Source organism: Arachis hypogaea, chromosome 15, assembly GCF_003086295.3.
Source record: "Arachis hypogaea cultivar Tifrunner chromosome 15, arahy.Tifrunner.gnm2.J5K5, whole genome shotgun sequence".
NCBI classification, from domain to species: domain Eukaryota; kingdom Viridiplantae; phylum Streptophyta; class Magnoliopsida; order Fabales; family Fabaceae; genus Arachis; species Arachis hypogaea.
Genome location: NC_092050.1, coordinates 17,815,894 through 17,887,982, shown reverse-complemented (window position 1 = coordinate 17,887,982; position 72,089 = coordinate 17,815,894). Strand labels below are relative to the sequence as shown.

The 72,089-nt window shown below is 36.4% G+C and overlaps 4 protein-coding genes across 4 annotated transcripts; 3 read left to right on the top strand and 1 right to left on the bottom strand.

The window, feature by feature from the left end:
* The first annotated feature begins 3,417 nt into the window (after positions 1-3,417).
* Positions 3,418-7,184, top strand: LOC112748019 (zinc finger BED domain-containing protein RICESLEEPER 2-like). The gene is made up of 7 exons (XM_025796224.1): positions 3,418-3,474; positions 3,865-3,957; positions 4,217-4,329; positions 4,802-5,421; positions 5,464-5,545; positions 5,682-7,035; positions 7,140-7,184. Exons 1-7 carry the CDS (start codon positions 3,418-3,420, stop codon positions 7,182-7,184), a joined length of 2,364 nt encoding a protein of 787 aa, XP_025652009.1.
* A 19,086-nt stretch (positions 7,185-26,270) lies between these two features.
* On the top strand, positions 26,271-31,738 carry LOC112749765 (uncharacterized). The gene is made up of 13 exons (XM_025798136.3): positions 26,271-26,565; positions 26,712-26,796; positions 26,902-26,972; positions 27,371-27,485; positions 27,594-27,673; positions 28,128-28,212; positions 28,295-28,375; positions 29,130-29,224; positions 29,378-29,428; positions 29,927-30,007; positions 30,451-30,523; positions 30,631-30,708; positions 31,192-31,738. Exons 1-13 carry the CDS (start codon positions 26,447-26,449, stop codon positions 31,228-31,230), a joined length of 1,053 nt encoding a protein of 350 aa, XP_025653921.1. The 5' UTR covers positions 26,271-26,446; the 3' UTR covers positions 31,231-31,738.
* A 70-nt stretch (positions 31,739-31,808) lies between these two features.
* LOC112749766 (cytochrome c) lies at positions 31,809-34,119 on the top strand. Its single transcript, XM_025798137.2, has 3 exons — positions 31,809-32,957; positions 33,534-33,667; positions 33,787-34,119. Exons 1-3 carry the CDS (start codon positions 32,846-32,848, stop codon positions 33,880-33,882), a joined length of 342 nt encoding a protein of 113 aa, XP_025653922.1. The 5' UTR covers positions 31,809-32,845; the 3' UTR covers positions 33,883-34,119.
* Positions 34,120-45,685: 11,566 nt separating this feature from the next.
* LOC112749764 (ethylene-responsive transcription factor ERF022) lies at positions 45,686-46,613 on the bottom strand. The gene has a single exon (XM_025798135.3). It carries the CDS (start codon positions 46,487-46,489, stop codon positions 45,902-45,904), a length of 588 nt encoding a protein of 195 aa, XP_025653920.1. The 5' UTR covers positions 46,490-46,613; the 3' UTR covers positions 45,686-45,901.
* Positions 46,614-72,089: the final 25,476 nt, after the last annotated feature.

Sequence of the window (72,089 nt, the reverse complement as noted above, 5' to 3'; positions counted from 1 at the left end):
ATATGTTTTGTTGTATGGTCCAACAATGAGCCAATTGTTCGCATATTCCTCGGGTCTTCTATTCTGATATGCTAGAGCAGCACAAGCATGTCGACAGGAGAGACCATTTAATTATCAAAATCTGCAGCTACAAGTTTTCTTGCCCAACTCTACGCTGACCTTAATCGGCAAGCATTGAACCTTAAATATGTTACCAGCTAAATCACCTGTTGGAAAAGGCCTCCAACGATTGCTATACCTCTTCTTGACTTACAATCTACTCTGCTGAACCAGAGTAATCCTGCCCATATACCCTACCAGTGCCTTCTTGTTCCTAGCCAAAATGCACATAATGTAACATCTATCTCTTCTAGCATGGTGATGATTGGCTTTTCCTTCATCTTTTTTATGCAACCGTTGAACACCTCGGCATTGTTGTTTGTGATGTTATCACTCTTCGGCCACTCGCTAAAATGTAATCGACTCCATTGAGAAAGTTTAATTCACTTAAGATATTCACATGCGTAAGGGTTCATCCTCTTAACTCTATCCATGGCAGCATCGAATACCTCGGGAGTCATGGCTTTTGCATAGCTGAACAATGCTCCTTTGAAGTCAAGACCATTCCATTTCTTAGCAAAATTCTGCCATATATGCCTAGAACAAAATCTATGATGTGATCCTTGCATAACTTCCTATAGAGCAGGAATAAGACCCTACAATACCCAACACAACTCAAATATGTTACAACTATACATTATAATACCAACATACAATACAATCATATAAATATGTTACAGCTACACAACACCAAAAAACCATACAATCTTATAAAGCATATAAATATCTTATTACTATTCATCATCAAATTTCAGATCAAGCATATAACGCATATAAATATGTTACAGTTTATCAAGTCTTGTACCATTTTAATAAGCTTACTTATTTACACTTTTCTTGAGATTATCAAATTTCAGTTCTGTTTTTCTTTTTGTATTTTTCAAGTTACGAAATTATCAATTCTGCCATCAGTGCACTCTCAATTGAATGGTGATTGATGGCATATCCACATTGGATTAAATGTTGTCCCGGGAAATTATGTGCAAATATTAAAAGAAATCTTTTATTTTCAATTAATCATGTTAATGGGAAAATGATGGCATAAGAGTCAATTATAAACTTAGATAATTACACCGTGCATGCATACATGATTATCAGAGAATGTCTGATGCTAAATAGGTAATAAGGTTTATAATTATGTGTAGTTTTCTAACAAATAAAAAGCACTTCATGATAATCATGTTAATGCCAAAGAGGCTAATCACATTTATAAAACGCAACGCCTTTAGGAGCTAGAAAATCATTAATTCATTCTAAATTTATTGAAATGAGATAATCACTCTCAACAGCTAATAAATGCACATGTTACTTTTTGTTGATCACTCATGAAACTAAATCCATGTGACATACCATCACCAAGATCCTCTCGTAACAGTTGAAGAAACCATTTCTAGCTGTCTTTTGTTTCTATAGTAACAATTGCATACGCTATCGGGTAGACGTGGTTATTAGCATCTTGCCCGATTGCCGTCAACAGCTCCCCCCCGGTAATACCCTTTAAGAAACGTCCCATCCAAGCAGATAAACGGTCAACATCCACCCAAGAAATTAAGGGTGTTCATGGATCGGATCCGATCCGCATATCCGCGATATTTATCCAAATCCGATCCGAAAATCGCAGATATAGATCCGATCCGCAAGACTTTCGGATCGGATCGGATCAGATCCACACACTAATCGGATCGGATTGCGGATTTTGTGTTGGTATCCGCATATTCGATCTGCATATCTGCGTATCTACAAAAATAAAGAAATAAATAAATAAATATTCTTTTTATGTTTTATTTCAACTAATAAGTATCATATATGTTGTATTATTTTAATTTATTATTTAAGAAAAGTATGTTTAATATTTTTTTAAGAGTAAATATATTTAAAAGAATATAAAAAATGAATTTTATTGATATGTTTTTAATAAAAATAAGTTTTTAAAAATATTTTTATGTTTTGCGGATAAATTCGATATCCGATCCGATCCGATGGTTTTAGTGCAGATCGGATCGAAATTTTGGCCATATCTGATCCGATCCGATCCGTGTTCACCCCTACAAGAAATCCTTCTTGCAAGCATGAAGACAACTATATATTCTCTTAAAAAGGTTGTCTGAATCAGGCATCGGCATTGTCCCAATAATGATAGTTGAATAAGGATTACACCTTAAAATCTCATTTCCGTAGTCTCGAAGCAATGAATATTGTGCCTTCTCTGAACCCTCAATTCTCTCCCTAGCTTTGACTATACACCGGTAGATCTTTCTCTCATTTACATTTACATCATACTCTTCTCTGAAGAATTGCTCAGCCTTTTTCACCGTCAATGCTGGATGAGTTCTCATCTTCTCCTCTAATTCATCCATTACCCACTTTTCATCAGCTGATTTGCACTTGTTGTCTCTTGCCCAAGTGTGTTGATCAACAAAGGTCTTCACTTGATAGCTTAGGAGATGAGTTCTTCGTGCACAATAAATTTGCCATGGGTAATTCTCGTCGTAACATATGGCTTTTGATCACTTCGGATCAACTCTGGGGAAGAAAATGCTCCGACCAACAGCAATGTTGTACTTTCTTATTGCTTTCTTGAACAATGCAATGCTTTCAAACTCCATTTCGACATCCAAACGCACTTGTTGAATTGGAGCATCTGCATTTCCTTGTGGCTATGCTGCTGGCTATGCATCTTCTTCATCACTGCATATGCTGTCGCAACATTCAGATTCATAGTATTGATATCCAGGATCATCTGATGAATATTCTTCTTCATCAACAGGCAAGAAAATGCATGGAGATTTTGTTGGATTTGGATTTTGAATGAATGTTTGACCTGTAAGAGCAGGCATTCTAACATTTTTTTACTTTTCTCTTGCTCTTACCCACTTCTTTAGTTAGAGTATTCTCTGTTTCAGGCTAGGATTGGGGTTGAGGAATTGAGGCTGAACCTGATGTGGATGCAGCTTGGTGTTGCTGTTCAACTATTGGTTCAGGCACATATTGTGTGAGTAGCTCATTCGTCCCACTAGATGTATTTGTTTCTTGATGATTTTTTGGTTCAGGAGTTTTGCTTGATCACTGTTGGGAGGTATATGGAGTGAGGGAGTTTTGCCTTCTAGTGGGAATGATACTTGGGTGTGTGTTGCAGTGGCTTCTTTAGAGTTTGGGTTAGGGTGAGAGAAGGATCTAATGGGCTGGGAGTGATTTTCAGTGGGCTAAGGGTGAGGTTATAGGGTGGGATTGAAGTTTAATGGGCTGGGAGTGAGATTTAGTGGGCTGGGATTGAGATTTAATGGCCTAGGAGTGAGATTCAGTGGGATGGGATTAGGCATGGCAAAAATCCCCGGCGAGGTGGGTACCTGCGGGGATTTACCCGTCGGGGAGCAGGTATGGGGGGTTTTTCTACCTGTGGGGACGGGGGACAGGGACCCGTATAATAAACGGGGTGGGGGCGAGGGTAGAGGTCCCTGCCCCATAGGGACCCGTTAAATCCCCGTTTGTGTAAAAAGACAAAAATACCCTGATATATATATATATATAATATGTAAACCATTAGCCTTTGAACATAACCTAATCTAGCCGTCACATTCCTTGCTTTAGAAAGACAGAGAACTAAACTGAGACTCACTCTCCACTCCTCCTCAAACCCTCATCCCCTCTTGGCTCCTTCTCGCTGACCGCCGACCGCCGAACGTCGCTCGCCGCCTTTCAACCTCTGGTCCCTCAGCGCCGCCTCTCACTCCAGACCCCTTGAGTGGCTCGGTTCGCTCATTGAAGGTGTCGAGGCAGTCGAGCTCACCACCGCAGGTCTTCCTCTTTGCATCGCCGGTCTTCGCTGGTCTTCCTTCCCCTTTTTTCTGCCAGGTTCAGGTATGTTAGCCCTGGTCTTCGCTGGTCTTCCATCCTCTTTTTTGAAATTAGATTTCTGAATTAGGGTAAGGAATTTCTGTGTTCTGAATTAATGAGATTCCAATTAATCTGAATTTCTGTGTTTTGAATTTCTGGATTTCTGAGTTTTGAATTTGTGAATTTCTGATTAGATTAACTAATTTGTGAATTTCTGATTAGGTTAATGAATTTTTGACTATGAATTTCTGGTTGTGTAATTTATATTTCAAGATCTGAGCAGATTAAACCCAACAGTGTTTATAAAACAAATTTTCCAATTCCCATATTATACTCTTCAATTCATTTCTATGCTTCTCTGCTTATACACTCTCGGTCACATTCTATCAATGGCGAGTAATTATTTGGATTTTTTTTATAAATTCCACTAAAAATAATTGTTTGCGAATGAAAAAGTTAAGGAAATAATATACTTTATTATATGATCATTGAAATAATGCACTTTATTATATTGTGACTATATGTGAATCCACACAGCAGCAATATAAAGTTCACCTGTTCACGCTACATATTGTATCTATCAACTATAGCTATTATTTCAACATTTTATAGTGTGTTGTTCAATTTTATTGTCTTCCTCTATTTTCAGTGGTTTTTTCTCTATCTCCATGCACATTGTATATATATGTATCTGAGTTTTTTTTAAGTTAGTGAGTAATTGAGTCAAACAATTCTACTGATATATATGAGTTTTTTTTTATATCCTAATATTGTATTCAAAAGAAATTCTTATCATAAACTTTAGCTGCAAATATCTGAGTTGGATTTATATGATTTTAATTCATGATTTATATTTCATGATTTATAGAATGTCTTCTTCGGATGCATTGAGTAATACTCTTGAGAAGAGTACTCCATCGGAGGAACCTATAGGCACTAATACTCAAACTACACAAGAGGATCCTCAATCTCAACCTCAAGAACCCCCAACGGATACCGCAACTACTAATAAAGGAACGACAAACTCTACAAGTGGTGTTCGAAAGAGGAAGTTGACCTCCGAAGTGTGGAATCATTTCAAGATTGTGGAAATCAAGGAAAAATTAAAGGCTGAATGCAATTATTGCAAATCGAAACTACTTGGTGACCCAAAACAAGGCACTTCACACTTGCGTGATCACTTCAAAAGCTACAAGCTCCGCACCACTAGAGATATAAGACAGTGTATGATGAAGACAACTCCAACAATTAGTGGGGAAACAGTTGTGGTTGGTGCATATACCTTCGACCAAGAAAATGCAAGAAAAGAGTTATCAGTTATGGTTTGTCTTCACGAGTATCCGCTATCTATTATGGACCACATTGGGTTTCGACGATTTTGCAATGCTTTGCAACCTCTCTTCAAGGTGATTACTCACAACACTTTAAAGAGTGACATCTTGAAGCTCTACAATGATGAGAGATCGAAGACAATGAATGTCCTTGGGCGTAATAAAAGTTGAATTGCAATTACGATTGATATGTGGATAGCAAGCAACCAAAACAAAGGTTATATGGCAATCACGACTCATTACATTGATGATTCTTGGAAATTGCAAAGCCGTCTTGTGAGGTAATAATATTATCATTATAGGTACTTCCGAATGTTTATATAATTGCAAAGCTGTCTTGTTTATATAATTGTGATATGTTCTTGTGTACAATTGCAAAGCTAGGTAGTTTATAATTGTACTAAATTATCATTACAGGTTTATATATGTGCCGGCTCCCAACACGGCTGAGGTACTTTCAGAGGTTCTTGTGGATTGTTTGATGGATTGGAATCTTGATAGGAAGGTATCCACTTTGACTGTTGATAATTGTAGTACTAATGACGTTATGATTGAGAATATTTTGACTAAAATGTCACATAGAAACTTCATCTTGGGTGGTAAATTATTTCACATGCAATGTTGTGTGCATATATTAAATTTGATTGTCAAGGATGTGTTACAACTTATTTCACATGCTATTGAAAGGGTGAGGGATAGTGTTCATTATTGGACTGCAACACCTAAAAGAGAAGAAAAATTTAAGGAAACATGTGCACAACTTAAAATACCCTACACAAAAAATCTTTGTCTTGATTGTAAAACTAGGTGGAATTCAACATTTTTGATGCTTGAAGTTGCAATTATGTATAGAGATGTATTTGAAAGATTGTCATTGCGTGAGAGTCAATATAAATCTTTGCCTAGTGAGAAGGATTGGGATATGGCGGATGAGATTTTTCAAAGATTGAGGGTATTTTTTGATGTGACTGAATTATTTTCTGGAATAACTTATCCTACATCAAATCTTTATTTTCCTAAGATTTGTGTGATTAATTTGGCTTTGATGGAGTGGAAAAATTGTGGAAATGAGATAATTGAAATAATAGCTACTAGTATGATAACTAAGTTTGAAAAGTATTGGGGTGTGATTAATACAGTTATGGCTATTGGGACTCTTTTGGATCCTAGGTACAAGATGTATTTATTGAATTTCTTTTTTAGTAAAATATATGGTGAGACGGAGACATGTGTTGTAATTGGTCAAGTGAAAAGGGTAGTGCAAGATTTAGTTTTAGAATATGCAACAAAGGGAAGAGAGAGAGACCAAACTGCTCAATTAGATATGCCGCCGCCACCATCAATTCCTTTAAGTTCAAAGGGGAGGAAGTTCAATCATGAAGATTGGCAAGCTGATTTTGCTGCACATGTAAGTGAGGAATCTGCATTTATTGATACAAAGAATGAGTTGGATTATTATCTTAAAGAGAGACCGGTACCACAAACTGAACATGATTTTGATATCTTAAATTGGTGGAAGTCAAATGGAGCAAAGTTTCCTATTTTGCAAGCTATTGCTAGGGATTTTTTGGCGATTCCTATCTCTACCGTTGCCTCTGAATCTTCATTTAGTACGGGTGGTCGATTTGTTACGCCACATCATAGTAGGTTGCGTCCGGACATATTAGAGGCTCTAATGTGTAATCAAGATTGGTTTTGGAATGAACTTGGCACCACAACAAACATAGAATTTGAGTGCTACACAATTCATAACATTGAAAGAGATGTTGACGTAAGTAAACTATTAAATTACATATAACACACTATATTTTTATATTATTGACTTATTGAGTTATTATATGATTTTAACTTTAAATTGTTTTCTTGTTGTTGTAGGATTCAAGTAAGTCGGATTCTACCATCACTACCATTACGGGATGAAAGGAAGATTGAGATGGTGGAATTATGTTTTTATGATGTCATGAACTTTATTTGGTTGTTTATGAATATGGTTGGTTATTTATGTAATATTTGGTTGTTTATGAATATGTTTGAATTATTATGTTTCTTGTTATTGCTATGTAAGTCTTTAAAGACTATGAATATTGTTTGTAATGACAATTGAGAATTATCTTTGATTTTCTCTAATTTTTTTCATTTTTTTTATTTTTATTAATTTTTACAAAAATCCGTGGATATCCGCGGAGACCCAAGTCCCCGGTGGATACGGGGTCCCCGATACCCGTCATGGGGACGGGGCGGGGGCGGGAGACACGCCCCCGCCCCATGGGGACCTGTTGCCATCCCTAGATGGGATTGAGATTTAATGGGCTAGGAGTGAGATATAGTGGGTTGGAAGTGAGATTTTTTATTCACTGTAACTTGGGCCACATTCTTAACTTGTCCACTCTCCTCAGTTTTCCCTTCCACTTTGCTATTCATCTCCTCTACAATGACATTCCTAACCTCCACAATAACAACATCATCTTCATTTAAATGCTCTTCATCATCTTCGGCTAGCATAGGAAGACCAATTGGATGCTCAGTAAATACATCCATTCGCCTATTATGATTTATGGCAGCCTCATACATCTCAACTATATCAATGTCAGTCCTCAGTAACTTCAACCCATTTTTAAGCTCTTTACTGGGTCTCAGCCAATAGCACTTATTCATAAGAGTATATCCAATATCCCTTAGGATACCTTGATGAAGAAGTTGTTCAATGTGACAACGTTAACCCTTCTAACTTCGTTAACATCATCTCCAACATATTCCACATTTCTATTACTGTGTCTTACAAACCTTCCACTGTGGTGTATGAATAAAGTTATATGAGTTGTTACTACCATCTACCTAAATATACTCATACTATAATTAACATGATTAATTGCTAAAAATCTTAAACCAAATATTCAATTAAAAGAAAATAAAATAAAATAATTAACATGCAAATTTATACCAAGAAAAGAACTTCAACAAACATAATTGCTATCATAATAAAGATCATTAGGAATCACATTTCAAGTTAATACTCCTACAATATGAAAAGCATGTGCATTTAAAATGAACAAAGAGAAAACAAGAAGTTGAAGTAGGACATACTATGTTGCTAAGCATTAGCATTAAAGCCAATGCAATAAGTCATCATGATTTATATCTAGCTGTTAAAATAATTAATCTTATCTCCTAAATGTATATAATATCTAGTAGAATATAAATTTGTTGAAATTTCTTGGGTTACTAATGGAACTGTCTTATATATCTAAGATATTCATAGTCACAAGCATATAAATGAAAAATATGGTTTTAGAAGAAGCTGCAATATTGAGATTAAGATGAGACAACGAGAAGCAAGGATGTCTTAGCTGTATCAGACATTATGGAAAATCGAAATTGAAGAAATTCCTACTCTAAAAATTAAGTTACTACTCTTATAGTATATATAATCGTCACGGACTCATGGTGCATAAATTATAACAGTGCTTGAAAATTATTTCAAGTGAATACAATATAAACTATATATACAAATAATTTAGTTCCATTCAATACTTCAATTATATTCGTGGCTATGCCAACCCATAAAACTGCCCTACCCTCAGGTTTCACTGGCCACCATTACGTATAGAGAAAAGCAAAGTGCAGTGAGTCTTCTTAAACTAACAGCAATCAATCAAGAACATTCAAGTTAGGAATTAACAATAAACAAAAATTACTAAAGTAATAATGAATAAAGTATTGAAATTAACAACTTAATCAGCAATCACCAACAATCAATAACCTAATTAGTAAAATCTTTATAACATTTTCAAAGGAAATCATTAGTAAATTGGGAATTCTGCAATGGTAGTATTTGCCCTAACTTAAAAAAAGAAAACAACAATGGAAAAAAAGAAAGAGTAGAAGCAGGCACCAACTGGAACACAGGCAGTGAGGGTGATGACAGCAAGGCGACGGCAAGTACTTTGAGGACACGTTAACGAGATAACAACGACTGAGACGGGAACGTACAAGCTCTGAATGCACGACACAAAAGACCTCTGCGACAGCGACTACACCGGCGACACACAAACGATGAACACCGATGAAGAGCGATGACGTCTGTTAGGTTAGAGGAGAATCGACATCACCATTGACGAAGAACCTTTACTCTGCGCGTGAAACCCTTGGTGTTTCAATTTGGTACCAAGAGACTCTGATGAGTGATTAGTTTAGTAAAATAGTATTTTATTATTAAATTAAAATAAAATAATGACATATTGGATAATAAACAGCCACATAGGAAGCCAAACTAACGGCAAATTTAAAAAATTGACGTTTGGTTAGAAATGTCAAACAGGGCAAATCTTTCATGGTTACAAAGTTAATTTAAATTAGTCATGGTCAGTATTATCAGGCCTCAATCTTTCATGGCCAAAAATGGTTAGTTACTCTATATTATATGATGAAGATGGAATATTAAAAAAAATTATTATTATTTGTCCATTAAATTTATTTTATGAAATGGATTATGTAAGGATACATGAAGTCTAAAAAAGTTAGACACCAAACTCTAGTAACTTTATATATTGTTTGATTAAGGAGTACTTTGTTATATGTAATGTTTTTTGAAGTTAAACAATAAGTATCAGATATATATAAATCGTATATATTAATTTAATTAATTTTGTTATAGAATACCAACCAATTATGTTATTATGACGTCTGTTGCTTGGACCAGCTCCATTATCATGCGCTTCCATTCCTAGATTTTTCAAAGAGTAGAATATAGATATTAAACAAAAATTGAATTTATAGCAAAACAAATAAATTATCATTATATATATTAAGTTTTATGTTACCTGAAACAAAATAATGATGATGGATGGCTCTGTCCCTTTGTCTAATTATAGTTAATCGAGCCACTCCTGTGTTTGTATTTAATCAAGTCACTCCACCTGTGCTTGGTAATGGATTTAGCATAGGAATTGTATTAGATGATATGACAACTTTTTTTTCTTGTCGAATCATCTCCCGGTAAGTTATACGTCTTCTAGCTAGGTGTTGTTGCCTTTGTTCTTCGCTCATGTTTTGTCTTCTTCGCCTAGCGTATTTTGTCCAAGTGGGTCGATGTTGATGTGATTGTTGATTCGTTGAATTTTTCATTTATATTTGTTCAGAACATAATGTAGCAAGACGCAAAGAAGAAAAACGATTGCAAGAGCACGATTAAAAGTGAAACAGGTATTTAACTCTCTCGGGGGTTAAGTACAATTGAAGATGGAGCAGTTTTTTATTGAAAGTGAATCCGTTTTTTAAATTTTGTTGTGGGGTAAAGCCATTTTTTAAATAAAAAGAACCAAAAAAAATTGAGGACATAGTAGTAGTTTTTTTTATTGAAAGTAAATCAATTTTTAAACTTTGTCATGGGGTAAAGCTATTTTTTAATAAAAAAAACAAATAGGGATAAAATAGGAAGAAGGAATTGGATACCAAACTTCCGTATCCCTATTATATATTGGTATAGATGGGTCTACCATGATTTCGTTCATCCCACAATGCAAATTGAGAAGTCATTATTCTATAAAAAAAAAATCAGCTATTTCATTTTTTTCTTCAGTCCAAAAGTTCAACTACTACTATTGTTCCCTTTTTCTTAAAATATTTTGGGTTCGGGCGGTTACATTCTACATGTTTTATGGATATCAATTTAATTCGAAGAATAACAAAAGTCCAAAGATCTTATATTTTTTCTTCCAACTATGCATTTCAAAACAATAAATTCCAGGGAGCTCATAAATAAACGGCTCACTTCGCCAACCACCTTAAACACTTAATTACAAAACAAATTAACACAACAATTCTCATATGCGGAAGGGGACACGTTCCTTCCTCTGTTTTACAACCACACTCACCTCATCTGTCGTGCTCTCATGGTAACACGCACAGACAACACAGCATGATATGCTAAAAAATTGCATCAACACAGTAGAATTTCCCTTCATATTATAGGCATATGCTCTTTTATTATTAGAATTGATATATTCTATTAGCCATTGCTTTATTTATTAATGAAATTAAACAAAATAGAATTTTGAAGGCTTGAACTCATGTGTTCGATTCTTGTAGATGAAATGAATGATTGAGCAATAGAAATAAGTATTATTACTTTTAGATAAACTACATTAATGTGAATAGAGAATTAGTAAAATACATAATTTAGTATTATTACTTACTAAATGCACATATTCTAAGTGTCTATTGCAGTAACTTATCACATCATGAAGCAATTCTCATTTCAAAAGTACAGAGAAATTTTGATGTTCATTTGTTGAATGGATTAACTAAAACATGCATAAAACGATCGCAATACAAAAACTTTAACAAAGGACTTATTAGGGGTTTTTACCACATATAAAGTAGCCAACTACACAATAAAGTTCTGAAGTTTTTAAACAACAAAGTATCAAATAATTTTTCAAAAAAATTCTTTGCAATCAACAATTTCAAGCCCACTCCATTGTTGTAAATAAATCTCTAACAAATATTTTATTAAAAATCAAATTTTGAGACATAGATACCTTACTAAAGTTAATTTCCTTAATATTATTATGAAAGCACTGTCTGCAGCACAAAAAAATAGTCTAATTTAAATTTTGGTTGAAAACAAACATTTTCTATTAAATATATAGAACAAAAATTTTAAGCATTACTACGTGTATTCAGAATAAAAAATCCCATAGGAACACTATCTTCACAAATGGTCCTTGGGTTAAAACTATAATTGTGCGAGTATAAAACTGATGAGTAAAGAACACGATCAACTTATAATATTCAACTAATGAGTGATTTGTGCTTCAATACATAAAAAAAATCCTTCGTACAAAACATAGATTATATATTTAACAGAGTGCCAAAATCCTCCCATTTTTCTCCAATTTTAACTTGGTGTTTAACCCCAAAGGAAAAAGAAAGCTCATTGTTTTCCATATGAAAAAAATTATGGTGTAACGCAATGAAATGGACATGTGTTAAAAATTTTCACTGCTATGATATCAGTCCAAATCGAAACTTGCGTTTTACCTTTTCACTTTATTTTTTTATTTTTTTTTTGTTTATGAAAATAATCAAACATAGCTCGCGTTTTAATAATTTTAGATTTTTCAATTTTTTTTTTGCTTTTAGCCCAAACGCAGCCTGCATTTATGAAATGAGCAATATTTAACTTTTTTTTTTAAACTCAAAAATGCAGCTTGCGTTTTAAATTGTTAGAAACTTCTTTTTTCGAAAGCTTCAAAATGCAGGTTGCGTTTTGTATAGAAAATAATATTTTAATTGAAAGCCTAGCTTATAAATACGAAACGCAATTCATCCGAAGTGGAGTGTAATCGGTTCAGTTTGGTTCGGTTTTAGACTAAAAACCAACCGAACCGACCTGATCGGTTCTACAATGATATCAACCATTTGGTTTGCTGCTTTTTGAACAACCGAACCGAACCAACAGCGGTTTGGTTTGGTCAGTTTTTTCGGGTTTTTTACACCTTAATAATCAAAATTTAATTACCATAAAATGATGTTTAAAACTGTCAATAAACTAGAATAACAAGAGTATATCACATCCAAATTCAATACAAATTCAACTTAATTAAACATAAAACAAAGACAATTAAAAATGTCTAGCAAAACAACAAAAATAAACATACTTTAAAACATACTAAAAACCAAAATAGTCACTTTAAACCAAATAAAAACCAAACAGTCACCATGCTTAATCTGAATTCACACCAGACTCATCATCATCTTCCCCGATTGGTGCAATTTCTACAAAAATAAAACAAAAAAAATCAATATAGATTATAAACATAAACATAATATAGATTATAAATTATAAACATAAACCATGAAAGAAACTACAAAAGTATTGTTTTCAGCAACAAAATTAACATTTAAACTTGTGAAAAAATATTGTTTTCAACATTTAAACCACAACAACAAATTGTGAAACATATTAATTATTAAATAACAAATTATAAAACAAGATAACAAATTAAAGGCACACATATATATGCACAAAGAAATACAAAGAAAATGCACACATATATCAGTCACGTGAAAACAAAAAAAAGACAGACATATATATGCAGCCATATAAAATCATATAAAATAAAGGCACACATATAAAATCACATGGTCCATGTGAAAACAAAGAAAAGGCACTCATATTTACTGTATCTTCATAATGGATATTATTTCAAAGAAAAATACAATTACTTCTTGAGTTTGAGTTGGCTTTTATATATATATATATATATATATATATATATATATATATCATAATCTGGGAAAAATCTATTTTTTGTGTTTTACTAGAAGCAAATAGATATTTTCTTTCGATTCAGATTTTACGGTTTGTATTGGATATACCTTTTCTTTTTCTTTTAAAGTTTCAAAAGCTTATCCTAATACTATAAATAAACCAGACACTCCAATCTTGCAACATAAATATAAAGCATGAGGTAAGATCAATTCTAAAACCATGTCTCATAATATAATTTTATATGAAGAATAGTAGCAACAAATATGAACTCCTATAACCACTTAGACACCATGTCAGCAAACAAATTAACCAAATAATTAAATCTGTTTAGTAGAAACTAAGAAAAATTGTTAACTTTTTATTGGATAAAACAGAGACCAAAGTTTGGTAAACAAGATAAACAGAACAGATAGTAACCCACTTTTTATCATCACTCACCGAGTACAGATTTCAGTAAAAGCAACAACAATAAAAATTCTGCAGAAAAATTTCTATCAAACTCATCTTTTTAATTAGGCACAAACTAGCAACAACAATCAGAGACAATAATTTTAATCAAATTTGTCTTCCTAATTAAGCACAAACTAGTAACAACCCTCAGAGACAAATTAGATATCAAACTCATCTTCTTAATTAAGAAGAGACCAGTAACAACAATCAAGACAAATTAAATTTGATATACTATGGCAATATAATGATTTCTGAATTTAACTAATCTAACTAATCAATTAAAAATATTTGAAAATCAAATTCTAACCTCCGAAGAAGACATTGTTCAGGTGCTTTTTGCAGGAGAGGGCTCGGTGACCAGAGTGCTGCTCGACGACTGGAGTGCTGCTCCGCTTAGGGTTTCTTGCCACGACTTAGGGTTTGTTGCGACGGTTTATGACTGGACGACGACGTGGACTCAGGACTACACGAAGACGCGAACTGGACGATGCTGCTGGCTACACGACGGTGCTGCTCTTTGCTACGCCTGCGAGCCTGCAACGGAGATGAATGGATGACTTGCGAGTTGCGATGACTTCGAGCGACGATGGAGGAGTTCCTTGATAGTGGACGATGCTCTCTGGCTCTTTGGCTCTCTCAGGCTCTCATTCTCTCAGGCATGGCCGCATTGAGGAGGAAGAATGATGATGGAAGTGGGCTGTGGCCTGTGGGTGTCTGGGTGAGTGGGTATCTGTGTGAGGAGTGAGGACTGAGGGTGAGTGGGTGACTGCACGAGCGAAAGGAAAAAAGAGTAAGGGTATTCAGATTTAGGGTTTTATACCTAGGTTAAATCAGTAAGGGTAAATCAGTAAAAAGAACTAATATACAGCATCTTTTTCGGTTCGATTCGGTTCGGTTTCTACCAAACCAACCGAAAACCGAACCGAACCGATCAATTTAATTCGAAAAAAACAAAAAAAATGATTTTTTCAGTTTTTCAATCGGTTGTTGTAATTTTCAGTTCGGTTTTGCGGTATTTTTCGGTCCAATTCGGTAACTTATACCCCTAATCCGAAGTTCCTCACTTCTACTCCTATTCCTCTTTCTTGCATATATTTCATAATTGTGAGTTTTTTGGCACTTAGTTGTGGCAAAAAAGTTGGGTTAGGTGAAGTTGAGGTTATGGAAGGTATTACAAATTTGCGAGTATATTATAACGGTGAGATTATACCAAACACACACGAAGGAGTGATTTTTGTTTGTGAATGTATTCCATACACCATACGTTTTGTAGAGTTGCAAAATGGTCTTTGTGATAACATACAAAGTCACATTTCGAAAATAGTGAGCAACATTTTATACAAGAATCATGTACAAGTATTTGGTGGGCTGATACAGTTTCAAATAATGTCCATCACTGATGATGCAAGTATGCAGTAGATGTTCTGTATTTATCAACAAACTCGATTTCACGTGCCGATGATAGAGTTGTACATTGAGTTTGAATAACATATGGGGCTGGACGCGGTTGGCGAGGAAGTCAATGTTGATGAGCTTGGGGATATAGATACGGAAGAAGATAACAACGACGGTGAAGAGGAGTTCGAAGCCAACTATGAAGTCGATGACGAAAACGATGACGAAGACCTAGCAGGCAATCCGGCGTTGCAAAATGAAGCGGATGCGATTGTAAGCCAGCACCCCTTTAGTGTTCCGTCTTTTATGCGGATTCTGGATCTTGAAGCCATGCATGCCTTGGAATTTCCTGAATATGCGAATATGGGTATATTATGGTTTTTAATTAAAGTTACCACTACCATTTATTTTATTTGCCTTGTCCGACTAATGGTGGTTCGCATGTCGTAGGTGAAGGCAATGTTGCGACAGAAGTTGGTGAGTTTAGTGTTGGAATGGAATTTGGTTCTATAGTTGATGATATCTGCAATCAAAAGCTACACTATCTCTAGAGGAGTTGATTACTCTGTGTATGAGTCTGAGCCGCAGGCATTCTATGCAAAATGAAGGGTTATGGTGCAGGGTGCGATTGGCTTATCCGATCTAGCTTGATTCGGAAGAAAGGTTGTCGGGAGATCAGGAGATACAATGGCAAACATATGTGCACCATGGGAACGATTTCACAAGATCATGCCAAGTTGGACTCGGACACAATTGCACATGCTATTAGACCGTTGGTTGAAGCAGACTCATCGATAAAGGTGAAGTCTATTATTGCAAAAGTTCAGTCTAGGTTCAACTACACTGTTAGTTACCACAAAGCTTGGTTGGAAAAGCAGAAATCTGTCGCAAAAATTTTCGGTGATTGGGAAGTTTCTTGACAGACTCTGCCAGTATGGTTGAAAGCAATGACTGCGAAGATGCCAATGTCTCGTGTTCAAATAAAAACGCTCCCCGTTTATCGTGAGAGTGAGGAGGTTCAAGGTGTAAGAGTTCTCCATCATGTTTTTTGGAACTTCTATCTGTGTATTGTAGTATTTAGACACTGTAAGCCATTGGTGCAGGTTGATGGCACACACCTGTACGAAAAATATAAAGGTGCACTTTTAGTTACGGTTGCACAAGATGGGAACCAAAACATTGTGCCTATTGCATTTGCGATAGTCGAGGGTGAGATGGCAAACATGTGGGAGTTTTTCCTAACCAATTTGTGGAGATATGTTGTTACTATTGATGGCGTGGGCATTATTTCTGACCGCCATAACTCCATTGACGCAGTAATAGCTCGCAGTAACGGTGCATGGTCACCACCAAGAGCGTGTCACATGTTCTGCATCAGGCACATCGGGTCCAACTTCTTAAGGAGGTTCAAGGCTCCGTGTTTGCATAAACTCGTGGTTAACACAGGTATTTGAATTCGCTGTTATGGTTCTATTCATAGTAATTTTGTGGCATCTACTTATGATTACATGGTTCGTTCTACAGGCTATTTTAGAATAGAACAGGAGTACAACAAAAACTACCAAAGGCTTAAAGAGCAGGGTGAGGCATATACTCAATGGTGCGATGAGATCGGTGTTTAGAGATGGGTGTTGGCATTCGACGCGGGTCATCGTTGGGGACATATGATGACAAACTTGGTAGATTCTCTCCTGAAGGGTGCACGCAACTTCCTGTGACTTCCATTGTTAGGTCTACTTTCTATCGGCTAAACGAATTGTTTACTCAGAAGAGCGTCGATGCTCATGAGCGTGTCCGCAACGGATTCACATATTCAGAATTTGCCACCAAAAGAGTTGATGAAAGTTTTCGACGTGCAGGAAACATTGTCGTCAATCGGTTCGACATGCGCAATGAGATGTTTGAGGTTCGCAAAATGCAAGATGGTTCCATTTACACTGTTAACCTTGCACAATGACACTGGGATTGTGATCATTTCCAGGTCGAGCGACTCTCATGTCGCCACGTTCTTGCATGTTGCACTAACCAGCATCTTGATTGGCAAGTATATGTGCATGACATGTACAAGATATCTGAAATTTGCAAGATCTACAGAGACGAGTTTGTTCCGATGGGTGACCCATCTATGTGGGCTAGATATGAAGGAGCGAAGATGATCGCAATTGGACATTGAAGCGTGCGACAAAAGGAAGACCGAAGTCAACCCGCTACTTGAATGAGATGGATTCGCGGGATATGCATGGTCCTCAACCGGTGTACTATATGTGGACGGGAGGGACATAGCTGTAGCCGATGTCCTCAGTGCGCAGGTCTAAGCTCTGCCTCAGATCAATAGTGGTTGAGCATTTTACGTGTTTATGCATTTTAAAGTAGTCAGTAACTTTTTATGATCTATTTAACTTTTTATATAACTTTTTGTGTAAATGCATTACCTATTTTAATCTAGTGTAAGCTTGTTATGTACTTGCGCAGTTTATTTATGTATGTGTAAACACTGAATAATAAATACGAATTTAGATAAAAAGTGCAACAGGTTAAACTCAAACAGAAAAATACGAGAACAAAGCTACATATACAACACTGAATACGAGATACAACACCGAATACAAAGCTAAACTCAAATAGTATAAGATAAACTGCAACATGCTACTTCCTCGGCGCCTTCTTCGAATACTGAGATGGGGTGTATTTATCTGGGGGTGCAGTCTGTGTCCATAAATTATATGGATGACCCTAAGACATATCGGCATCCAGACCACTGCCAACGTCAGAAGCATCGACATCTGGCATGTTGGCACCGCCAGGGTCGTACAAATCGGAACCACTCATGTCCGGAGCACTCGCTCCACCATAATCATACTCGTACTGAAGGTCATGTCCCACAAATCCCTCTTCCTGCTGCGGGTATTCATTCAAATCGAACAACTCGCTACGGGATGGTGCGGAAGGACAAGGAGAGTCTACATGACCTGGCGATCAATCCATCGAGAAGTCACTGGCATGACCTGATATGGCGTGATGACCAACAGACTGCTAAGAAGCAGCATGCCTTTTCTGCTCTGGTAACGGAAATAGATAATATGCGTCTCTCAAGACTTGAGACAAACTGATGCCATCAATTCCAGCCAACGGATTGAACTGACCATCAGCTGAAATTACCATCTGTGGTATGTAGGATTCTACTGGCTAATGTGGTTATAGTTCTGGTATGTATGGTTGTTGTTTTTCATATGCCGGCTACTGCTACTGCTTCTTATATATTGGAAATTGTTGCCGTTGGCTGTAAGCCGGTGCCTAAAATTAATGGGCATGTGCCGGCTCTTGAAATTGCTGCTTATATGCCGGCACCTGATACTGATGCTCATATCCTGGCATCTGAAATTGATGCTCATATGCCGAGGCCTAAAAGTGGTGCTTAGAACCTAAATCCTAAACAATAACTATCACGATAATAATAATAATTTCTTAATAATAATCGTTAATAATATATTCAAGAAATAATAATAATAATAATAATAATAATAATAATAATAATGTTCATAGCTCATAACAAACAGTATTATAAAAATTATTATTGTTATCAACTTATCATAAATATTATTATAAAAATTTAATAATATACTAATCATAACATTAACTACTCATATGATGATGATGATGATGATGATGATGATGATGATGATGATGATGATGATGATGATGATGATGATGATGAATAATTAACAATAAAATTATTAGTTAAAACACAAATAAATAAAATATAAATAAATATATTTATTCATCAAAAAAAAAATTTAATCATTAAAGATGATCCAAATATTCAATAATGCGTTCTTGAGATAACGTAAAATTACAAACCATTTTTTTTAAATAATTTTACTACTTACTCACTTAAATTACTCCCTCTTCTTCTTACTATTCTTCTTTCTCCTTTCCTTGCAATCAAAAACCTCAAACCTTCCCTCTCTTACAACACAAATTCTGACTCGCTTAAACTAAATCCTTACAACTAAAATCCTCAAAAAACCACGAACTCTCATGTTATACAAAATCTCACTTGCGTTCTGCTTTTTAAAGACCTTCTTCGGCCATCTCCCCGAATACATGTTGAACATGCAGCGTAACTCCTACTAATCGCAATCTCTGATTTGTTTTTTTTTTTTTTGAAAGCAAATAGCTCAACACAATAGCAGTGGAGCACCAGAAGTTACCCAAGTCTAAAAAAAAAAACAAACCTAAAAAGTAAAAACAATAACCAAACTAAATCCGTTCCCATGTCATCTCCGGCATAGCCATCAACAACTAAAGGGATCACCACCGCTCCACTCGTTAGCACTATTTGAAGACATGTTAATAATTTCTTCAACTCCTTTGCTTTTTTGCTGAAAAATACGTCTATTCCTTTCCAACCATAAGTTCCAGACAATCGCGGAGAAGCACCTCAACCGGTGATTACGCTCTTCCAACCTCCTCGGTTCCTCTGTCCAACTAATAAAGTGTTCTTTCATTGATCCCGGATAAGTCCAACGTCGGCCAAAAGCTAAGATCCAAGCGTTCCACACCTGCCAAGCAAATACACATCCTAGAAACAAGTGATGAATATCTTCCAACTCGTTGTTACAAAGAACACAAGTAACATCGTCCTGACTGATGATTCCAAACCGGCTCAACCTGTCCTTTGTATTCACTCTTCCTATTAGAACAAACCAAACAAACAGCTCCACTCTAGGTGGAACCAACCCCTTCCAAATAGTCCTGGTGAAGCTGTAGCTAGTTATCTCCTCTGGGATCAGTTCCTCCTGCATCACCTGCACAAATGAATTAGTTGTAAAAATGCCTCACCTATCATATTTCCACACCACTCTGTCCTCTCTGTTGTTAAGTAATTTCACAGGTCTCAAAGACTCATGCAAAGCACTCAGAAGTTCCATCTCCCATGGGAAGAGCTCTCTCCTCCATTGGAAATTCCAAATCCACTCAAACCCATCCCAAAAACCACACTCCCCTATAACAGATCCAACTTGGTTTGAAACAGAGAAGAGCCTTGGAAAACGATCCTTTAGAGATCCACCAACCAACCATACATCCTCCCAAAAACGAGTTCGACGTCCGTCACCAACCTCTATAGACATGCCTGCGACCATCTTATCCCTTAAATGTTGGTTCCTAATTTGTAGCTGGCAAATATCCTTCCATGGTCCACCTCTAGCAGGCAGTTCTTGTGTCGATAGTGGCTCATTGGGATTCAGATTATGACAAGAACATACGACCTTTTTCCACAGTGGACACTCTTCCTTTGCAAATCGCCACCACCATTTGAACAACAGCGCTGTGTTCCGAACCATAGCATCCCCAACTCCCAAGCCACCTAATTTCTTCGGCGCCTGTACCACTTCCCACTTTACTAATGCCATACCCGTTCTACCTTCTTCAGAACTCCATAGAAACCTCCTCTGAAGCGAAATCAATTTCTCAGCAACAGCTTTTGGCATCTTGAATAAGCTCAAATAGTATACTGGCAGACTGTTCAACACTGATTTAATAAGCACCAACTTGCCAGCTTTGTTCAGCACCTTAGCTTTCCACAAGCTGAGTTTCTCCTCCACCTTGTCTATTATAGGCCTCCATGTCTTCACCCTCCTTGGATTAGCTCCTAGAGGGATTCCAAGGTATTTCACTGGAAGGGCATCTCCTTTGCAGCCCAGCAAATTGCACATTCGCTCGACCCATTGCTCCTCACAATTAATTAGAATCAGGCTGGATTTATCAAAATTGATACTCAGACCTGACATCAACTCGAAGAATCGCAATAGCCTCTTGTAGTTCTTGATAGTCTCCTCTTCTGGTGGGCAAAAGAGGATAGTGTCATCAGCAAACTGAAGGTGTGATAATGCTACACTATCTCTACCAACTAGCAACGGCGCTATACGACCATTCCTCACTGCCTCTCCAATCATTCTGTGCGGCACATCCACAACCAGTACAAACAAGAATGGAGATAGAGGGTCGCCTTGTCTCAAACCTCTTTCCATGTTGAAAGGCTTAGACGGCGAGCCGTTTATCAACACCGACATAGATGCAGTAGCTACACACTCCATTACCCATGCTCTCCATTTATGCCCAAATCCCATCTTCTGTAGCACAATGTTCACAAAACTCCACTTGACCCTGTCATATGCTTTTTGGAAATCAAGTTTAATTAGGGCAGCCTCTTGTTTCCTCAGTTTCAGCCAGTTAACTGTTTCACACGCAATAAGTGCCCCGTCATGAATTTTCCTTCCCTGTACAAACGCACTCTGGGTCTCTCCTACCAATGCTGGCATCACTGATCTCATCCTCCTAACTAGCACCTTCGAAATAACCTTATACACGCACCCCACCATACTGATTGGTCGCAAGTCTTTGATCTCCTTTGCACCTATGAACTTAGGTGCCAACGCCACCCAAGTGATATTAGCAACCGCCGGTAACCTGGCTGTCTGGAAAAACCCCATCACTGCATCTGTAAATTCAGCACCAATCTCATCCCAGCATCTCTTGATGAAGTTCATGTTGTATCCGTCACACCCTGGCGCCTTGGAGGATTCACAGTCCCACACAGCTTCCCTGATCTCCTCTGCCGATGGCATCACTTCTAAAGCCGATGCATCTTCCTCACCTATTTGAACCACCAATCCATCTCTGAATCCCAGAATATGAGAGTCTTCCTGATAGTACAAATCCTTGTAAAAGTCTCTGATAGCCACCTTAATTCTTGCCTGATTTCGAACCAGCCTGCCATTGATAACCAAAGTATCGATTCTATTGTTCCTTCTTCTTGCTGAAGCTATATTGTGAAAGTACCTTGTATTTCTGTCCATATCCTTCACGTGGCGAGACCGCGACATCTGCTTCCAATGCACTTCTTTCCTCGCATACCATCTCTCACAGCACTTAACCAACGCCTTTCTTCTAGCCTCTAGAGTTCCATCATGAACTCCATTGCTGACCATATCATCAATCTTATTGATCTCCTCCTCAAACTTTGTAATCTTCTTGTCCATCTCACCGAAATTTGCCTTATGCCATCTTCCCAGAGGTTCAGTTAGCGCCTTCAATTTATCTGTGAACTGTAGCTCTCCCAAGCCTCTCCATTCCTCCCTCACCATCCTGAGAAAACCCTCATGTGTAAACCATGAATCAAGGCTTCGAAACGGCCTCGGACCTCCTCCTAGCTTCCTACCCTCCACTATTAACGGGCAGTGATCTGACAAACCCCTTGGTCCACCTCGCAAATGTGCCTCTGGGAACTCTTCCAACCACTCCACACTAACCAGAACTCTATCTATGCGACTGCAGGATTGCCCTCTAAACCATGTAAACTTCCGGTCAGTGAGCGGTAGATCCACTAAGTTCATATCCTGTATCCAAAACTTGAAATCTTCCGCAGACCGTGTCAACCCAGTCCCATCTTTCCGTTCCTCTACATGTACTATTTCATTAAAGTCTCCCATAAAACAGCACGGAACCTGACAAAGCCCCGCTATAAAGCTCAGCTCCTCCCAAACATGAATCTTCTCATCTCTATCATGTGCACCATAAACCAAGACAAACGCACAGTTGAAACTATTTTTTAAAATCACTCCTTCAGCACACAACCACCTCTCTCTCTGGTAGCAGTTATTTACTTTAAACACCTCCTCATCCCACATTAACAAAAGTCCACCAGACGCTCCATCAGAGCCTACATATTCCCAGCCTGGACTACCTTGTCCCCATATACATGTAACATCAAACCTCGTCAAAATCTGCCTTTTAGTTTCAATCAAACCTAACATTTGTATCCTATGTTTATTTCTTAGGTCCTTTACCATTCTCTTCTTCCCATCTCCCCTCAACCCCCTAACATTCCATGAACTGAAAATCATTATAAAGATTTTTTTTACACACCTGTTTTGCATGTTTGGGTCTGCACCGTCTCATTTTCGCTTTCTGCTTTGCTATTTTCCGTTTGCGAGCTATTTCTTCATTCTGTGCTTGTAAGATTTCCATAATGTCATCTTCTTCATTGTATAATATTGCCCCTGATTCGTGTGCCAGCTCCCAAGTCTTTCTATTTTCTGCCAGTTGCTCCTCCACCTCTGTTTGTTGGTTGTCGTTTGCTTCAGCTGCATCCGCATCAATCCCCCTTTCCTCTTGGCCTGGTTCATTCTGTTCTATGCCGTCCTCCGTATGGTTGCATAGCACCCTTCTGGTTTGTACACGACACTGATGTCTTCCTGAGCTTCGTTCACCCCAAGTATCATTTCTTGGTCTGACATTCTGGTTCCCGTGCCTCCCCTTTATACCGCAAGCCAGACTCGCGCCTCCTTCCTTGCAGTTCTCAGGTAGTTTGTGACACGGTTCTCCCCCTGCTTCCTCATGAACCGCGCCACCACACAAGCCACGGTCGATCGCCGCTGAGTGTGTCTCTTCCCTTTCGCCGTCCTCAAACCCCACGTCTTCATCATTACCAGCCCTGACCGCCGCTGAACAGAGCTCTTCCCCGTCGCCAACGTCACTCCCCTCATCTGCAATAGCACCCGCCTCGCTGTTTTGAAACCGGCCATCTCAATCGCACACCCTCCGCCCTCCCAGCCTTGCATCGAGTCCAGCTCCTCCGCCGCCCTCCTCGTCGATCTCTCCCTGCCTTCTAGCGACAAGGAATTTTCCATGGGCGCCGCGGCTTTCTCTCGTGGATTCCAGGGCTTCAGAAACGTGACCCGTTACCCCCACGGATGGCCGACCCGCATGCCCTCCCACTTGCCGCTGACTCGAACCCGTCCACACATGGAGTGATGGGCCCAACCCATCTTGCCTGGCCCCATCCTGTTCTGAATTGTTTAAAGCCCAATTATTTCCTGAACGTGCCTTTATTTGTTTTGCATAGGAATAGTTCTTTCTCAGCCCAATTAGATCACAAGTTACCGTTTTTTCCGAACCTTCCTCATAGAGCAAAACGGCTCTTCCCCCCAAATCAAGCATATCATAATTGTCCTTAGTTAATGCCAGATACGTTCCAATTTCCCTCCGATCACGATACGCCCAGTCATTACTCCATTCATTCAAAATTGTGTCTGTAATTACCTTCCTGCCCTTGTCTTCTTCCTCACTCCGTGAAACCCACAACAATCGCTCTTCATCCTGTAGCCCTACTTGCAATGGCCCTGCTTCAAGGTTCTGCATTAATTCCACACCGACACTGTTACTCTTGCTATCAGAGCTCTTTTGTGCAGTTGTTTTTTCATCCTCTAGTTTTCCGGTGCAAAGCAGATTACATGCCTCATGCCCAACCTCTCTCACCAGAACATTAAAGCCTTCTGTACCAACTGTTACATGAACCCGTTCTTGAATCACATCCATTATGCAAGTGTCAATCTGTACTCGACCTACAGTGAAAGAGCTACATATTTCTGTTTCTCTGGCACATCCAACGACTTCACCCCATTGGCCTCCTATTGTTTTAGAAGTGTTAACTGACCAAGCGTGCAACGGGACCCCAAAGCATTCCAGTCATACCCGTCGAGTTTCACTATGTTCCGACTCCTCCCATCGCCACACTCTATGAAACAACTGTAAGAGGCTATTCATGTTAAAGGTGTAAGCGTCATCGGCATGGCTGACACTGTCAAAAGTCAGCAGTGCTTTGTACGCGCCCATCTCCCGCACCTGAACTACATTAGGCACATTCTTGGCGATCATTTCCTTTAAAGAAGCAAGGTTAATGGCTTTGGTCGTACCCCCGACGAGGCTTCTCTGTAGCCATTCCAGATTCTCTGTTGCCACTGCTACTTTCACTTTTTTTGTACATCCATTTCCATGGGGGTCCTTGTCAATTTCCTGCTGCCGTACCTCGTTCCCAGGAGCCTCAGGGCCATGCTGATCAACTTTCCTACGTGGCTGCCATGTAGCTATTTGTGACTTGTCCCCCTCCGCCCGTCTATTACTTAAAGTTGCTGATCCCGACGTTCTTCTGTATTTAGCTTCTTCCACAAATACTATCTTCCCTCTCAGTCTCTGGTGATTCATTTCTGCTACAGCCTTCAAAGCTCCTCCTCTCGTTGTGTACCGCACGAAAGCAATCATGTATACAATTCCATTTTTTTGTTTCCGTGATAAATATATATCATTGATGCGTCCCGTCCAGTTGAACAAATGGAATAATTCTCTCTTGGATATGTCATTTGGCAGATTACTCACAAAAACAGAGAAAGATTCATTTTTCAGTCGCCGATACTCTTCTCGATTCCAAACCCTTGGATCCTTGTCAAGTTCTCTACGCTTACCCCTCCCTCTGTTTCCCACTCCCACTTTCTCCCTGAGTTTCACTATGTTCCGACTCTCTCTCTCTCTGATTTGTATTTATCACTTGTTAAACACAATCTGTTTTAAGCCGTTTAAAATAGTCAAATAATCAGTTATTGTCTACATGCAAGAGACATATAAGACACCTTTAAGTTGCTACTCTCGTCGTGTCAAACACAGCTTGCGTTTTGTATTACGTTTTGTAATTGCTTTTTTTTTCTTATGCAAAACGTGATCTGCATTTTGCAAGTCTCTACATATTTTGAGTTTACATATATGAATAAGACAGTATGTATTAATATTGTTGAATAACGCTCTCCTTTACTCCGTATCTAAATTAATTTCTGGAAAAAGAAGGGAAGGTTCTCAACTTTGTTTGTTTTCACGCGTCAGACTTAGAGAAAACATGAACATTATATTTTTAGCCAAGTGTCAATGTCCTACAGCATGGGGTTTACTATTTGGTTGCCCATCTTTATAATAATAAAAAAAATCGGTAAAATTTAAAAAAAAAATAAATTAATAATAAAAAATATTAAAAAAAATTCTAGTGCTCTTTTAAATTTTTGTCTAGTAACAAATAGAAGATATGATCGGATTCGTACATGTGTGATGTCAGAAGAGGGAAGACATGGCGAAGTGAAAGCACATTTGATATCAGACTCATACTCTCTGCTAAAAAGAAAAGCTTGCAGATCGACACAACAAAGAGAAAGAGAAAAAGAAAAGAGAGAGAGCGATGGATTCCTCTGAATCTCACATGGCTACCCTCCCTGAAGATGACGCTGACTCCGATCATCCCCAACAAACTTCCCCCTCAGCTTTCGATTCCGTTCCTCAACGCCCTCCCTCAAATAAGTAACCTTCTCTCTCTCTCTCTCTCTCTCTCTCTCTCTCTCTCTGCGATCTTTTCAGCTCCCACCGCCCATTACTCTCTTCTATATGCATGATTGCATTTATGATCGTTTCTTCGGTTCATTTTAGCTGTTAATTTCTTGTTGCAGGAGTTCCTTGGAGAAATATTTACCTGTAGATTGGTCCATCTACTTTGATAAAGAACAAGATGTTGCTATTCCCAATTCCAATGACGTTAGTCCCCTAAACCTAAACCCTTGCCACTGCTTTTTTTTCCACACAATTAAATGATTATTCTTTGTAACAACAATAAAGCATTTCATTTTCCCATCTATTTAGGTATTTCATGTGTACATGGCAGGAACTGAGGGACCCGTTGTGTTTTGTTTACATGGTGGTGGTTATTCTGGGTATGCTTACCTAGTTTCATTGCTAAATCTCTCTTATTATCTTAGTTATCTCTTCAAATTTTGATTAATGGAGTATTATGATTCATGGGAACTAGAATTGTTATGCCTGACAGCCTGAGTGTAAGACCCACTAAAATTAAATCAAGTGGTAAATGGATATGTTGAATTAGGAGCAATTCGCAGTATATGCTTGATTTGAAAAAGGAGAGTAGCTGGTATAGCAATTTGATTACCAAAATTGAAGTCTTTGCAATCTTATTTTTCTTTGCTTACAATTAGTATAACCATTCTCTTAAACGTGTCAAGTCTAATTTTATGTGGTATTACTCGTAGTTGCTATAATTATTTAGTAGGTTGTAGTCTGATGAATATTTCATTCACGCATTTATTTTCTACAGGCTTTCATTTGCTTTATCTGCAAGTAAAATTAAGGAGAAAGCTAGGGTAGTTGCAATGGACTTCCGAGGTCATGGGAAGTCAGTGTCAGATAATGATCTTGACTTATCTGTTGAGGTACAATGTAATAAATAGATTCAATAAGATTGTTTTGTGTGAGGATGTGTACTATATTCAGCATGCTGGCTGTTATACTGTTCATTATATAACCATCTTTTCATGCAGACCATGTGCAATGATGTAATAGCTGTTATAAAGCAATTATATGGAGAATCCCCACCAGCAATTATCCTTGTTGGTCACAGGTATTCCTTTTTTGTCATCTTAGTAGGAAGGTGGTTCTGTAATAGAAGTATTGATTTGATTCCTGTTATTTAAAAGCTTTACTATCTTCCTAACCCTCATACATGGATTGTAAGCATTTTGCATAATGTGATTGGTGAATTTGGTTTTAACGAGAGAAATTTTTCGGGGTTATCGGTTCAGTTCTTGATATTCTATATGGCTATAAGGCATGATTGTTTGATTTCGCTTTTGCTCTTGCCGACTTAGGTTGTCTATTTTAAGCTGAATGTGTTTGTAGAGCCTCCACTTTTCTCTTTGATATTATATCCTTAAATTAATAATATATTATTCTATCAAATATTTGGTGAACTAACCTCTGTACCATTTTTTTTCTTTCCTTCTAATATAGTAATGATTTTTAAATATGATAATGATGTTAACAATCATTGATAAAAATTTATTTCATCATCAAAGCATGGGAGGGTCAATTGCTGTGCATGTTGCTGCAAGGAGATCATTGTCTACCTTGGCTGGGTTGGTAGTTGTGGATGTTGTAGAGGTTGGTTCCTAGTTAATTTCAACTTATTGTTTCTAATGACCAATTACTCAGTGGCACTGATATCGAGTAACAAAAATTTCAGGGAACAGCAATGGCTTCGCTAATTCATATGCAGAAAATCCTATCAAGTAGGGTGCAACATTTTTCTAGTCTTGAAAAAGCTGTAAGCTATGAGTCTATAGTTTTCTATTTGATTTACAAGTTTTATCTGATCTGGTTGGGACAATTGTGTGTCACTTGAAATCTTACTTATTTTCTTACATTTGTTGTTGTTTGTTTTGCAATTGTTAAATAATTATTTTAATATTTCCCTTTGCATGTCAACCTAATTTATTGTTTACTTCCTGAATATTGGGCTCTGCTTTAGAATTGTTCCTAGTCCTAGTCCTAGAAATTGATTTTGCAACTTCTAAAAATTTTTGTTGGAAGTCCATGAATTAAAATATATAGAAGGCCACGATTTTTGTATTTTTAACTTTTGAATTGAGAATTAATTTACTAGTTTCATTTCATGGCAAATTAGTTAATTCATATGGTCCCTTTAAGCTGCTGGAAGCACCCCACAACTGGTGGCAAGAAGCATGAGCACCTAAAAAATTTCTTGTTTGAGGGAATTCGCTTAACTAATGTTAAGCAAAGACAATAGTGGACAAAGAATATGTACCTTTTAGCCTTAATAAGCTGGAGCATATGATTTTTATAGCTTATTGCATGTGAATTGGTTGTGTAGTAATGTTTTTGTTCTTCCATTTGTTAGCAAATTGTATAATTGTTCGAGGCAATTATTGCATGTCATATGCTTGTGTTAATGGACCTATCTAATGTAGAGTCTGATAGTAGCTATAGGTTATACTGGTACTTGTGATGTTTTTGCAGAAAGTTAACATTTGGGTTGAGCTGAAATTGCTTCTGTGCAGATTGAATGGAGTGTCAGGGGTGGCTCGTTAAGGAATGTTGATTCTGCTCGTGTTTCAATCCCCAGCACCTTAAAGTATGATGATTCAAAGAAATGGTTGGTACTCTTAGCCTTTCGTAATATTGGGTACTTGGGTAGAACAATCCAAGAGATAGCTTTCTTCAATTATCAATCTAAACAACCTGGTTTTGAAGACTTTGGTTCCTGGTTTTTTACTTGATTGGCTTGTTCTTTATATTGATGCTGCAGTTATGTTTACCGCACAGAGCTGGAGAAGACTGAACAATATTGGAAAGAATGGTACATTAATCGATATTATTTTATTATTTTTCTGTTTACTACTTTGTAGCTAGAAAGTTATAGATAAAACCATTGGCATTCTAAATGTGCTCTCTATTTAAGGGATAGCAAACTTCAGTACGATTGTAATTCCTGGATGATTTATTTAGCCCGCATCTGAATTGCTTGCTCTCTAGGACTGTTGTTTGGATATTTGCATGCATATGGATTTTGACAATGTCTCTTTCTATATAGACTCTCAACCTTGGAAACTTAATTTGAAGTTGTGCTCATTGGCCTTTTCTTTCCATAAAACTTGTCTGTTTGGTCTTTTATTTCTGAGAGTTAATAAATTATATATTGAAATATTTTCTTATTGCACGGATATGTTACTTGATTCTGCAAAAATACAACTACGCTAAATTGTGTCAAATATAATGTGACTTTCATGGTGCCTTGATCAACCCATCCAACAGTTATTATTATTATTATTATTAACATTATTATTCTTATTTTCAGGTATGAAGGTCTCTCGGATAAATTTTTGTCGTGTCCGGTTCCAAAGCTGCTGTTATTAGCAGGAACAGATAGATTGGACAAGTAAGCACCTTTAAACTACTTTGTATTTTTGTAGTATTCTTCGAATTGTATTTGAGGATTTCATTGAAACGTTTCATTGCGTTAGTTTGTCAATTTCAATAGTTAGAATGGAATTAAACAATCGGATGCAAATTTTATTCTAGAACTAGACTTATCTCTATAAAAAATCATTGGTGACAACTGTATGGTCTAAGTAGTTAAGTACAAGGTCACTTTCAGCATCATCTTGGGAAGCACCATATATTAGTATGAAGATGGATATAAGATTGAGATACTAATATGACTTTGATGTTCTATAAATAATAAATAATTGAAGTGTAAAGGAACATTCTATATTTTGTTATTTTGTTTGTCCTATTCTTTTATCCTTATGATGTTGTGAGAAGATAGATGAATTGTTCAACGAAATTCTGATATTTTTCTTGGCTATGTTTATCTAACAGGTCTCTCACAATCGGTCAAATGCAAGGGAAGTTTCAAATGATAGTTGTCAGACATACGGGGCATGCTATTCAGGTTCAAAATAACTATGAATTTTGCTTCAATTTTTAACCCCCCCCCCTCTCTCTCTCTCTTTCCTTCCCTCTAATTTATCATCTAACATATTCTAGCACTATATTCAGGAAGATTCACCTGAAGAATTTGCAAATCTGGTTATAAACTTTATTTCTCGCAACCGAATAGGCCCTCATGGAGTTGAGGTACGAATGCCTCATCTTTTATATTCTCCATTCTAGACAGATTTCATTAAGTTGGTACCATCCATTGCAAGCTGTCACTTCAAATACTGGAAAATGGTGTTTTTCATCCCATTTGAGTATGATAAGAAGTCAAGAAGCAATACCAACCTGCTTTATTAAGCTCTCAGTATTATGATTACAACCATTCTTGCATACATGCATATATGTAACATCCACCCTTTAGGCCTTCATCCACTGTTTGAATGGTGATTTGCTGTCACATTACTTGCATCATGCAATATAAGAACTATTGCATAAAAAAGTAATGGAAGTTTGAATTTATTTAAGAACAAAAAGGGTATAGTTGATTCCGTTGTTGTACAACGATTGCTTTCTCCTAAATTTAGTAATTTTCTTTTTATTTTTTAAATATTTTAGATGTGATTTGACTATTCTGCTACTAATTACTAAATATTTGGTTCACAAAATTCTTGGTTTATGCAGATACCTGGCCTCCGCAAGCCAGCCTTTTCAAAACCCTGAAACAGGCATTAGATAAACCAAGAATCATACTACTTGGAGTGACAATGGGTGCCTTACTTTGTTGTTTCTAGTTCTTGTGGTTTACATTTTAGTATTAGTATTAAACCTCGAATTTCAGCCCTAACAAAAATGATAGAGGACAAAGTTGCCTCAGAATTTGAAATTGACAAAATTTTTCTCATCATTTAAAAGAAAGTGATAGATTAGTCATTTTGTAAAAATCTACTCAGTTATGGAAGCGCCAATATGTCTATGTTTTAAAAATTATGATGAGACGAAGTTGTCAATTTCTTGAGGAACTACTTTGTCTTCCTATGTTTCGGTTAGGGGAAAGATTGAGAGTTTACTTTAAGAATTAATCAATGCTTGTATCTTTTTAGTAGGAGAGGTGGGTAGATGAAACTATAGTTTAGATTATATTAGATATGACGACCATGAGAATCTGATGAGGTTGGGTGTGGATTTGAACACATTACTAGTGAAATGACTAACGAGTCTCTTCCATCAATATTATCATTCATAAAGTTTTGGTCATCTCTTAAAATTAAAGGAAACTCTCCTGAACAGAGTATTTCAAAATCTTCGACCTCTTGGTAAATGGTAGCTAGCAGGACCTTTTTAATTGTTTCACACGTAAAAAAATATTGAAACAATTATGACATTTCTAAAGGGAGAATTAAAATGATAACCTTAGCACCAAGTTCTTGACTGAAAATATTCGTTATATTTAGGCATCTATATCTATTAATTCTAATTTATAAACATCTAGATCAAGTGTTTTACTTGGTAGCATTCATATAGAACCCAAGAAAATCCACAAAATTAGGATCCATGGAACACTTGTCTAAATTAATATTTGTATTAGTAGATTATTTTATATAATAAATATTCTAAAATTTAAACACGTTATTAGAATAAGAATTTATTCGTTTTACCAAACCTAAGTGGATTGTGCTTCAATGGCTTCACCAAAAAAGATTCTTATATAAGCACAAGGTCAATAATTGGCAATACTAGTTTTATTCAAACTAAATAAGGGTTACAAGTTTGATAATCGCTTACCTAACTTATGCAGAGTCCCTTTACATAGCACAAGGAAAACACGAGAAATTTTAAAAACTCTAAAAATAAATCAAGTCATTTATTTTATTATTTAACATAACAGCAATAAGAAATCATGATTTTTATTATAATTTAAATTTTAAAAATTGTTCTAAAAAATTTAATTTGAAACAAGGATGACAAATTTACATTACCTATCAAACAATAAATAAAATAAATAAACAGCTTGATTTATTTATTCTTGTAGCACTTTTTCATTAGAAAACAAATCTCATGAAAAAGTGAAAAACCGAACTTGACCTAAGCCTCACGCTAACGCCACTGACCAAAGGGAATAATTAGAGGGCCAAAAAGGGTCCACGTCAGCGGAAAAAGTTAGGGCTGCGTTTGAAGCACCGTGGCGACCGCGTTCCATTTTCAATTTCCCACCTTCTCCCTCGAATCCCTATATATATAAATCTTTCTTTACAACCCTCGCGTTCTTCTCTTCTGTGCCATTAGTTTAGTTTTCACATTCTCATTCCCTTTTCCCGAGAAAACAAACGCAGCATTAATGGCGTCTTTTGACCAGGCACCTCCCGGCGACTCCAAGTCCGGCGAGAAAATCTTCAAGACCAAGTGCGCTCAGTGCCATACCGTCGAGAAAGGTGCCGGCCACAAACAAGGTTAGCTCCCTCCTTCATTCCTCGCTATTCATACGATTTGTTTTTATATGTGATCGATATTTTCGATTTCGGATTGAATCGTGTTTGCATGTTTCTTCATTAATGCTTTTCTTATTGTATTTAAGCGAGTTAAGGCCTAGATCTGCAGATCGGACGCTAGTTTTGCATTTCACGTTTTTATCGTAATTGTTATCGTGCATTAAGTGTGCTTTAATCCTAGTTATTCAGATCTGCTTAAAATTTTAGAACAGATGGTAATAGTTGTAAGATGTTATTGTAAATGCGGTTTGTTGATGTGATTATATGAATGGAAACATTGGATTGTTCTTTTAACATGATTCCGGATGGTTTAAATTTGAATTAGAGAATCTTAACACAATTCGGTTCGATTTTTACAAATAGTTTTAAGCTGAAGAGCATTTAGCAGTGTGTATAATAAACATGATACTTGATTACTGACCATAACCACTTGAGGCAGTTATAGAATTGATTTTATGCGTTACCTGTGTGTTCTTTTTGAATAATGTCATTGTCAATTCTGAAGGCTGAAACCGTCACCTTTATTTATAATTTCAGGACCTAATCTGAATGGTTTGTTTGGAAGGCAGTCAGGCACTACTCCTGGATACTCCTATTCTGCTGCTAACAAGAGCATGGCTGTGACTTGGGAGGAAAAGACCCTATATGATTACTTGCTTAACCCCAAAAAGGTAATCATCACTGACATATTTCGTTCAATTGTGGCATTAAGAAAATCTGTATGCCATGCAAGACGTCGTTGACTTGTGTTTTTTTTTTTTTTGTGACCTTTTTTTACCCTCTTTTGCAGTATATTCCAGGGACAAAGATGGTGTTTCCAGGTCTTAAGAAACCCCAGGAACGCGCTGATCTTATTGCATATCTGAAAGAATCAACTGCACAGTAAATTTTTGTTAAAGTTTTATGAGATTTAATTGTTAGACATTTAGTTCAGCCGGTGCAGTGATTACTGTATAATTGGCGAATAAAGTAGATCACATTGTTTGCAATGCTATTTTGTTCATTTTGCATTGCTTTTATAAGAGGCTGCCGTAATATGGCGGGTGTAATATTCAATCCAATTATCAGTTCATTATTGAAACATTCACATCGATATTCGGTTACCAGAAGCACAATTAGTCAATTACCACTCTTAAGTCTGAGCTGAATTATTTGACGTTATTTTTTCTTTTCATGGTTTGCTTGCAATTAATTTTCAAATGTTCCATTCACTTAATTGGAACACTAGTATACCATGTACGATAAGGTTCCCTATTTTCCTTTTGTTATTTAGCAAGTAGGTAAATGACCAAAATGTCCTCCATATTAGAGTCGTGCCTCACTCCTAGCTCTGTTCCATCTTCTTCCTCCTATCGGGCCGTCGCATGCCCTTTGTTGCCGACATCACCATCCCTCGCCAGCTTCCTTCTTTTTGCCTTTGTCACCTTCTCCGAGTGTTATTGCCTTCGCTGCCTGTAGTCGTCATCGCCGTCAAAGTCCTCACTTCCCAAAGGCCTAGCAATCACTGTCGTCTCCTATGCAGTCCGATGCTCTGGCTCTCCTCTACGCGGTCATCATTTGGTCACCTCGCTTGTTCCTTTCTCTGCTTCTCGGTTCAGGTCTTCACTCTTCAATACTTTAGGTATGTTTTAGTTTTACTTTTCAAAAATTTTCAAAATTATTATTATTATTATTAGAGTATTTATTCGTTTTGGTCTCCAAAAAGTTTTGGACTAGACATTTTAGTTTCTAATTAAAATTAATTATTCGATTAGTCTCTAACAATTAACTCCGTTAGTTACTTAGGTCCTTTGTTCCATCAACTCTAACGGAGGATAAAATAGTCCTTGATAATTTTGACGGAGGGACAAAATGGTCCCTGAGCTTTCTATTCGGAAACAACACTGTTTTTCTCCAATTTTCATTATATCTCGTATAATTCTAATAGTCTAACACTGCAATTTCAAGCTACACAAGCTACACAATGCACACTCTGCAACTTTAATGTTCACAACAAGAAAAATCTTCAACTTGTTCTCAACCAATTCATCATACTCATAAAACTAATAAAACTAATGACTATGTCTCTCAAGTACTTGTTGTTTTCGATGGATCCAATGAATCTAGATAGCAAGTTCGATTTGTTAAGACCCGTCGTCGTCGTCGTCGTCGCCATCTCCCTCCTCTTCTGCCCTATCATCTTCATGGCCACATTATCCACTACTCTGATCGCTTCCTTCAGCTTCTTCTCCGAACCAATGTTCAGTAATCGCTTTAGTTTTCATATGAGCGGTGATGGCGACATTGTTCGCTGTACCGATAGCTTGGATGTGAGGTCGAAGCTGTCAGCCAGTTTGGACTCCGGAAGAGATGGAATGAAGCACTTGGGATCTATTCCAAATGAGAATTTGCATATGATGTCGAAGAAGAATCTTCTCATCATGTTCTAATATCCAACAATTTATATTGCTTGTTGGAGAATGGAAAAAATGTATGCTCTTAGGGTAGTTGTGGAACTTGATCTTGAGGATGTTGTGGATGTTGTCGGAGTTGAAAGTGTTGTTGTTATCGAGGACGTAGAGGTGGATGCTTGTGGTGGGTGTACCAGTCATAGAAATTTGGAAAGTGTGTGGTCTATGACATGTTGAGATAGGTGCGACATGCGTGGCAGTTACACCATGGTTTGATCTTGGAGTTGAAGAGGAGGAAGGAGAAGATGGAAAAAAAGACTATGAAAATAAAGAAGGAGAGTATGAATGTTAGGGTTATGCAAGATACGATAAAAATTGAGAAAGAATGGCATCGTTTTCGAACAGGGGGGACATGGACTATTTTATCCCCCATTAGAGTTGACGGAACAAAGAACCCAAATAACTAATAGAATTAATTACTAGGAATAAATTGAGTAATTAATTTTAGCTGAAAATTAAAGTATTTAGTCCAAAATTTGTTGAGAACCAAAGAAGTAAATATCCGTCTTATTATTATTATGCTAATCTTGTTTGGGAAGTAGCAACTAGCAAGCATCTTACGAAAAATAGGTACAAAGAGATCTGAGTTTTTTTTTTTTCTAAATGAATAAGTTAAAAATTATAAAAATTAAATTAGGTTGGTCTAGTGATTAATTTATTAATTTGTTTAAGCAAGTGTTGGTTCGAATCTTGTCTTACACATACAGTAATCTATTGACAATGAAATAATTCTTAGGCTATTAGGTTAAAAGATGCGGTAAACTGGAAAAAAAATTAGAAACTACAAAAGAAAAAAGCAAAAAAAAAAAATTATCAAAACGAGGTATACTGTAATTTGATTTGATATGAACATGCAATCTAACATGTTACAAGTCCTGCGTCTTGTCGTATTTGTTCCTTACTTGCTGGAAGCTCTCCTTCAAATGCATATAAAACGATCCTATGATCTCCATGTCAATATATAACCGATTCTTTTTCTCCCGAACCAATTTAGAATTACATTTGATGAGCAAAAAGTTTTACCAGATTCTTTCCAAACTAATCCCTGTTTCAATAGTTCTTTCCCAATTCTCTCCATAATATATCATATTAATTTATTCCATCATCGTTTGTGGTGCCTATGGCAAATGCTCTTAACCCTGGAGGATATCATATGGTTCAAATTGATTCAGACAATAGTATATGAGAAACTTTCACACAATAAATATAGCTCTGGTGACAGTTGTATGTATCTAGTTTCTAGTATCGACTTTGCGCAATAACTGTTACTCCATACGGAGTACTATCTAAGCAAATAAGCATCTGACACAAATTACTTTAATAACATATATATGTGTGGGTCCCCAAACTGCCCCTCCATTGCAAGTAGTAGTTATTTCGTTAATTCTGAAGTAAATAACACCGGTTAGCCTTAATTTTGAAAAGTAGGGAGCGTCAAATGTCAAATGTCAACGGTGAATTCTGAATGAAAATGTCAACAGTAAAACTCGCTGCACAAAAGTCATACCCGTTAGGGCCAAATAGATTTGGGCGGCTACGATTTCTGCATCATTCTCCTTTTAAGTTCTAACTCATTCAATTAAGCATTCTCTTTTAGAATTTGGTTACGCGAAATCAAAGATTCAAGGTTAAATTAAAACGACGACGTGAAATACAAGACATTGCTAACATGCTTAACAGCTTAAGTTCAAACTACTTGGTCCATTAAATCTACGACTGCGTTGAGTGGTTTAATTTGTCTCCCTATTAGATGAATAAGTGCATTTTAAAAAGCTACTCTTATATATATTTATATTCTTAATCCAAATATTAAATTAAACCAACTCAAAAAAAATTATACTAATTAAAATTTAATAGAAAAAATAATCACTCCTATAAAAATGGTGACTTCCATATGAAAATATTTTTATGTAAAGACGATATAGTTACGATGTTGATACATATTATGTTAAATAATTTAATCAAATATTATCAAATAATTAAACAATCTTATTAGATAATCAACAAGGGTCTAACTAACAACAAGTTAATAAATGTTTTTAAATTGTACTTTATATTAATTAATTATCATTAATTAGTGATTATTTAAATTTTATTTTTTAAAAAAAATAAAATTATTAATTATTAATTGCAGTTATTTAAAATTGTCTGGTTAGGATTTTTTTTTTTTTTTGTGATCAAAAGGGGATCAAGGATGCCAAGAGAGAAGAAAACGCCAATAAGCAAGAGGGGAGCAAGAGTTTAAGACCCCCTTAACTTGATGGTTTCAAAACAGTCACAAAGAAAGGCATAACTAATACAAGGTGGGCTTGGTCAAACAGGTGCAAACCAACAGGGAGATCTTGTCCCTTCTTAGTAAGGAGATCCGCCACGGAATTAGCTTCACGAAGGGAGTGTATCCAAGTGATTTTATGGACCCGGACCGCCAATATACGGATATCCTGAACCAGCGGAGCACAAGGATGAGTTGGGGAGCAGCCATGGTTAATAAAGTTTATGGCAGCAGCCGAGTCGGATTCCATAACAAAGTTATGATAACCGTTAGTTGTAGCAATATTAAGCCCATGAATGACTGCCCACAATTCCGCATGCATAATTGAGCAATTCCCCATGTTGCAGGAGAACCCCTTCAAAAATCTTCCCTCCGAATCTTTGAAGATACCGCCACAAGCAGCATTGTTTTTGTGGCAAAACCAGGAACCATCAACATTAACCTTAATACACCCCTCCTCAGGTCGAGACCATCTTATAGAACAGTCACCAGTAGTTTGGGTATTCCACACTTTTAAGTTGCTTCTAGCCACTCTACCGAACTCCTCCGACCGCGCTCGAATCTAGTTTACGGCTATCGTGACAAGAACTGAATCACCATTAAAAACAAGCTTGTGTCGAAGATACTAAATAGATGACACTGCTACACCGAATAAGAAACTCCAAGTATTGTTGGACATCAGGTTCTGAAGCAACCACTCGTTGAGGTCGGTATTGAAGAAGTAATTAATCCCATTGGGAGGGAAGAGCTTTTGCCATATGCTTTTGGCATAGAAACAGTCGCGAAGCACATGGATGGCTGATTCCTCATGACATTGGCACTGTGGGCAAGAGTCATCATTAGTTAAGTGTCTCCGCTTCCTTTCTGAGTTCGTAAGGATTGCGTTATGAGTCACCAGCCATAGAAAGGTTCTGATACGTTCAAGGCCCTGCCAATTCCACACCAATCGAAAGTTCTTATTTTGAGTATGCTGTTCCTCCATGGTCACCTGGTATGCTGACTTTGCACTGAAAGTCCCGTCCGAAGAAGGCCCCCAGACTATATGATCGGCTTCCTTCCAAGGGGACGGGGGAGAGATGGCAATAATTTTCTTGACTATATTCTCTGGCAACATCCATTGAAGCTTTCCCACATCCCATTGTTCTGAAATATCGCAAAAATCCATCAGCATCTCAGAAGAATTAAAACCACTACTTACCTGAATTGAAGAGTCGCTCAAATGTCTTGCACCCGGAACCCAGTGATGATTCCAGAAGCGAATTCGGGTTCCATCACCAATTCTCCAAATGCAGTTGCATTCAACATTCTCCCAGGAAGCATAGATACCCCTCTAAAGATTGGAATTGCTTCTCTTTTTCTCCCCTCTGGGCATAATGTCGTTACCGCAACCATACTTTGATCGGAGGGCTCTAGCCTAAAGGTCGTCCTTTTTTGCTATAATCCCCCCAACCGGCCTTCATCATAAAGGCTTGATTGCTATGGCTTACATGTCTAATGCCCAATCTGCAGAGTGTTTTGGCTCACAGATCTTCTTCTAGTTAAGAAGGTGTATCTTCTTATTTTGATCTGTGGTACTCCAACTAAAATTTTTATAAATATGATCAATAGTATTACAAGTAGTAGCAGGTAGTATAGCAGATTGCATATTGTACAAAGGCATTGAAGAAAAGACAGATTTTACCAAAGTTGTTCTTCTAGCCAGGGAGAGAGAGGAAGCTTTCCAAGAATTTAGTCTAGCATGGAGTTTGTTGATGATGCCTTCAAAGGTGTGCTTTGTTACTTTTGAATGAAGAACGGGGACACCCAAATATTTTCCCAAATCATCAGTTCTGGCAAACTGCAGGACATTACTTATCTCTGTACGTACCGTGTGCCCCACATTTTTTGAGAAGAAGGTTCTAGTTTTCTCATTGCTAACATTCTGGCCGGAGCTTTGACAGAAAGCTTCGAGGCACTTATTAATGATGTTGGCTTGGTCAACTCTGGCGTCTGCAAAAAGAATAATATCAACCGCAAAGCACAGATGGGAGATAGGTGGCCCATCCTTCTTTAGGCGGATAGGCTTCCAAACGTCTTGATCCACTGCTGTGCTGATGAGTTGGGAGAGCCTTTCAATGCAAAGAACAAAAATATAAGGAGAGATGGCCTCTAGTAGGAGAGAATTCCTCGAGTTCCTCCCCATTCCATAGGACTCTCATTTTGGCAGTCGAGATACAGGAGAGGGTTAGATTAATGAAGTTTTGAGGGAAATCGATATCCAAGAGGGTCTCCTTGATAAATCTCCATTTAAGTCTATCGTAAGCTTTTTCCAGGTCAATCTTGATGGCCAACCAACCTTTTTCCCCTTTTTTATTCCTCATAGAGTGAATGACTTTTTGAGTGATGATGATGTTATCGGAGCTCTGTCTACTAGGCTACGTTTGTTTTTAGAGACAGGATAGAACATGACACTAAAATGGAGACAATAGAACGGAGACATTAAAAATTATCTTTTGTGTATTGTGTTTGGATACGATGGACAAGACACTAATGTAATGTCTAGTATTATGTTTAGATACACATGGACAAGACTAAAATATTATATGAAATGACTAAAATAGCCCTGTGATTCCAAATTTTCTACATCAATACAAATTAATTTAATAAAAAATGAGAGTACGTAGGAGTACAGACGGAACTTGAAAAAAATATTTGAAGAGGCAAAAAATTTTAATAAAAAAATATATTAGTATTTATATTAAAATAAAATTTATAAATATAATTATTTTATTTTAAAATTTATTATTAATATGTAGGAATACATATGGTTAAGATTAACAAAAAAAATAAATTTGAGTTTGATTAATAAAAAATTTTGTTTAAGTTAATAAGCCAAATTAATTTTAAATAAAAAATTAATTTTAAAAAAATCCATTTTTACATGAAAAAACAATTAGTTTTTGCATATAAAAAAAATATTTTTATTTAAAAAAAACTAATTTTTTTATCTAAAAACTAATTTTTCTTTAAATTATATAAAATCAATTACAATTTATAAATTATTTTTTAGCATTTTAAAAGATTAATTTTACTTTTGCTAATATTTAACTTTCAAAAGTTTTAAGATTAATTATTTTTGTTATTATTTTTATTACAAATCAAATAATATAATATAAAGTTAAAATGGTATTGAAGTAAAACGATAAAAAGAAAAGAATTATCTACCCCCAATAAAAAATTCTACAGAAAGGAGAGAGTACCTGGAAAAGAAAGAGATAGAGGAAGAACATGAAAAAAAAAATATTTCTAAACAACGCAATAGGAAAAATAAGAAGGGGTAATAGTGGAAAAAAAGGAAAACAAAATTTATAAAATTGTCCGTGTCCACTCTTCCAAATCCCGTGTCCATCATTGTCCTTCGTGAAAGAGTGGACACAAAAGTATAAAAAATTGTCTCGGAGACAATATGTCCACTGTCCATGTCTCTGCTTCCAAACACTTTTTAAACAAGTGTTGTCCATGTCTCCGTGTCCTGCCCCCGAAAACAAACGCTACCCTAGGAACAAAGCTGCATTGATTCGGCCTAACCAACTTGTTCATAACACTTCTCAACCTATTAGCCAGTATTTTTGTAACCACCTTATATGAAACATTACAAAGGCTGATGGGTCTCAGCTGCTTCAGGTGTGAGACAGGTTCGACTTTCGGGATAAGAGTGATGAGCGTCTCATTTACCTCTTTGACCTTATCTGGTTGCTGGAAAATATTCTTGGTTAGATTACAGATGTCACTGCCTATTTTGCTCCACTAACTTTGGTAGAAGATGGCTTTCAAGCCGTCTCTGCCCGGGGCCTTCCAACTGCCAATGTCAAACATGGCATCTTTGATTTCCTCATTAGATACATTTCGGCCTAATGTGTGGAAATTTGAGTTACTCAGAGTGGAAAACATGTTTTGTAAAAAAAAGGAAGTGTGGGCAGGGCTATCAGTATAGAGATTAGAGAAGAAGGAAGTGGCCATATTTTCTAGAATAGCCTTGTCAGTTATCTAGTCATCGGTGTCATTTTGAAGGAAAACAATTTTATTTTGCGTCTTCTAATCATAGTAGAACCGTGGAAGAACTTAATATTGCGATCCCCGAATTCAATCCACTTGTTTCTAGACTTTTGGAACAAAAGGATTTCTTCCTGGATGAGAATCTGTTCATATTTAACCCACAGATCTTTTTGCAGCTTTTCAAGAAAGGAGTTTTGGGAATGCCCCAAGCTAGAATTAAAACCTTGAAGGCGTCTAAGAATTCTCTGCTTTCACTGAAAGATGTTTCCGAAAATTAACTTATTCCGATCCTTAATCGTACTTTTAAAATTCGAAATGCCCTCAGCCCAGGAGCCCTGAACATTCCAAGAAGCATCCACAACATTTCCAAAATCTGGGTGAGTGATCCATACCGCAAGAAAGCAAAATGGCTGTCTCCCTCTATTTTGAGAGAAGGTTGGAGAGAGTTGCAGGCAGGTAGGAGAGTGATCTGATTTAAGCATGGGTATATGTTTAATAATCACCTCTGGGAATTTAATTTGGCAATCCAGGTTGCTTAATCTCCTGTCTAATCTCTCTGCAAGATTACCTCTCTTCCAGGTGAAGGGCCAGCCTGTAAATCCCAAATCAACCAAGCCACAAAGTCAAAACACAATCCTGAAAATCTTTGCAAGCCCTGTGACTAGTACTCAGCGCCTTTCTACTTTTTTCGTGATTATGAAGCATCGCGTTAAAATCGCCTAACAGACACCAGGGGAGATTAACATTAGCAGCATAGGTTTTAAGGTGTTGCTATAACAATCTTCTAGTCGCCCTTTGGGGGCTCCCATATATAGCAGAAATGAGCCAGGGAGTTGAGTTATTACCAGAGATTTTAAGGTGAATAAACTGCCTATCATGCTCCAGAACGTCCACCTTCCAAATAGAGGAATCCCAGAGACACCAGATTCCTCTAGCATGCCCTGTTGCATCCACTACAAAGGATTGATCAAAGCCTATCTTGTCCCGAATTTGATTTCCTTGGATACCACTTACATGGGTTTCCAATAGAAAGAACAAATTTGCTCTATACTCATGTCGCAGATCTCGGATGAGTGAAGGGAAGGCTTTCCTACCCACCCCCTGTAGTTTCAACTAATGATGTTCATGATCAAACCTGGTGTGAAAGGGAAGCCACACGGCCAGATTTACTTACGGGAACAAGCCCCAAGCAGCGGACTCACCTGGTCCCGAGACGATGATGCAATCAGGGTTCCACCACCACCGGCATCGATCATGGCAACGTCAAGGTGTCTCACTTGGTTACCTTTGGCCCCCGTGTTCTCCATTGGCTCCTCTGTAGGTTGCTGTTGTTTATCTGGGTTGAAAAGCAAATTCTCTCTTACCACATGCTTCTCCAGATTTCTTCGAGAATCTTTCAAAGTATTAAAGGCATCCCATCGGTCTCGCTCCATCCTTTTCATGTATTCACTAACCACCATTTCCATACCTTAAAGCTCAGAGTTGTGTTTCTTCCCCTTCGCAGCTTCCATATGGTTCTCCGACCCTTTAGGGTTTACCGTAGAGGGTCCTGGCATTTTGGGTTTGTTTTTGCCAATATTTTCCTTCCTACCCGGTTCGATTGTGGATTTTGGGCGGATAGCAGATTTTTGCTGGTTTTGTGGGTTTTTCCCAGCACCCGGTTTGATGGTCCTTTTTTGCACTTTGATCTTACTGGTTGTAACTTGGGCTTGGTTTACTTGAGGCCCATTCCTTCCCAAAATACCATGGCTCACTTCATAATCAATCACATCTTCATGTATACTTTTCGGATTCTCTTTCTACAGGATATCAAAGCGGGATCCCGAATTAGGATTATTCCTTTTTGGGGAGTTTTCTTCTTCACGGCTGTAGATAGTAATCACATCTTGGTTGGCGTGAAAATGTTTCTTTCCTACTTGGGGTTTCTTTATATTATTGTATCTTTGCACTACCATCCAAGGCCCGAAATTCGGGTTGGACTTACCGTTGCTATGATTGCGGTGATCTTGTGATTCTGCAGCCCTTCCATTTTCGTCTCCAGCACTGCCGGCCGGCACCTCACCCTGCAGACTATCACCGGAACGGTTCTCTTCCATAGGGTCGCCATTGTTAGCACCGTTTTCCATGCATTGTTCATATCTGTGGCCATATTTGCCGTAGGAGAAGCAAATTTGGTACAAACCTTCACATTCGAGATGTAGTTCATAGCCAAGCACTGAGATTTTCGGTACTAGTTGTTTTGCTAGGTCGATCTCCACACATATACGAGCGAATTTACCCATTGAGTGAATTGAGATAGTACGATCAATCTTGAGCATGTGCCCAATGGCTAAGCCAACTCTCCAGAGGAATCGGTGGTTATATGGCTCGATCGGCAGGTTTGGAATGCGAATCCAAGCTGCGATCTTTCTAATTTCTGTCGATCCGCATAAGAAAAAAGGCCGCCATCTTTGCACGATGAGGTAGTGGCCAACAATCATCCAAGGACCCTCCATAAGCGCATGCGCGTAATCCTCCTCATCTACAAAGTGAACCAAGAAGTAGTCACGATTCATATCAATAACATGAATCTTACATTTCTTTTCCCAATCTCTGCGGAGTCGTTGTTCCATAAACGCGAACGTTACACGTTTACCCAACACTTTGACCATGAGAGCATTCTTCCATAGTTTACACCACTCTTCAAATTCCTCTTTTGCCACAAGGATTGTGGGACAAGGATTGAAAGGTTTATCAGCACTTTCTTTGTCATCTTCATCCCTATACCACTTGTCCTCAGGGTTGGGGCCATCATTTTTCATGTTAGGCAAGGTATTCTGATCATCTTTAAGTCCTGAGCTCGTCAATAGTGTATCTTTATATGATCCATTCGTTGCTGTGGATGTATTTTTTTTCAGTTGGGACAATTTCCATGCACTCAGATGGTTGATTGAAATCTATCTCTTTTCGAGTTTTCACTTTTTTTATGCTTCTCTGGACGAGGTCGTCCTCTAATCTTGAGTGAAAATTCTAGCAGAGCGTTGATCCATATAAAATAATCTATTTGAACTTCTGGTTAGGAGTTATTTACCATACTTTTTCATAATTTAATAATTCTCAAAGTAAAAGACATCCTCAATTAAAAAAAAATGAAAATAATAAGAGACTTCAGTTACTTAATAAGACGAGATAGTTGGATTTATTTATCTATTAATAATAGTATAATCACGTTCAAAACCACCATGAGGAGATTGTAATCCGTGGTTAACACCTTGCTTTCCTACAGAAAGCAAACAGTAAGCCACCTACTCTGCTATCTTAACAAAATTAAACAAACCGATATGCTGACCTCATGCTTACGTTGATATATAATTCTCAAAGCCTTCTCGGATTTAAATTTTGTATACTAGCTATGTAGAAAGAAAAGAAAAAAAAATTCAAGTCGTATGTATTTGATCAAATTTTTTTTTAATTTGAAAATTGCTTTTAACTCGTTCTTACAATCTTTGCGTTTTATTTTTTTCATTTTCTTCCAAAGAGTCTTATTGTCAAACAGTTTGTAATAGCTATGTTTAACTTGTGATGACCCCACCATACATGTTGTAAATGTTTTTTGCAAAACAATTATTTAGTTTTTCTTCAAGTTTAACTCTGAATACCTTGATGAATAATTCCATTCCAAATAATGTATATTTTAGTTTAACGCTGAACAAAATTAGTTCGTTAATAAGCTCTTAATGCAATATATATGCCAATTATATATAATTAGACGATTATGGAAATAACCAACACATCAATTTTACAAGCTCAATTCTGCATCAAAGTTACAGCCATTCTGGAAAAGATATGATAATGATGAAATGTCAAAGAAGGAGAAAATCAAAGGAGCACAGCCATTAATGAATTAATAATTGGGTGGTTAATTTTATGACTCAGAAGCTAAGCAAAGGATATAAATCAAATGGGACATACCACCTTATTATATATATAATATACATGATGCAATTGACATAATTAAATAATAAATCCAATTGCTTCATTTGAATTAGTCTCACTTAGACATTAGCAGCATGCTGCATTAATTTTAGTATACTATATTATAGGGACCCAAATCAAATTTAGGGAAGATGCTTTATAGTAATTGATTATTCAATTCTCCAAAGCATGATTCATGAATCCCATAAAGATTCATGCTGAATTTCTTCCCATTCGCTTAACTCTAACATACCATAATCATAATCACAATAATCATGATGATAATTATGATCATGGAAGCCAAACATGAATGCTTCAGTAGCCATTCGCATCCACATTTTTGGCGAGTCTAATGGAGATTCATTAATCGCCTGAATCTGACTAGGAGACAATCCTATCCTTACGGGAAGGATAGTGCCCTTGTTGTTATCAGGGGCACTATCTACCTCTGTAGAACTCTTGAATCTTAATGCAGCTTGCTGAGCCGCGGCTTGCACGTCCTCGGCCCTTGAACTCACCGGCCGGGGCATAGTCTCCACCAACTCCGGGAAGTTGAGCCTGGCAGAGCGGCCTCTAAGGTGCAATGCCGCCACATCGTAGGCTGCAGCCGCCATTTCAGGTAGCTCATAGCTCCCTAGCCATATTCTGGTTTTCTTCCCCGGTTCGCGAATTTCGGACACCCATTTGCCCCATTTTCTCTTACGAACTCCCCTGTAAGACTGCGGCACCATCACATTATCATTGTTACATTCTTGCATGGTGCTGCTAGTTGGATTTTCCATTGGAAAAAGAAAAGCAAAGAAGAGTTTGTGGTAGTAATAACAATGATATCTTATAAATAAGAAGAAGCAAGGGTTACAGAGTGAGGTAGTGAAGATTCATTATTCATATATGTATATATATATGATCGTAAATGAAGGTTGCATTGCGTTACTTTGAGAAATTAGTAGAAAATAAAATGGAGGGAGCTTCGTCGCAGTTACGTTAAGTGCGAAGATGCTGTCAGTGAGTGTGCATTCGCCACGTTTACTAATTATGTTGGTCTTTGCATTATTGAGTTTGTTGATGTCATTGGAAAAGTTTTTTCTTTTTTCTTTTAAAAGAGACTTGGGATTTTAACATATAGTGACCTCCTTCTTCTATATCCACTAGTTTTATATTATATTCCTAAGTAAAATATATTTGTATTACTATATTTTAATGATATTAGATAGATCACTGTCCCTGGACATTTTTCTTTTGTGATTTCAATTTTATAAACCATCACAACCCTTGCTAGTGTAGTCAAACTTATTGGTGACCCTGTTTTTCAGGTAATGAACTAATGATATTAGATTCATGTAATCTCAAGATTACGGACTAAAACCTTATTTAATAAGATTATGAATTCAAGTAATAGAATCAGTCACTTATACAATTATCATATTAAGTGATTTATATTACATTCTTTTAGTTAAGTGCAATTTATTTCGAATCCAGTATCAACGCGGTATGCATGAACTAATGATGTTAGTAGCATTAAATGAAGCTAAGATACTCAATTAGCAGAGTAAAACTATGTGGAAGCCAGTGAAGATGCAAATATGTATATATATGTGATTACTTTATGTATACGCAGCTTCATTAATAATTGGAATTAGAACAGCAAATGAATCGGTAGCATTATTTAATTTGTCCATAGTGTCACACATAGAAGAGTAATGTGAAATAATTAATTCTAAACGTTAGATTATAAACTTTTAATTTTAAATTTTAATTCATAAATCTAAATACTAAAGTTAGAAATTCTAACAAATTAAAAGTTAGTTCTTTATATTTTTCTTTAGATAAAATTATGGTTTGGATCGCAAATATTTTGTCTTAACCAAAATTGCTCCTAATGTTATTTTGGTTTTAAAATTATCCTAAGGTTATAATAAATTTTATTCCATTAAGAAATAACTTTTTATAGAATACATATTTTGATCAATTTATTAACCAATTGTTGTTATATATCACATAGATTAATTCTTTGCGCAATAATTTGTAAAAAAAAAAAATTAATAATAGACAAGATTAATAATGCGATCAAATAGGTTCAATTTTCTATTTAAAAAAATATGTCAACAATTTTGGATAACTAATCTAAAATATAACAATTAGTGATTATTTTAATAAATAAAATAAATATTAAAATTATAAATATCAATATATATTCACGTGAAGTTAATAGTTGAGAGCTATTAGATAAAAATTTAGTCAAATCAGTCAAATTATTTAATCACTATCAATTATCAACTTCATGTGAAATCGACTGCATCTGAGTTTCCACCTTAAAAAATTTATATTTTATACCTTAATACTTATTCAATTTTTTTATAAGACAAATTTTTTTATAAATTTATCTCTCATCTTTTAAGACGAGATAAGTAAAAAAGAATAAGCACACATTACAAGAAAAAGTAATATTTGTAACAAAAAAAATTGTTATAAAAAATCAAAATTTTGAAAGAAAAAGATTTTGTAACAAAAAAAGGGGCCATTGCAGTATGCCCTGTTACAAAAAAATTTTGTAACAAAAAACGGAACTGTTACAATTCAAAGTGATATTTTATAACAAATTTTTCTGATACAAAAAATCAGAAGTCGTTACAAAAGTGGTAACAAATTTTGATCTTTAAAGTATTTTTGGTGACAATCTATTTTTTCTATCATAAAATTTTGTTACAAAATGTAACTTGATTTTGTAACATTTTTTTTCTTTAGTTACAAAAGCAAAATAATTATTTTGTAACAATTTACAAATTGCATGCATAATTTACTAAATTATTTTTTTAATTAACTAATATATTAACTATTTTACTAAGCAAGCCTACATTTATATAATATGTAAAAACATACATAATTCAAACATGTCTCATTTAGCTAAAATTGCTTTAAAACAAAATAACATTAGTGAGTACATTGATTAGTTCTATAAGTTATATGTCTTACACTAGTTCAACTAAAAGTTAAAAGTTCTAACATAGATTAGTGTCTTTATAAATCAAAATATTCATGAATCCTTTAGGTAGCATGTTGTCACTATTTTTGCACCGCTGTAAATGAGAAAAATCAAAACAAAAATTAGAAACAAGATATAATACTAATTACAATTTTTTCCATTCACTTTTATTCAAAAATAATAATAATAAGCCTAATTTGGCAAAACAGACTTTCACCAATTTAAATCAACCAAGAATATTATGACAACAAGCTACAAAGTAATTACTTAACCAACTATGTCTTTAAAATGTTTCCTCATAACATACCTCCAATACTTCATCAAATTCAACTAGGCTCTTTCTTATGCTGAAGATGAACTTTTTCTGTATTGATTTGCAACCCCAAGAGTTGTACATATGTGATGATTCCACTGTGTATCATGAAAGAAGAATTGTCATTATATGAGAAGATGGGTAAAAAAGCACAGGTTCAAACATCTTTCCTCTTTCCAAAATCAAATATATATCCTAATGAATGATAATGTTAATAAGTAGATTATAACCTGCTCCACAATGGCATCACCCTTAATTGGGATATCCTCATCATTTGTAATCTTTGATATAAGTCTGACAGCCCATTCCGTATCAAAATTGAACTTTTGAAACATCTCGTCGAGTAAGTTGTAACAAGGATAATATAAGAATTGTTGACAGCTCTTAATTAGTAAAATAGACTCATCCAATCCACCACAAGAAACCTAGATGTAAACAAACAAAAGAAGCAGCATAAAACATTTAAAAATTTAGACATAAGATTCAGTCCTTATCTTTTGCAGACAAAGGGGATACAAATTCAAACCTATACCTCATTAAAACATTCTATTCATAAAAACAATAGTTGTATTTGTTTCCATAAAGAGATCAGGCACCCAAAGTGCGTAAAATAGATCTCTCGCACGATGCTCTTCCCACAAACGTAACATTATTAACACAGTTAGAAATGGAAGTTATAGAACATGGATAAACTATTACCTTTCTTCTTGCCTCCCCTTTGATCAATACCGTTGGATGTCCCATTTGTTCCACGTATGTAGCTGCCAGGGGCACAGATATTGTGAACAGAAACACCAATTTCCCCTGCTGATTTGCTAATGACAGCACACTCCTTCAAAGTATCATATATTTCCTTTATACTATCATCTTTCATATATATGAGGAAGCAACTACTCAACTGTCAAGCATATAAAGATAGCCAATTAAATCAGGTCTCCAATGAAACAAAACAACAGAAGCAGTTTCAGTAATTCAACAGAACAACCAGCAAGGCAGCAACAATGAAATAAATAAGTCAACAACCAGCAGCAATCCATCAAATAGCTTACCATACTAAAGTTCGAAACTGAATCAAGAAATAACTTACCATACTAAAGAGGTGTGACTAAATCGAACAGCCACAATAACAACACTTGCTGCATTAATGGAACGGCTCAAAACAAGGGGGCAGTAGCGGAATGATGGCTTCGACGGCGGCATACGACGGAGCAACTCACGATAAACAATCCCTGGCACAAACAATCTCAGCAACAACTCTTATAGTAACCAGGATTTTGAGCGACAATGAGAAAAAACCAGAATAGGGCTAAAGCTTACCAAGGAGATGTCGGCTCCAACGGTGGCAAAACGGCGACGGAGCACAGCTCCTTGAATGTTAGGAGAAGAGGCTCACAGCGGCAGTGACAAGTCACGATGAGGATGACGATGGCAGGCTCGCAGCAGACGCGACACCTCTTCCTCTCTCCAGTTGGTTCTCCCTCAGCGTGGCGCTCTTCCTCTCGATGGCGATGCACACCTGCGACTCCATGGATGGCGACGGAGCTTCGGCGGCACAACCCCCAACTCGCGAAGTGGCGGCGACGGTTGGACAGAACTCTCCTTCCTCGCGCATCTCTCTCTCTCGACGTTACCTCCTTCTCGCGCGAACTCTTCTATCGGTGGAACTGACGGTGATGACGACCCAATAGTGACGGTGACGGCTCGGTGGCCCCAGTGGTGACGACGAGGCTCGGCGGCCCCAATGGCGACGACGACGAGACTCGGTGGCGGTGACGCGTGATGGCGGTGCAGACAGCTCCTCCCCCGACGCTCTCTTCCTCTCTCTCGGATCCCCCTCTACTCTCATCCCTTTCCTTATTTCCATTTCTTCTTTCTTTCTGTTTCAGAGTGTGTATGTTGTGCTGCTGAAGGGGAAAGGTGAAGGTAGTGTTGAGGTTTGGGGGGAGGTTGCAAGGCGGTTAGGGTTAAGCTAAAAGGGTTAGGATTTGTTTGTTTAAAAATAATTTAGGAATTTAGGTAAAATCAAATGGGAATTAAGGTTAGGATTTTTGATTTGGGGATAGAATATTTATTTGAAACCTAAATAAATTTTAAAAATTATTTTTAAGAATACAATTACTTATCAATTTATTAGTTGGCTCTTAATTAAGTATTCTAATTTAAAATATACAATAATATAAATTAGAGATAATTAAATTAATTATTTTTAAAATATTATTTTATTATTAATTTATAAATTATTTTTAAATAAACACTAATTAAAATAAAATTGGAGATACTTAAATTAATTTTTTTTATAAAATTTAAAGCATTGAATTTAAAAATCTCAAATATTTAAATTAAATCATATAAAATTTTTTATATTTTTTTTACTACTAAAACTTTAAATTATAACTAAAAAAATATTCTGTTTAAATGACTTATTATTTAATTTTTAAAAGAATTTTAAATTTAAAATATCATTAATTTGACGTAAATATTTTTAGTAAAATAAATTTTTGAATATAAAATCTTAAATAAATATAATAAATCATAAATAACTCATTAGGTTAATTTTTAAAAATTCAAAGTCTTACATTTAATACGTTAAAATAAAATTTTTTATTAGTTGCAACAAAATATTTGAATTTTGTAATAAATAAATAATTTGTTACAAAATTATTGTATTTTGTGACAAATTATTTTTTTGTTGTAAAACATTATATTATTTTGCAACAAAACAACAATTCAATACGAAAGCCAACATAATTTGTAACAAAAAAAATCACGTTGTTACAAAATATTAAAATGTTTTGTAATAAATTTTTTTGTTGTCACAAAATATTCTTATTTTGTAACGATAACTAATTATTGTTACCAAAAAATCATAATTTGTTACAATTTTAAATTTGATACAAATTTTTTGTTACAAATACTCCATTTTCTTGTAGTGACATATCTCATCTTTAATATTATTATTGTGTTTAATGACTAAAAATATAACTAAAATTTAAATTTTAAGACACAAAATTTTAATTTTTTTATATTTTTAAAAAATAAAAATACAAAAAACTTAAAATTTTAAAAATAAATATTAAAATTTTAATAATTTTTTTAAAAATATTCTCATTTAAATACCTTTATTTCTAAAAATTCTAAAGACAGAATTTAAAATTTTAATAATTTTTTTTTAAAAATACTCTCATCTAATTTTTGGTTATTGTACCCGTTCTATCATTTTCATCAATCCAATACACTAGTTTCTAACAATTAGAGAGAAGCAAGGTGTGGCTATGGTGGAGCTTGGTGGCACTGTCCTTCTTCAGTGGCGGCGTCCCTCCTTTTGACCGGCTGAGCTCTGAGAAGACAATTATTTGTCATCCCACCCTTGGCCATGTCATAGCTATTTTCATGAAACTCTAATGTGTGTTTGTCGTTTCGTGCCAAGCTTCAATCTCAAAGAGGCGTTAGTTACTGATGAATGTACCTTCTTCCTTTCCTTTTGTTTCTTCTCTCAAAGGTTGGAACTTGAAAATATCAGAAATTCAGAATCATACTTCATTTGCATCACTCAGCTATATAACTCGCGTATCAATTTTCACTTCTACAATCGATAGTTTACTCAAGTTTATTTATTTTGTCTATTTTTTCCTTTTTTTTAGTAATTTGTTTGAGCTGAAAATCTCTCAGCTTATTTTTGGATTTTTAGTAGCTTATAAAACTGCTAAGGTATGGAGCTTTGGAAGTCTGAAGCAAAAAAAAAAAAAAGGGGGAAGAGAAGGGATTAAGGTTTATTTTGTTTTATTTTTTTAGTTAATAAGGATATTCAAGTTATTTTATTTGTTTCGGCCTTTATATTTAAATTAAATAAAATATTAAAATATAATTTATTTTTATATATTTTATATTAAAAATAATAAATAAAATTTAATTTAGTATTTATTTTTTACGCTCATTTTTTTTCAAAATGCATACTTAACAAAAGCAAAATTAGACATAAAATTTTATTATTAATTTTTAATGGTCAAATATTATTATTAGATTAATTTTAAAAATTTTAAAAATTTGACTACTAAAAATACATAAAATATAAATAAAAAAATTTTGTGATAAAATTAAAATAAAATAAAAAGACATTTTTAAAATTTTGGATAAATTTTAAAAATAAAAATATTTTTATATTAAATAATTTTATAAAATATATAGAATTATCTAATAGTTTTGGACAGGGCAATTTACTATAATAAATAAAATGCAAACAAAATTTACTAGAATGCACAAAATAAAAAATGGATACCAAAATGCATTTTTCGCCTAATCTATATAAACCGCGACAGGGGTCTCACGGTTTACAGAATACACGTTATCCGCTATAGGCGTGTCACGGATTACGTGCAAGAAGAAGTGAACATAAACCGCGACAGGGGTGTCGCGGTTTACGTGTGTGCGTGAAATGTGCATAAACTGCTAGAGGGGTGTAGCGGTTTATGCATTACTATAAATACGCTGGAGGGGTCTCGTGGATTATATTTGTGCTGGAAGAAAATCTATTCTAGAGAGAAAAGTAGTGGAATCTAGAGAGAGGAATAGAGAGAATATTGGTTGAATTGAGTTGAGATAGGAGTCGTGACCATGGCGGAGGCACGCAGTCTATACAGGCTCAACGGCGTTGTGCACGTGGCCGGGAGCATAAACGAAGAGGTTAGCATTATAATGTTTAGTTAACTTATTTTGTATAATGTTGTTTGTATTTTCTGTTATTTTGGTTATTTATAATTTCGTTATTGTTAGTTAATGTATTTAAATTTAGGTTTACATTATTATTTTAATCAGAAAATGTAGTATTTAAATTATTTAAATTATTATTTTAATTGAATTTCGTGATTAGAAAATAGAAAGTGTATGCTAGCAGCTTAAACATTAAAACTGTAGTTATGTGGTAGATGACTATTAATTAATGTTGGATTTTTTATATGTTTGGTTTATTCTGTGACATTCTCCAGTCGACTAGGTGTATATATCTGGAGAGGGCCGGTTTGTACCACCTGGCGAGGCTCAACGCCAGGTGGTTTTGGTTGGACGAGCCCTTAGTCAGTGCTTTCATTGAGCGGTGGCGTCTTGAGACGTATACCTTTCATATGCCCTTTGGAGAGTGCACTATCACGCTGCAGGATGTAGCATACAAGTTGAGGCTGCCTGTGGATGGTTTACCTGTATCCAGGTGCCTTACTAATTTTGAGAAGTTTATGGAAGAAGGCAGACCGGTGTGGGAGTGGTTTGAGGAGCTGTTTGGCGAGCTGCCACCACAGAATAAGGTGAAGCAGTATACAGTCCACTTCACCTGGTTTCATGAGAGGTTCAGGGTGCTGCCAGCTGATGCTACAGATGAGACCGTATGCATATATGCACGGGCTTATATTATGATGCTGCTTTCCACTCAGTTGTTCGGTGACAAGAGTGGAAACCGGGTTCATATATGGTGGTTGTCCTTTGTGGTGAGACTTGATGATATGGGCAGTTATAGCTGGGGTTCGGCAGCGTTTGCCTGGCTATATCGGTGCATGTGTCGGGTGGCCAACAGAAACATGATGAACTTGGCAGGCCCCCTTCAGCTACTGCAGTCATGGATTTTTTGGCGGTTTCCTAGCCTCAGGCCGTGGGGGTTTCGACACATATTCCTTCCCATTGGCATCTAGGTATTCATATTTGTATAGTTATGCTTGAGACTGTAACTATTTTTATTATGGTTATGCCTGTTAACTTTCCATAACGTCTTTTACATTCAGGTGGGCCACTTATCTGCCTTCATCCGACCGCAAGGAGGAGAGAGTCATCCAGCTTCGCCTAGCTTTGGACCGATTAGGCAATCGAGATGTAAGTTCATTCATTTTCTTTGAATTTTTATGTAATACTTAACTATATATTTGTTAGTTAAATTTTCATCTAGTACTTAGCTAATTAATGTATTCTGTCAACATCTGTAGATTGTCTAGGAGCCGTATGCTTCGCTCAACGTGATAGCTGTTGTGCATCCAGAGATTCTCACCGAGGAGCACAGTCGGTTATGGCGTGCATGTACTTGCCTGATATACTTCACCATCATTGAGTGGCACCAGGTGGATAGGGTGCTGCCACACCTGGGTGGCGTTCAGCACGAGCCTGAGCCGGCATCGAACATTGATTGGTTTCATGCCAAGGATGGGAGGGGTGGGGACAGATGGTTCCCGAGCTACTACCAGGTATGGCACCTTAGTTGGCAGAACAGGTTCGATGCTGTCCTGACTATCCCCCGAGTGTCTGATCCCGGGCCGTCCGCAGACTTCCTGCGGTGATGGTACAGAGTGGCTCTTAGATTTCTGTTGCCAGATTCCATGATTGCCGATCCTAGGGCCGATGAGATCTCACAGGATGTTTCTCAGAGAGGGTCGTCACAGGCTCCTCCGAGGGTACCCATGCCAGACGTGCCAGATAACAGGCGCGTCGAGCGGCGACGACGCGTTGGTACGCGGGCTACAGACCAGGAGTGGCGATGGCTGGATGACATGATTCAGGATGACAGATCCGGTGGCGACGAAGTCGGACATGCCGATCACTGTGTCCGGCGTGGCCGTCCTCAGCGTCAGGGTGGTTCATCGGGGGCACATCTTCTAGTCCTAGTGATAGACCTGCTGAGCATGCAGCGGCGGATACCCAAGAGGTTCCTCTTACACATGTTTCCAGCTCCCAGGTATACCACGACATCCATGGCCAGATGTATGATGACCTGGCGGGCCCGACCTTCACGATGGATATGGAGCACGAGGTTGGGAGTTCACAGTTTTATTCCGACTTTGCAGATCTCATCCGGGATGACGGCCCTCCAGATTTTCAGCAGCAGACCCCACAGGATCAGGTTCCTGAGACCCAGCCCCAGATGGACGTTGCGCCGGAGTACCTCCCAGATATGGATTACATGCAGCGGTACCAGCCACAGATGTCTGACCCTCATGGATTCCAACACCAGCTACATGTAGACTTGAATGAGCCTACTAGCAGTCTATATGACAGTTGGTTGGGCATGGGAGGGACGCCTGCATCTGCATATGACGTGGGCATGCCAGTCGATCCTCCAGCACAGCAGCGCAATAGGCCTACCAGAGTGAGGCGGGCCGCTCGATGTGGTACATGGTCGCATCTCCTGAGCGCATTTGGCCATGACTCTGCCGACGAGGATCAGGATAGGCAGGGGCCCTAGCTTACTATTTTTTCTTTCCATTCATGATACCTATGTATGTCGAATTTACCATGTACTTTTGTATTATATGTGTTTGTACTTAGTTTATTTCCATTGAATTAGGTGTATGTAATGTATGTTTTTTGTTAACCACACACTTTGTTTTATGTTTTATATAAATATTTATAGTAATGCATAAACTGCTACACTCCTCTAGCAGTTGCACGTAATCTGCGACACTTCTATAACGAATTACGTATATTCTATAAACCGCAGGACTCCTATTGCAGTTTACATAAATTGGACAAAAAATACATTTTGATATCTATTTTGTATTTTCTGTATTTTGATAAATTTGATTTGTATTTTATTTATTATAATAAATCACCCTTTTGGATACTTTTGAAAAGGGGATGGTACGAAAATGAAAGGAGGTACAAAAAAGGAAATTAAAGTAAATGGCGGTGCTTCATTCATTCACCTACTAACACGGGGTGGTTGCATTGCATGCACATCGAGAAATGAGACAGTAGATGGTTCACACTTCACACTTCCCAAGTCACAACACTGGTACGGTCAAGGTCAAGGGTATGGTGGTGAATGCTGACGGTGACTACGCGTTTATTAGAGGGTACGGTTGCCATGGCGGCGCTGTTATTTTTTCCGAATAAAGTTTCAATTATTCCTTGTGCTCTTCTGACTGACCATAATAATTCATAAAGCTATATGGCATATCAATCCAGCTGTTTTAGTCATTCCTATTTTCCGAGTTTTTAATCTAATTCTTCCACGTGCGTCCTACATATATCATTATAATTCAAATTAAACTACCATGTTACATTTAATTTGATGAAGTCCACATATTATTATATTATATTAAACCTTACGTAGCTAACTAGCTTCAAAGGAATAAACAGTAATTTAGTATGACTTCGTTTTAACATCTATTTTGTCTAGTCTTATTAGTCTTTTATATATATTATATATTATTTAAAAGATTTACGGACAACGTGGTAATAGATCTCATGTTCACAAGTTATTTTCTTGTTTCATCATCTCATCATCTTATACAGCTAGCAGTAGTCTCTATTCTCTAATCTATATATCTTCTTCATTTCTCTTTAATTAAGCTTTAGGTTGCTTTTTACGTGGTTAGACTAAAATTATAATTAAAACTACACATGCTTATAACTTTTTATGAAAATATAATTTCACCCTTTAATTTTTTTCAACAATTATAAGTATATGGATGATGTTCTATTTTTTTTTTCTACAATATTTATTAATCAAATATTATTTTAATATGTCTTTCGAAAGTTACCTGAAATTAGGTTGTTTTTGGGCCTAAACGTGAGGTCTAGACTCTTTTGAAGCAGCGTTCGATATCTACTCGTGTCAAGGTACTGCCGTCTAAGTTCTTCATGATGAGGTGGGGGTGGTACCTACAAGGAACTCCGATACTTAAATTAGCAACGGTTTTAGGCAGGTTTTTATAAGATTGGGTTCAAAAAATATCTGAGGGTGTCAAGGTATTTATAAGTGTAGATGTAGAGTTGATAACCACCTTTTAAAGTTGTTCTACTGTTGATGGTGGGATGGTTACTCCCTTTCAGTGGGGAGTTTATTAAGATCTCTTTTCTAGAAGAGTAGGAGAGGTAGTAGGAGTCAGTTACTTATTTAGATAAGGAAGGCCGAGTCTATATCGTTATGACCGACCTCCACGAGGTCGGGTAGGTGCTGTTCTGTATGACGTTTGTAGATTGGGCTTTATCCATTTCGGGCCTGTATATGAACAGTGTCCTTGCTTGAATCCGAACTTTATTAGTTCGAGTTCAAGCATTCTTAAGTCAATCATGATCTCGGGCGGTCTTCATCTTGTCACGTCGGGTATACCGCCATTCGTGGAGTTAGGTCGGGTACTAGACGTGATTTTGAATCTGAACGTTACGTCTTTTCATAACCGTTCGCGCGCCTTTTTAGTTACCTTGGTAACTGTGCATGTCATTAAATGAGGGGTAGATGTACCCTTTTGCCCCTAGTAAATATATATAAACATAATTACTTTCTCTTTCTTCTTTTTCGCTTTGTCTTATGAACTTTCACTTCTTCTTTCTCAATACTTTTCTTCTCCCTCTCACCATTACTCTGTTTCCTTCAAAAGTTCTCTTTCTTAGGGAATTTTTCTTCAAGCTTTTAATCGCGTTGTAAGGGACATTTGTTCGTTTGATTTGTTGTCGCATGCGTTCCTTGCTGCCTCTTGTTCTTCATCAAGGTAGGTTTTTCCTTTTATCATTGTTGTTTCACTAGTTGACGTTTCTTGGTGGATGGGATTGTTGCTTTGATGTTTTTTTGTAAGGAAGGATCTTTGTAATGTATTTTTTTGAAGATATGAATGGGGGTTAAAAATGCGTCTGCTTTCCATGTTTTCTGGTTGTTCTGTGTTCATCATCTCCTTTGTTGTGAATCTTATTTGCTAAAACTTTACAAGAATTTGTAGATTCTAGGTGTTTATTGAATTTTAGAGTTTTGTCTTGTCCCCAAATGGTGCTATTTTTGTTTTGAGTGATGGCGCCATTTTGCATTCTAGTGAAGCAGGTTGAAAGTCCCATCCTTAGGGATGGTCCGACCACTTTTGCATACTGTGTGGTTGTGATATGTTACCCGACTTGTAGTTTCCTGATAGTGACAAAGCTTTATTTCGCTTTTGTAGGTATAATCCTTTATGTCTCGTTCGGTTATTCTTAGCATGTCGTCTAAGGTTCCTCCCGGTTTAGATTGGGTAGATATTAATGTCATTTCTATTGTCCCTGTGGTTGATAATGTATATGTAGAGACGTTTCGTAGATAGCTTAGGCTTTGTAGGACCCAAGAGGATGAGGAAAAGTATGAAATAGTGGCCCCCGACCTAGAAGATAAGATTTGCTTTCCACGACTTAATAATTCGAAAAGTCATTTTCTATTTATATATGACTGCCTGTTTACTAGGCTCGGGGTTACACTTACTTTTTCTGATTTTGAAACTGAGATCCTTAGTATATGCAAAGTAGCTCCCTCTCAACTCCACCCGAACTCAAGGGGTTTATGAGAATTTACCAACTCATAACTCGGGAGCTTGATTTTTCTTTATCTTCAAAGGTTTTCTTTTATTTGTTCCAACTCACCAAGCTTTTCAGCTCGAGAAAAGAACAATGGCTCTCTTTCTGAGCTATTCAAGGCCGAAATTTTTTTTCTATCTTTGACGAATCCTTTCATGACTTCAAGAATTACTATTTTAAGGACCGCGATGTTGAGGGTGCCCGACTATTTTTCGTTGATGATAAGGATGAACCCACCTTTAGATTATATTGAGAAAAGGTCTCCACCATTACTAAATATAATAATGAGGATTTGGATGAGATAGAGGAGGCTATAATGGCCTTTTTTTCATGAGTGTTGGGGTCGAGCTCCAAACCTGGACACAAATAAGTTCTTGATAGGCAACCCGAGCTATGTCCGTACGAAATTAGGTAGTTAGCTTTTCTTTTGTAGATAATTTTCTTATGTGTTGTTGGATGATCTGACTTGGATCTCTTGGGTTTTGCCTTTTTTTAGAAAAAATGACCAGTGGTTCAGAAGCTTTACAAAGAGTTTGGTAGGCTAAGAAGAACACAGCTACTAAGACCATCCAACTGAAGGAGGTCGGAAAGTCGGGTGATACTTTCTCTCCTTCCAAATTAGATTCCTCCTCCTCTCAATCAGCAAAAATTGTCCTCCCTTCACCCCCGCCCTTGCATACGGAATCTTCGCCCCGAACAGTTCCTCCCGTGCCTCCCTTTTCTGACTAGGGTTCTCGGAAACGAAAAGCACCTTCTCCCGATCTTAATAGTGTCCACGAAAAAAACATCAATGCCATTGAATTTTGTGAGGAGCACATCCTTCCTTATAGCCATATAAGTATGGACGATGTTTCTCTTTATAAGCATTTAGAAGTACTCACCCGGGTGGTATCCAGACTGCAGAGGTGTACTCTGCCCTCCTAAAACAATTGGAGACAACTCCATTTGACTCTATTCAGAGAGAAGTGACCGATCTCTGAGCTGAGGTTGCTTCCTTTCGGGAAATCAAGTTAGAGTTGGAGGCTGAAAAAGGAGCTCTTTCGTCCAACATATCAAAACTTTGGGAAAAAGTGAAGCAATTCGAGGCTGCTTGTGCCATGGTAAAAGTTTGTAGAAAAAGGCTGAGGAGAGTTATACCCGTATTTTCGGGAAGAAGCTGGATATGAAGAAAGACTTGGCTAGGATGAGGGAGCAGTACGCTAGTCTGGAAGAGACAGTGGCTGAGGGAATGGATGAGCTGACAGAGAACTTGAAGGCTCAATTTCGAGCCCTATCCTCTAAGGTCGACCTTTCTCCTATTAATCCTGACAAGGTTGTGGTTGATGGAAAGACCTTTCTCCCATTAATTCTGAGGCCGAGTCCACTCCTATTGGGGATCCGAATATCTTCAATGCTCGAGTTGAGACCCACATAAACTCCTCCATCTCGACTACCGAGGTTCTTCCTTCTGTTCAAGCCGATGGGGCAGGCCCTATGGTTATTCATGAGCAATGTCCTCCACTTTCTTAGTTTTTATTTCAAAACTTTTTTGTATTCAATGGCCCGATCTGTGGGTCTTTTTTAATACTTTTTATGTAATAGTTTTAGCTTGAATACTTGTTGAATATTCTTGGTGTTATATTGAAAAATAATACTTTTGACAAAGATATTATTGAACTCATTAACAAGCCAATGTTCTACAAGTTTAGACTTCGATAATTATCAAGTGCTTGTCGACTTCAATCATTGCCAAGTGTCAAAAAATATTTCGATCAACTTCCAAATACATGTTAGAATTAACTTTGGATTGGAACCAATTACATATTCCGTTAGGTACTCTTATTAATCGATTAACGCAAATGTGGAAGTTGAAGAGGCAGACTCGATAGAAGTTAGCTATGTCAAAGAAGAGCTCAGCAGTGTCGAGGTCAAGTTTCGATAAACATTCTTTCGAAGAATGTAATCTTCATTGAAAAAAGGATTCATCAAGGAAAAGAGGTAGAATTCAATCGAGGAGCATGATCGAAGAAGAATAACAAGTGGAGTTAATTAGTGGCCGTTACCCACGTTGTACAAAAGAGCGGGAACGGTTACTCAAAGATCAATGCATGTAGGAGTTACATTTGAAACATATTGGTCGAAGATTTCTATAAATAGGTGAAAGATTGAGGAATAAGGGTTGGAATCTTTTCAGAGAAAACATTCACATTTCCTCACATCCCCAGCGACTTTTTGAGTCAGTCAAGAGTTTTTTTCTTTGAAGAGTTCCTTCCATGTCTTTACTTTTCATTTAAATTCCCTGTAACTTTCTTTCTATGCAATTTATCTTCTTGGCAATGTCATTTCGTTTCCTTTAAATTCAGCAACTTTTACCCTTTTCGGTCTTTACCCTTTTAATTTGCCCTTTACTTTTTCCAAACACGTTTCCTTTCTATAATTTGATTTCCCTTTTATTCAAGTTATGTAAGTTTTATTGTTCGTTTCTAATTTTTGCAAAGCTTAGTTCCTTTTTCTTCGTCATTGTCAAAGGCATAGATTTTGATGCAAATAAAACTATTAGTCACAAAGAGGAGTAGGTTTCGCTCCCATACCACTAGATATCGAACCACGTTCGATTTGCTAAAAATCGATAAAACACCTAGTTGCAAGATTTTCCCCTTTTGTGGGCCTTTTGAAATGCCTTAGCTATTTTGCATACCACACTTATTTTATAAGTGCTCTTCGTAATATTTTTAAATATCACTTAACAAAAATTTTTTATGATTGAAGGAGGCTATCCTCTTTTTTAAGAGCCGACAAATAAAGAGGATTTTCTTTTGCAACTCGTTCGTTCGAGCTGTTTTATGAGGTCGGATACCCTCATTTTCACAACATTTTGTTCAAACTGTTATAAGGTCAGGTGAAAATTGGCCTTCTTGATGTTGAGGCTTGGGTCCGACCTTAATAGGTTGGACTTATTTTATCAAGTTCTTTCTGCTTTTCGTTTCAGGCTTGCTTCTTTTGCCAACTTGTTTTTGTACAAGTGGCTTATTGAGGTTGGACCACGATCTTCTTATATAACTTCTTACACCAATTGGGACCTCGTCGCTTTATCTTACCGACCATTTAGGTCAGACAATGATTTTCGTACATTATTGAGCTTAAATCGGTGCATGTAGTAAAACAATTACTTTGTAAAAAATGAGATAAATGACAAATTATCATTAATAGAAAAGGATTTACAGATGCTATTTTGCTACTAAGAGTTTTTCGATCTCTAACTCCTAGCCCTTCCTATGATGCCTAGTTAAAACCCCTTCAAGAAAATCATTCTCAGGAAAAAAACTATGAAGTCAGGAAAAAGAGTACACCAGGGAGCAAGATGCACTTTCTAGCCGCAGTATCTCTTCATATTGTATGCATGCCATGACCTACGGAGTTCGTTCCCTTATAGGTGGTGCGGATTTAGAATGTCCGCAACTGAACCGGCAAGTGCACCGAGTCGTCCAAGTAATACCTCAGGTAAGTGAGGGTCAATCCCACGAGGACTGAGGAACTGAGCAACAATGATCAACTGATTGGCTTAGTCAGGCGCATAGAAAATTTGATTTTGTGGAATTCAAAAGCATTAAACAATAAAGCAAGAGTAAAGACAGTAAACAGCACGTTTGGTGTAAAAATCAATGAGAGAGACAGTTAAGGTATCGGAGATGTTTACTTTTCCGGATTAAGTTTTCTTACCAACTATTTTAGTCATGCAAGATTCATTTCATGGCAAACTGTAATTGACTAAACCATAATCTCTTAGTGATTTAGTCTCCTCTAACCTTCATCAACTGCCAATCTCTTGGTCACTTGATTCCGATTAGAGAGTTAAGTTCAAATCTAGTTTGTGGCCACAAAAACCTAATTATCCAATGCTAAATGGATTATATGTCACGTATCCAGATTAGTTCAAGTAATTAACAATTTAGGAGGAATTTACTTTAAAGCTGTGTTCAGGTGAGAGACCTCTCCCAAGGGTCACAAGAACGCATCTAGAATAAGGGTTATATTCTCGTTCCACCCATATTTATAAAATTAAGAACAAAAGTAATCCTTGAAATTGAATCAGTACATTAATTAAATAGAAAAGTAATAGTCTTAATCCATAGAAATAAACAAATCTCCTAACCCTAACCAAGAAGGTTTAGTGGCTCATGACTTACAAAGAAAACAAGGGTTCTGAAAAGTGCGAAAGAGAAAAGATCCGAGCCCTCTTCTAAAAGGTTAATCTTTTTCCTTTTATATCTAACCTAATTTGATTTGAAGATAAAAAAACTATTAAATCTTAAAACTAAAAGATATTGTTTGTAAATAAAAATTACAAAAATAAAATATATGATAACTAATAACGGCTAGAGATGCTCCAAGAGTGGGTTTTCAACTCGAACTGCTTAGCGCTAAACGCCAGTTGGGTGTTTAGCGCCCATAAGGGGGCAAAGATGTTGCTGTTTGTTGGGCTTACTGGCGCTAAATGCCATCTTGGCATTTAGTGCCCAAAGGGGTAGCTCTAACTCTTCTCCTTTTTGCTCAAAACTCTACCAAATTGATCCAAATTTCACCTGAAATCACAAAAACACTAAAACAACTCAAAATAGCATCCAAAGAGAATTTTTGCACTAAAATATAACAAAATTAATAAATACTAACTAAAAACAACTAGAAAATAAAGGGAAAGGGGGTATAAGATGCTCACGCATCACAACACCAAACTTAAACTGTTACTTGTCTTGAAGCAACTAAAACTATATAGGACTGAGAAAAGAAGAGAGAAACGCTTGAGACTTGAGTTTTACCTTAAGCTCGTGTCTAGGTACTGAGTGGGGCTAATGACACTCTTTCTGAATAGACTCGGCATCTCACTATCCATTGAAGCTCAGAAATATTGATGTCTCTCAGCACTAGAACCTGGATGATATTATGGACTCTCTTTATCTTGAAGCTCTGGTTGATCTTTGAACACAACTTTCTCTTATCTTTTCTTTTGGTGCTTTGCACCTTGAGCCTAGCCGTGACTCTAAGTGTTTTGTCTTCAAGTTTAACTTGATACAACACCACCACAAGCACTTAATTGGGGAACTCTTTGAGTTCTAATTTTTCTTTTCATTTTTCTCAGACAGTGGTGCTCAGAGCCTTTGGTATACTCTGTACTTGCATTTGGTCACGACTCTTAGTGCTTTGTCTCAAGGATTACTTGACACATTCACACCACAAGCATATGATTAGGAAAATAACTCTTTTGAGCTTTAGATCAATTTTGACTCTCCTAACTATTGATGCTCAAAGCCTTGGACCTTTCTTTTTATTTTTCTTTTTTATTTTTGCCGTTTGTTTTGCTTCAAGGATCAATGTCTTACTTAGTTATAGAATCCATAATACTTCTCTAAGTTCCTATGCCTCAAGAACCAACATTTTTAACTTCAAAATCAAAGATGTACTGTTTATTCATACATTCAGAATTAAAGATAATGCCACCACATCAAAGTAATCAGAATAATCTCATAATATAGAGCTTAAACCTCATGCATTTTACTATTTTTTTTCTTTTTTTTTTTATTTTTCAAGTTTGGTAAGGAATACATGAGACATCTTTTAAAATAAACATAGAATATAGAAATAAAAATAAATAACTAAACCAGAACGTAATAAACTACTCCTAATGATCATGCAGAGGCTTTAAACCGAAAATAGGAAATAAGAGAAAATACAAAAAAATAGATAGATAGATATAGCGAGAGATAATGAAACTCAACTACCTCAGCCATGGTGGCTGCTGCTCCCTCCTGGGAATCCTCTTTGGCGCTTCAGCTCATCTATGTTGTGCCCTGCCTTTACTGCTCCTCCACTAGCTGGTAGAGGAAGGTTAAGTGGTCCTAATGCTCAATCCTCAGCTGATCAATAGATAATGTCAGCTCTCCTATAGATGTGGTCAACTGGTCCCAGTAGTTACGAGGAGGAAAATAGAATCCCTGAGGCATCTCCGGAAGCTGCTACTGAGGAGGAGGAACGGGCTCCTGTGGTGGTGCATGCCCATGTTCTCTAGCATACTCCATACCCCTCCTATTAATATGTCTATCGACCTTAATAGGGATATCTCCAACAATATGAACTCGGGCTGCCTCACACATGTGGAAGATGAGGTGAGTAAAGTCCAACCTAGCAGAGGTGGAGGCCTTTGCCACTATGCGGTATAGCTCCTGAGGAAGCACCTGGTGCACCTCCACCTTATTGCCAAGTATGATGCAATAGATTATTACTGCTCATTCCATTCTAACCTCGGTTGCTTGTGGGGATGATGGAACGCTGAATGAACTCCAAACATCCTCTAGCAATCAGCTTCAGATCATGCCTACCTAACTGGTATGGCTGACCTCTGGCGTCCCTCTTCCACTGTGCTTCGGGGAGGCATATGTTTGTGAGGATCTGGTCCAGCCTCTGCTCAGTGTTGATCCTCCGAGCGTATGAATGAAGGTCCTCTCTTGATGGTGGCAGGTGTTGTGCTTCCCTCACACTCTCGAGACTAAACTCCATAATCAATCCTCGGACCATGGTGTGCCAGTTGTTTGAGTCCAGGTTCATGCCTTGTGCGTGCTTGTATGTCACCCAAAGGGTGGGCGTAGAACTCTCTGACCATAAACATGCCAACGTCAGTCATGGAGTTGGTCAGAAATTTTCAACCCTTCCTCAAAATCTGGTACTGGATCTCCAGGTACTCATCCTGCTTTAGATCGAAGTGGACCTCATGGATCATCTTCTTTTTTCTCACTATCTTATGGAAGTGATCTTCGTGGGTCTTGGAGAAGAACTGGGTGAAATCATCCAGACTGGAGACGGGGGCCTTCTCTTTCCTCTTCCTTGAGGAGGATTCACCAGTCTTGGGTGCCATGGAGATAGTAAAAAGTGAGGAAAAAGCATAGCGCCCAACACCAAACTTAAAAGATTTGCTCGTCCCTGAGCAAAGTAAAAAAAAAAAAAACAGAAGAGAAAGGATAAAAGAAAGCAATGTGGTAATAGAAAAGCGAAAAGAAAAATATAGTGGAAAGAAAGGGTTACTCACGGTTATGTGATGAAAAGAAAGAGGGGAGGAAGATAAGGTATAAAAAGATGGAGATAGTGGAATAGAAGATGGTAGAGAGAGTTGTCGGTATATTTATAGAATTGGGGAGGGGGGTTGGGGTGGGTTGAATGGGAGGGAAAGAAAATTTGAATTGGGTTATAGGGAAGAGAGATTGATGGAAAAGATGAGTGGTGATTGGGTGGAGTGGGGGGTGAGTTGAAGGAAGAGTGGGATTTGATACGATGATGGAAGGTGATGTTGGGAAAAGGAGTGGATGAATGTGGATGGAATAATGGGTAAGGAAGAGAAAGAGAGAAGGTAGTTGACTAATCAAAGTGGGTGGGGGTTAGGGTTTTAACCGTTGGTTAAACCCCTTCCTTCAAATTCGAAGCTGAGGTACTGGGCGCCAGTAAGGGGACTTTTTTTTTAAATTGGGGCTAGCCATATGTGGTGCTAAATGTTCAGTTGGCGTTTTTCCTCATTTTTCTCCTTTTCTCTATCTTTCTCGTGTCTTCATTCAATATATCTCTCATATATATTATTATCAATAACTAATTATAAATTTGACAATCAAAATATAATACATGATATTCTCTAATTGTATTTAAATTAATTTAAAATTAAATATTAAAATTGAAATATAGTTATATTATATTCATATATTACTAACTAATTTAATAACTAAAATGTGTCATATGACACTCTCTTATTAAAATTTAGAGAAAATATTTTCTCTAAAATTAGTAAACCTCTTTTTTATATTCTCTTATCTACCTCCCCCTTTTTTCTATTTCTCACAATCCTTCACACTCTATATATAATTTATTATTTATATTTTATATTAATAATTTGATAAATCAAAATATATCTCCAGATATTTTTTATTATAATTAAAATAAATTTTTTTCTTAACTTCTAAAATTAACAAACTCCCTCTCTCATTTTCTTCTTTATCTTTCTCTCTCTTTTCTCTTATTCTCTATTTTTTTCTAGCTTTCTGTTTTATAAAAAATATTATTATATGCATATTTTTTATTTAGTTTTAAATTTTTACTGCTTATCTTTCTAATTTATATTTTCACTTTTTTTCTTCAAATATTTATTACATATAATTTAAAGAAAATACTAATATTGTGATTAAAAGTTAGAATCAATATTTTAATTATTTTAAAAAAAATAAGTTAATTTTATAGCTATCAATATAAATTTTTTTATGCTAGTATATAATTATATTTTTATAGATAGAGAGAAAAACAAATATTTTTTTTAAATAGCAAGCATAAAAATTAATTATTTTTATTTGTGCAATAGGCTTAATACCTAATCAAATATAAAAGTATACACGTTAAATTCTTTCAAATTTTAAATAACGAATATTAAAATTAATTATTAGTAAAAAATTAAACTCTTTTATATAAAAATAATAACTAAAAATTTATTATTTAATTTTTTTATCTATAGAGATTCTAATTTTTTTAGTTGACAGAAATTTTTATTCTTTATCAGCTTTTTTGTAAAAATAGTTTAATATTATAAATTTTTTATGTCATAATTTATAATATTATGATATAATTTTAAAATATTTATATTTTTATAATTTTATTAAAGGTAAAAATACTAACATATATATATATATATATGTTATTTTGCAAAGATTTGCTTCTAATGACGAACAATGCTATATAAGCAAAATAAACGTAATTTTATACAATGTTTTTTAGATTTATTTGTTTGCTGTTTTGGTGCTCTTGAGAGGTTCAAATCATAAAAAGAAAACGTATTTTTATACGTAATATTTTAAAGAATATAAAATTGATTAAATTTTAATTGTAATAGTATAAATATATAATAATAATTTAAAATATTAGTTAATATTGAAGAAAAATAATAGATATTAAGAGTAAATAGTTTTTAATAATCAAAGATTTGACCACTAATAAAATTAATTACAAAAAAATTAAATTGACGTTGTATTCATAAGAGATTAATATCGTTTGATAAAATATCCAATAGTTAAATTTAAAATGTATTCTATTATATATATAAAATTTTTAAAATATTATTTTCATCATCTTTTCTATCTCTACTATTATTCAACCACTTTTTAGAATAAGAATCAAAATCTATCTTAATAATCCAACCCCTCACCCTTCACTTCTATAGATCTTCTTCATTCATTTGAATCAACTTAAGCATACACTCGAAAAGCAACTTACTACTTCGCCAAACCAATGGCCGCAACTTTCCATATTCCCCTTTTTACTACAAAAAAAAAAAAAAAAGTTTAAAATGGCATTAATAATGCGATGGTTTTCTAGGATGTTGTGTTGCTGCCATAATTAATTGGCATTCAATGGCATTTTTTTGTGATTTTAGCGGTTTCAAACTGCCAATATCTGTATTCATTATTTAAAAAAAAATTCAACTTTGATCCAACCTTAAAATTGCACACTAAAACTAACGCTGCCACTTTGTTAGGTCGAAAACGTTACCACTATGATCTACTCCGGCAACGATCTCCTCAATGGCGTTTTCCTCTAACTAGAATCTTCTCCATTGAGATTTTGTGCAGTGAACTCAAACGCTTCCTCTATTATCTCCTCTAGTGATGATCTCTTCCAACACGATCTCCTCCGGTGATATTCTCCTCCGGCGGCGTGGTCTCCTTTGGCCACAATCTCCTCCATTGAGCTACTATGCTGCGAACTAAAACGCTGCCATTGTGTGAGAGCAAGGTTGAAATAAAGATCTCCTTCAACAACTTTCTACTCTAATGACGATCTCCTCCATTGACGATCTCCTCCGACGGTATTTTCCTCCAACTACAAACTCCTCCATCGAGCTACTGTGCTGTGAATTTCTCTTTCCATCGAGATTCTTAGGTTTTACGAAGTAAGTTTTATTGTTTTCAGTTCATTAACTTTCGTATAGAAAAGAGTGGTATAGATGAGGTGAAATTGAGAGAGAAATTATGCATTGAATTATTTGATTGAAAATAATCTTGTGATTCTTATTAGGATTAAGATAATGAATTACTGAATTATGTCAATTTGCAAAATTGAATAGGAATTCGCCTTGAGAAATTCATATCATTATTTTTTGTTTTGTCAATTTTTTATTCTAGACATGTCTAAATCTAAAAATTTGGAACATTTTTAGTATTTTTATGTATTTAAACACCGTAGGTAGTTTAGATTTTAACTATGACCTTCTCTTCTAACATTTTGGATGTTGGTCTTGTAATATTTTTTATGTTATTCTCTCTGATGAATTGCAGAACAGTTAAGATTAAAATTCCTTCATCTATAGCCTCAACCTAAAATTTAGTTTCAGCATGTCACTACCATGAGAGAGATTGCTTTGATTTTCAAGTGTTACTTCTTCCTCCTTTTCTCTTATTAGCTGCGCCTCTTTGATTTCTCTCTCATAACTTTGTCAATTTCATTATTAATTTTTTTCTCAAAATATTTTTAAACAGGAATATTAAGCTGTTTCAATTTAAACATGACTATTTCTCAATTGATTATTTATCATATTTAAAGCTTATGTTGGAGTCATTTCTCTTTTTTTTTCCATGGTTTTTGTTAAGAGATTAGATTAATTAGTATCATTCGTATTTATATAGCGTATCTGTATATTAATTGTAGGATTCTATACTTTTATTACTTTGATTCTTCTAATAGCTATATATACCCTTTGTACATTGTACTTTTACTCACACTAAAATACTGAATAATACATAAAAACACTTTCTTTAGATTGGTCTCTTATTTCTAACAGTTTTATTACCAAAAAATTGATGGATTGAACAAGGTTACAAGGCTATAGAAAGACTACTTTTTTGTTTTTTATTTTTTAGTTGCTCCCTAGAATTTGATCAAACTTAGAACGAGTTAAGCCCCATTTTAGTCCCTGAGATTGATAAGTTGCATTGATTTAGTCCTCCAGATCCTGATTGCACTAAATTAGTCCCCCAGATTCGAAAAAATGCACCACGTTAGTCCTTAGCATATTTTTCGTCACCGGAGGACTCACGCCGTTAGTGACATGGCCAAATATTGCCACGCTGGACACTAGGAAACGGTGTTGTTTCTAAATTGGCGCTAAAAAATTCCTTTGAGCGACGTCGTTTCTATGCGATGGAAAACAAAACGTTGGCACCTCCCTCTTTTATCTCCACTCTTCGTCTTCAACTCCTCCATGAGTGACGCAGTGGAAAAACGTCTCTCTTCCATTACTCACTCAAAATAGGAACGAGTAACTGCAATAGGATTCCCGGAGACTACCAGATCACGACTGAACACTGTACAGTTGTCTGAGGAGGTACTTTACTGCTACAAGGAGCTTCTGTTCCATTACCGAGGTTAGTGAAGATTTTAAAATTTTATTTTTTCAAATTTTAGAAGAATGCATTGATGGTTGTTGATCATAGTTTATTCCTTTGTATATTGTTTTTCCCTAAGGTTTGTAGTGGAATTTGGGCTAGGATTTTATTTCGATGTTGTCTGCAACTGTTTTTTTGGGGTTTGTCTTCATGCTCTGTTCCGATGGTGGATAAATGTATTTTATTTTGATATATCTTTCTGCCATGTATGAATGTAGTTAATGAAAACTATCTTAAAGGGATCATTGTGTGGAACTGGTGCTGAAAAGAAATTTTTTTGAATCATGCAGATGGATGTGCACTTAGATATTATGTTCCACCATGGGAGAAAGTTTTAGAAAGATAAAAACGGGGTGACTATATATTCTCCTGATAAGAAGGCATGCGTTGGTGACATTGATGTAGATACTTTAGATATTTTTTGGGTGAGAAATTATTATAAAGAACTAGGATATGATAGGATAGGAGAATGTTGGTGGTATGTTCCCGAGAGGGGTTTAGACATTGGGTTAAGAGCTCTGAATTGTGATGATGAGTTGAGAGAGATGTGTTTCATGGGTGAAAAGAATGATGAGCTGGTTGATGTTTACTTTGAGCATGCAGTTTCAACACCAGAAATTCTTGAGGGAAATGAGATTGTGGTGTATGTTGAGGGTGACCATAATGATTTAAGAGAGGTTAGCGATAAACCTGACAATGAACCCCTACTGGACAAGACCCCAAACCAAACTAATATACCCACTGCCCCTGCTGATGAGACTCCATTCACCAACAACAATGAACCAATGCATAATACCTCACCACCCAAGACCATAGAACCAACAGATCCTGGTGCTAATAACCTAACACCCCAAAAAAATAATCCCACTACCACATCCAACTCTAATCCTAGCCAAGCTACTACTGCAAAGCCTATTAGCAATACTCCTCCAGTTACCTCAAAAACTAAACCCAATTCAAATGCCAACCCAAGTATAATTACCAATACTACATCATCACATAAGGCCACTGCCAACCCGAAGAATACCTCCAAACCCAAGCTCAAGCCCAAACCAAATCCAAAGCCCAAAATCACTACTAAGAAAAGAGAGTCTGGGTTGAAGCATGCACCTGCTGAGGGACTAGGAAAGTCTAAGAGGAAGTTTCTTAACGATGATGATGCATTGGTGGTGGATGATGAGGAGTGTGAGGTGGACTTAAGTGTCTTAGAAGTCCCTGTCACAGGAGATGAAAACCTGGACAATGCTTTGGATCCTGGAGCAAAGTCTGATGGTGCCAACTCTTGGCACTTTGAGAAAATAAAGACTCCTCCTCCTTCGAAAGATGAATTTTTTGAAGAAGAGCCAGATGATGTATTC

Excerpts from the sequence above, each read along its gene's own strand:
- LOC112748019 (XM_025796224.1), top strand. The coding sequence starts at position 3,418 with ATGGCAAAAATCCCCGGCGAGGTGGGTACCTGCGGGGATTTACCCGTC. Across the intron at positions 3,958-4,216 it reads CTTTTTTCTGCCAGGTTCAG|ATTAAACCCAACAGTGTTTA; the intron begins GTATGTTAGCCC and ends AGATCTGAGCAG. Across the intron at positions 5,546-5,681 it reads TTGCAAAGCCGTCTTGTGAG|GTTTATATATGTGCCGGCTC; the intron begins GTAATAATATTA and ends TTATCATTACAG.
- LOC112749765 (XM_025798136.3), top strand. The coding sequence starts at position 26,447 with ATGGATTCCTCTGAATCTCACATGGCTACCCTCCCTGAAGATGACGCT. Across the intron at positions 30,008-30,450 it reads GGAACAGATAGATTGGACAA|GTCTCTCACAATCGGTCAAA; the intron begins GTAAGCACCTTT and ends TTTATCTAACAG. Across the intron at positions 30,709-31,191 it reads TAGGCCCTCATGGAGTTGAG|ATACCTGGCCTCCGCAAGCC; the intron begins GTACGAATGCCT and ends TGGTTTATGCAG.
- LOC112749766 (XM_025798137.2), top strand. The coding sequence starts at position 32,846 with ATGGCGTCTTTTGACCAGGCACCTCCCGGCGACTCCAAGTCCGGCGAG. Across the intron at positions 32,958-33,533 it reads AGGTGCCGGCCACAAACAAG|GACCTAATCTGAATGGTTTG; the intron begins GTTAGCTCCCTC and ends TTATAATTTCAG. Across the intron at positions 33,668-33,786 it reads ACTTGCTTAACCCCAAAAAG|TATATTCCAGGGACAAAGAT; the intron begins GTAATCATCACT and ends CCTCTTTTGCAG.
- LOC112749764 (XM_025798135.3), bottom strand. The coding sequence starts at position 46,489 with ATGGAAAATCCAACTAGCAGCACCATGCAAGAATGTAACAATGATAAT.